Source organism: Terrapene carolina, unplaced genomic scaffold (assembly GCF_002925995.2).
Source record: "Terrapene carolina triunguis isolate 2854851 unplaced genomic scaffold, T_m_triunguis-2.0 Scaffold88, whole genome shotgun sequence".
Classification (NCBI taxonomy): domain Eukaryota; kingdom Metazoa; phylum Chordata; order Testudines; family Emydidae; genus Terrapene; species Terrapene triunguis.
The window spans coordinates 14,449,852-14,521,940 of NW_020664439.1; the positions used below are offsets into that span (position 1 = coordinate 14,449,852).

A 72,089-nucleotide genomic window follows, 5' to 3' on the forward strand; every position below is an offset into this window, starting at 1 on the left:
GCTGTGAAAAAAAGAATTGCTTCCGGGAAAGAGGGTATGTATGTCTCTCTCTCTTTTTTTTTTTTTGGTATTGTACTACTTCATCTTTAGACAATAAATTTGGCTACGTTTGGTTATCTGGTCTCTTGAACATTTAAAAACGTGAATGATTAGTATAGTCAAACAACTGGCTACACCTTTTAGTCAATAGTTAAAACTGAACACTTAGGGTTTTTTTCATTTTTCCTCACCAAAACAAAAAACAAAACAAAACAAAACACAACACAAAACAAAAAGAATTTTTGTTTTGGGTTGAATGAAATGTTTAGTTTGACCTGAAATGAATTTTGGTCATGTTTTTCCACTATATTTGTTTTTTAAAATTAGATAAATTTCAAAATGAAACTGTTTTGAAATGAAGGGTTAAAACAAAATGGTTGAAATAGAATATTTTGAAATGAAATGTTTCAACTTTTCTGAATTTTTTTTAGTCAAAACTCTTCTCAAACTTGAGCTGAATTTGATAGGAAACTAATTCATACAACATTTCAGTATATCTAGAAATTCCAGTGTGTAAAATAGAAATAGTTAATTTAGTTGGGGTTGGTCCTGCTTTGAGCAGGGGGTTGGACTAGATGACCTCCTGAGGTCTCTTCCAACCCTAATCTTCTATGATTCTATGAATAGTATTAAATAATACAGTCAAAACAGATATCAATATGCATCATACTAATTTCAGAAGCAGTTGCTACTTCTCAGGAATAAACTTTACTTCAAAAATATATCTTAATCGCAATTTAATGCTGTAGAGCAACTATGAATATCACATTAATCCATGGGGGTGCTGGACCTCGCAGACACATTGCATTCCTCCCATTGCTCACTACATTCCAAAGCAGCATTGCATGCTCTTTGGCCACGTCTCCAGGATGGATGAAAACACCCCAGCACACTGTACTCTCAAACTCCATCGATATATGATGGGGTGCATGTATTTACCCTATGTGGTATTACCTGTGGGGGCTGTCTCAAAGATCTGTGGATTTTCAGGATTAAGCCAGATCAGGGAACTTCTATCTACGATGCCATCAACTGTGGTCACTCTAGCGGCTGCAATGGTTCTCAGTAGACCATGCGTATTTGATGATGATGGGTGATGGAGTGTTTATTGGAAATGGCCAGCAGCCAGAGTGATATGGGTAAAATCCCAGCCAAGCAACTGGTTCACTGTGTAATACTAGGTCACAATGACCAAGTCATGGACCTACAGGTCCACGTACCTCACTGAAGCCTAATTGATTAAAAAAAAGAAACAAACAAACCAAGACTTTACAGAACGTCTGATAGTCAATCTCACCTCAGTTTTCCTGGTGAGATAAATTACTGAAAAGGGGCAAAAGTACAAAAAGTGTGCTCACTAAGAACATTAAGTAGGGAGACCGAAAATGACAAAAAATGTGTTTCATAGCTCACACTGTAAATTACCCATTTTTATACCTTATAGTGCAGTGCATCAGAGCTGTTTTTCACATTCACTTGGCAATAGGTATTTCTGATAACTTTTCTTTGTGCTTCACATGCATTGGTCAATGAACCAACTATAGATGAAAGCACAATCAAATAGATAAGCCTTTGGTTGTAAAATTAGCCAAAGACTCTATATCTAAGGCCCAAATATTTAGAATTACATGAGCATAATTTGCAGATGCGTTCCACGGCTAGAACCTGCCCCATTAACAACATGATCTCCAAAGCGCCGGGGCCCGCAGTTTGAGAGAATTCTGTGTCCATGTCCATGTCCTCATCACTCTCGTTGCCGTCGCTGCCTCCTCCTCGCCTTGTTTTTCTGGTCCTGGTTCAGCATAAACTTCACGAGAATGCGCGAGGTGTTTACAATGTTCATGTCTGCTGTCTTGAGCTGAGCGGGCTTCATGCTTGCCGTGGTATGGCATCTGCAGTGTTCACCCAGGAAAAAAGGCGCGAAACGGTTGTCTGCCGTTGCTTTCATGGAGGGAGGGGTGAGGCTGTACCCAGAACCACCTGCAACAATGTTTTTTGCCCCATCAGGCACTGGGATCTCAACCCAGAATTCCAATGGGCGGGGGAGACTGTGGGAACTATGGGATAGCTATGGGATAACTACCCACAGTGCAACGCTCCGGAAATCGACACTAGCCCCGGTACATGGACGCACACCGCCGAATAAATGTGCTTAGTGTGGCCGCATACATTCGACTTTATACAATCTGTTTCCAAAATTTGAATTCTGTAAATTCGGATTAATCCCGTAGTGTAGACATACCCTAAGTTCAGAAATGGATCAGTGATATAGGAAACCAACAAGTCGCAAAGGCAGCAATTGTGTGAGTCTTCATATAACTTTAGAATTTCAATACATCAATAGATCAGAAGCCAGATTCCTTTTAATTTTGAGCCAGAAATTATTTGTAATTCAAAAAAAGGTCTTCATTAAAATTCCAGATACAGTTTTCTTGGAGAGCAGTGAAGGGGGAGAAAGAAGCTCTTTCAGATTGTTTCATTTTTTCCCTTCTCCACTGCTTCCAGAAAACATAAGCATTATATTTTACCATACACAAAGAGCAAACCATATACTTTCAGTGTGACTGACGTATTTTACACTCAAGGAAACAACAAAACAAGAAAGCACAGAAGTAATGTCCCCAGAGATGGCACAGCATGTTAGTCCTCTGTAAAATACTTTGTCTCTTCCACAAAATGCTTATTGTTTCTTGAGACAGCAAGCTTTTAGAAATGTAAAGATGCAGTATACAGAAAGCAAGCTCATAGCAGTTACACAGCTCTATATATTAGAATAACATACATCTTGTAGTTTTCTGGCTTTCCCTGTAGCTAATACCCTGTTTTTAAATGGTATTTGCCCCTCTTATTCTTTAGTAAGGGTCAATTTTGATTGTTTCCTCTAAGTGCCGTTAAAGAATTACTCTTTAATAGACAATAAAAACTACTGTTGCTTGGTTGACATTTCTTTTCAGATCACTAGTCTTTCCTGTTTCTTAGCCTTTAAGTGCTGATTACATTTCATCACCAAATTCTGCCCACGTTTTGAAATCAGTGAGAGGCACATGTCAGGGCTAATTTGGCTCTTGTATTTTATTCTGAAGTAACAATTCACTTATCTGGCTAGTGAATTTTGTTTTGATGCCCTTAGTTTTGCTTTATTCATGTGAATCAGTTGACTCTTAGGTCACTACTTTGATTTGGAATACTGTTAGAAACCCTAAGGATTTTACTGATACAGTTTATATGCAACTAGGAACAATTCTGCAGATGAGCTGTAAACTTTTATTTCCATTGGTTGAAACTTATCCATGCTATTCATTAATTTGGGCCAATGTAACTTCTGACATCAAAATAAGGGTAGCATGAATCTGAAAAAAAAGGTCAGATTCTAGTATGGATGGGGAATAATTATGTTAATTCAAGATGTGCAAAAAGATTTTAATTAATCTTTTTGCATACGATTTCTCCTTTTCAGTTCATTCTAACTGAACCATAGCCAACTGGTGTGGAATTGGTGTGCCTGCAAATCCCCAAATTATATAAATCTATCATTTGCCTGTTTCTGGTTCTTCTAAACCAGGAGCTATAACATTTCTTATGGCTCGGATATACAGAGTAGCGGATATATTATGTTTAGCTATTACAGATAGGTCATCTTCAGGGCCGGCTCCAGGCACCAAGCACCCAAGCTGGTGCTTGGGGCAGCACCTGGAGGGGGGCGGCGCGGCGCTCCGGCCGCCGGGGAGAGCGGGGCCACAGCCGGGCTCGCCACCCTCCCCCCGGCGCTCTGGCCGCCCTCCCCCCTGCGCCCTCCCCCCGGCCGCCGGGGGGAGAGCCGAGCCCCCGCCGGGGCTCGCCGCCCTGCCCCCGGCGCTCTGGCCGCCGGGGGGTGAGCCGAGCCCCCGCCGGGGCTCGCCGCCCTCCCCCCGGAGGCTTTTTTACCTTGGGCGGCAAAAAAGCCAGAGCCGGCCCTGGTCATCTTTAATTTGCCTAGGTAAAGAGTGGCTTAGGGCTCAAACTTGCATCCACTGATGTCATTGAGCAGACATTCCCATTAGTTTCAATCTGTGCAGAAACAAACCATGAATCACATCTGTTTATAGCTTCTGTGGACCATGAAATCAGATGAGCTGGATTAAGGTACACCATGACACAGGGCTGCCTGTGGTCCTGCACCTGACTTGAAATGACAGTGGCGGGGGGGGGGCCTCTTTTCACCTCCCAGAGAGGCACATGAAGTGGCATAGATCCCTCTTGCTCCCCACAACCACCAGCAGGGGTCTCTCCTTTCTCCTGAAGAGGCAGGAATGGCAACAGGGAAGACCCCAGTATATTCCACAGCAGCCAGGGAGTATCTGCTTGGATATGAGCCTACTACATTCTTCCCCTTCTGTCACACACAGAGTCCTCTATGCGGGTGGTGTTGGCAGGACCTCCCCAGCCCCTGCCAGTAAGTCTTGGAGTTAGCACCCCATTAAGATGAATGAGGCAATTTACACCTCTCAGACCTATAGTTTCAGGCTGTTTGCAGACTCAGGCAGACATGGCTATAACAGCTATGGCTAAGTCATGTTTTCAAGCTGACTCCCAACTATGAGTGCCGGAAACTTATTTTTTTTTTTAAATTAAAGCTTAGATTCTGATCTAGTCACATGACTCCAGAAACTGAAACACTAGGCATGAGTCTGTAGTACCTAAGCCTTAATATGGTCCCAGAACTAAACATAGGGACATGTGATAGCCAGAAGTCCACATGTTCCATCAAAGAATATCTGTGGAAAATAAGAGAGCAACCCTCCTTTTAACTTTTGCAGTGAAATTAGGGGGTAGTACTGGTAGAAATATTTCTGTGCCATGAAGTAAATATTCGTGGCACTGGATTATGCAAATATGTGGGCCAATACTTAAAAAAAAAAACCCTAAAGTTAAGCTCCCAAAGTCATAATTAGGCTCTAAAATAAGTTTGGTCTGATTTTCAGAAGCACTGACCACCAGTCACCGCTGGAATCAATCTGATTTTGTGCAGCCTCCATCCCCAGACTGTGTGCTTGGCCCTTTTGAAAAGTCAAGCCTAAGTTATTCGTAAGCCTGACTTTACGCCTCCATTTTAAAAAGATCTTTGCTGTTGCGTCCAAGAAACATGGTACTGTCAGGACTGAACAAGGTAAGTACAGCTCTTATCATGGCATAAACTCAATGGATAAGCAGCAGGTAACAAAGTACTGAGAGGTCAGTTTTCAAACTACAGATCAGACCTGCAGCACTGTATCCAATCATATTCCAAAAACATCTGCAGCTTCCTTCTGCACTATTTTGCAGTACTGGTACTGACTTTAGCAGCCTTTTTTTTTTTAATTCCATTTGCTCTTTATATAAGGAGTTTCTGTCAGAATCTTTTATTAGCTAGTAGCCTCTTCAACATCTGCAATGACATCTGGTATTGCATTAGTTATCACCTATTGGACAGTTTTATTACTGTAACTCTAATACTCTGGCTTTCTAATAAAAAAAAAACAAAAAACCAAAAAAACCAACCACCACACCACTCCTCCTAACCTCACCAACTCTTTTTTTTTTTTGCCTTAAATTAAACAAGCATCTTGAAGAAAGTCCAATATAATTCTCATAATGAGCCCAGTCTGAGGATGGGGACTACAAAAAACAAACAAACAAACAAAAACCTAATCAGCGAGAGGCAGCTTCCAGGCAGTAATGAAAAGAAAAAGAAAAAGAAAAGAAAAAAAAAAAAAAGAAGAAGAGCATACTTGCAGAGTTTTGCTTGGCTTTGACCAGACTACTCTGAGTGATTTTGAGGTCATGCTCCTAAAACTTTGCACAATGCTTTAAAAATACAAAAGTGTTAATGGAATAAATCAGAAATGTAAGTTTCCAGCTAAAGCAAACCAGTGCTAAAAGTCCTGTTTGGGGGGAGGGGGGGGAAGGAAGAGGGGAGGAGGAGATGGAGCATATCAACACTGTACTAATTTAAAAGAAAATACACTGAGGCCAGTTGGTAAATCCAACTTTAGAATTAAAATCCAAAGAATAATAAATGTATCAGTTTAAACTGGAAGCGGTGAATGTTGGTTCCTGCATATTGCGGTCATTCATAGAATGGTATAGAGTAGACAATAGATCTTATAAAAGTTATAGGCTCTTCGTTATAAACCTTAGTGTGAGGAATGTTAAAGGCAACACCCATACATGTGGATAAAGCCAGAACAGATGTTTACACCTACAAGATCTCAGTTTCAGCTTCATCAGTGTGCACACAGTTTTGAAAATCAGTTGTAATATACTATATGCATGGTATACAAGTCACCTTTCTGCTCCCTAAGTTTTTGGCCTATCTAGAGGGCCTGCCTGGCTGTTCTAATTTATTTTCTGGCTGAAAAAAGTGCCCTATAGGCCATCCACTGGCCTAACATAGCAAGAGTGTAGGATGCCCCAGCTATGCACCTCCTTTCTCCTCCCCACCCCGACATGTTCCTTAAGCGAGTGCTCTGTATCTGCATGTCTATATTAATAGACAGTTTCCAGAAGATACTCCTTAGAACGTGAAACACAGATTCTGAATTTTGCTTGCTCAATAAAACTTGTACTCTGCAAGTGGCTTCCTCTCCACAGGCCCCCAGATAGCCCAAGTACACAGGGGGCAGAAAGGTGACTTATAGCCATCTTGGGTTCTCGGTCTCCCTTGCATCAAGCATAGGAACACACAACAACAGATAATTGGGTCTGATGTGGATTACAAGGCCAAGTTTGTCAATTTCAGAAAATGATATTTTTCACTTTTTTTGGCCTGAAGAGGGCCTGGGAGGTTCAGACGGAGTCTTTAGTAGATGCCATTTGGTCATTTAGTTTTATATTTTGTACATATGTTTTGGAAGCTGGTGATGAGTGCACTTTAATCAAACCAAAGAGCTATACTTGTAGGGGGCTAGGGAAGTTATAGAGTCTATTATTTTGACCTTGACTGCCTGTGCATTCATGTATAAAGAACTGGCTTTTTTTTTTATTATTATTATATGGATGCTGCTGCAGTTCAGGGCTGGATACTACTAGCTTAAGGTATGTGTACTTGCAAGAGCAGTGACAACAGTTCAGTTACTGAAGATTTCAGAGAGTTACTAGTCAAAGACAATATAATTTAGGGTCTGTCACTGTAATGGACAGATTGAAGGTGTTGGTACTATAGATTTGGGGTTAGCCTTATCGAACTTTTTTCAGTAATTGCACACTTACTTTCAGCAAGTAGCAAAGTTAGTAGCACACCAGCTAGCCTATACATGTCACAGGACAGCAGAGTTTCCACTGCGTCATCTTACACCATCCAGCAAGCAGTTGGACAGAACAACAAAGCAGCTGATGGACAGGTTGGGGCAAGCCTCCCGTCTCTTAACTCTGTTTAATGGCTCTGTTGCTCAGTTCTAAAGTCCCACCATAATGTTTATGCTTGTATGCAGCTGTTTTAATAAAGCAGGTTGTCCTGAAGCCAGAGTACAGGTCTGGTGCCCAGGAACTCCTGAATTACATTCTTGACCTGCCTCCATCGCCCTATGCTCCCTTCAGTAGGAGACACTACATCTCATTTTCCCCCTCTGGAAAATAGGAATACCGCCATTTACCAGGCTCACAGGGGTGTTTTGTGCACTATTTAATATTTGTACAATGCTTCAAAGATATTCTGTACAGAATAGTCAAGAGCTAGTTTTTACTTTATATGTTTCATAAAAAGTGCTAATTTTTAAACAAATTGGTCATCTGTTTTTCCACAATTCCTGTTATTTAAAGTCATTGGTAAAGTATTTAGGATATCTGACCTCTTAAGTTTTGTCAACACCACGAAGTTGCATGTTAGAACATGTTAACTAACTCAATGTCAAACGGCCAATGTTAAGGACACATGTTCAAAAAATATGTAAAAGCAATAAGGCCAAAGAAGACTCTCCTGAATGCCAGAAACCTGAAGCAGAAGAGGAAAAGTTAGTAAAAGAGCAAATATCTGTAGTGATCCTTCAGGCATGAATAGTAGTTCCATTACATTCTATACAGGATTACACACAAAACCTGTATTAAGAGGATACTGAAGTTTCAAAATCAAGCACTCAAAAGTCAAGAAATGCCAGAATTAAGGTTGCCTGTGCAACCTTAGTTCAGCTTCTTTGTTCATATTTGTTAGGATACAGTCTTCCAGCCTCCTTCCTCCTCAGTTTCTAATCCCCATCCCCTTTTGCCATCCATCACCCCCCTCAAGTCTGTTTCCTATCCTCTCTGCATTTGACAGAAACTTTTCCCTCCTCCATGCTATCTGGGCACCATTAAGTGCACAGAAGAAACAATCTCCCTTTTTTCAGTTCCGGTACACAGCACCACAGTGGCCTGCAGCAGCTGGGATCAACAATCGCCCAGCAAGTCCTGCTCAGCCTTTGCAACAATGGGCTGGAACATGGCCAGTGCAGATGGAATCTCCAGAAAATTTAACTGCCATATTTTGAGCATGTGCAAACTAAAATTTTTCAAAGGTTGATAACTTAGACAAATTTGGGTGAATAAACACGGGAACAGCAAAAGGCAGATCCCCAACTCCAGGGTGACCCCCTCTGCCAAATTTAGAGTCCCTGATACAAAATGGGTGGCACTACAGCTACTCAACTAAACAGTTTAAAGGTTGTTGGGTTTTTTTAAAAAATATGGACAAGTCACAATTTCCCCATATCTCATTCTAAAACAGCAGAGCCATTTTTGCTGAAACTTTCTAAGGGAAGTTCAGCCTTAGGCAAACACCTGGTATGGAAAATATCAGTCTACCTCAACTATATCAACAACTGAAAATAGGGTATTTATAAGGGAAGTGTTGGGCAACCTTATATGTTGGCAAAACTGGTACTGTTGCCTACAATAATATTTAAACCTAATATCCCATATTCATATTTTAAATCTTTTGCTGTTTCCACTGATCCAGACAGGTTCTGATTTTTCTCATATTTGTTCAGAGTTGGTCACAGAATAATTTATTTGAATAACACTAGGTCTTTGATTTGTTTGTGAGTAGTCAATTGTGAGATCCCATTTACAAAATATGAACAGATTTCAATGGGTGCATCTAGGAAGCCTTTCATATTGGGGCCACCACCATACAATCACATAGTAGCATGCCATGTTTCTGTTCTTTGATTGGATTAGCATAGGGTGACCAGATAGCAAGGGTGAATAATCGGGACAGGGGGTGGGGGTAATAGGCACCTATATAAGAAAAAGCCCCAAATATCGGGACTGTCCCTATAAAATCGGGACATCCGGTAACCCTAGATTAGCATAACACTTGGAATCAGGTTTCCTTTGCTACTATTAATTTGAAATTCACTTTGTTAATATTCTTCAGCATTGGCTTAAAATTGACTGTTTTGAAAAATATTCCTACCCGTAAACTACTTTGTTAAATTATTTGTGTTCACTTTTCATAGGAGGCGCAAGAACACAAGCAAAATGAATTTGCTTAAACATTCAAGAAGACCATTGAATGGAAATTTGCAGTAGTTACCCAGGTCAAGAAGCCTTGATACTATAAAAATGTGAAAATTTCTAAAAACCAGAAAGATTGGAACATAAAAGACTGGGAAGACCCTTGGATTTAGGAAGGTTTGTGTGTGCTAAACTTTGTATATCCCTTTTAAACAAAAGAGTTAAGGAAAGATTGGAAGAATAACAACAGAAAAAACATTATTTCAGTTTGCTTTTCCCCTCCTAGCAATAAAGAATCTCTTTAGGAAAGGTGTGCAGCTAGATTTAAGTCCCAGTATTGATTATTTTTTCTCCAAGAGCTGGTGTTATTTTATGACTCTCTATCTCACCCCGGATATCACTTGTGTACTGATGATGTTTGGCTATACTAGGGGTGGCCAAACTGTGGCTCGTGAGCCGCACATAGCTCTTTTACAGTTAACGTGTGGCTCAGAGAGCCCCCCCCCTCCCCATTCTCCACTTACCAGACTGGGGGGGGGGGCAGAGCGGCTAGGGGCTTCTACCAGAGTTTACTGGTGCCTCCTGAGAGTGGGGGCACAATTTAAAGGTTCAGCTCCCCCCCCCCCAAAAAAAACTTGAGTCACACACCTCCAGGCATACCCCCCTCTTACTCTCAGCAGCCCCTCCCTGCAGCTCCCAGCTGTTTGCTTCAGCCTCTCTACAAAGAGTTCATACCTGGGAGCTGCAGGGAGGGGGCACGACTTTAGCTCCATAGGGAGAGGCAGCAGCAAGAGGCAACAGCTCTCACTGCAGCTCCCAGCTGTTTGTGGCTGGCTCTCCCCATGGCCACAGCTCCCAGCTTGCTGGTTCCAGCAGCTAGGGTGACCAGATAGCAAGTGTGAAAAATCGGGACAGGGGTGGGGGGTAATAGGAGCCCATATAAAAAAAAAGCCCCAAATATTGGGACGGTCCCTACAAAATCGGGACATCTGGTCACCCTACCAGCAGCTGCCATGCAGGGAGAGGGCCCAGTGGCACCATGTGACTGAGCGGGGCCAGCAAACCCTGGCAAAAATCAGGGGGGCACATGACCCCATGGGTAGCCCCCACATGTCACCTCTAGCAGCAGAGTGTGTGTGTGTCTCAGGGCTGCAGGTGCACACCGGCTCTCAAACTTCTGAAGTTTGTTATATGCGGCTCTGAAGGTCAGTAAGTTTGGCCACCCCTGGACTATAGCATCAATCTCAGCTAAAGATCCAGTTCTACAAATCCCTATTTGCACAAGTACTCAGGTGAGCAAAAACTATTCATCGGAGGAAAGTCATGTGGTATCACGCTCTAAATTAATTCACAACTAAGACCCACATTTTCAAAAGGGAAACTTCCCTGCAATTGAGCAAATATTGTTATTAAAGGTGCTGCAGATGCAAACAACTTTCCCTGAGTAGCAGAATCTTTTACCTTTTGTTGTCAGGATGGACCATGCCTTAGTCTCCCTGCTTATCAGTAATCTCCCTCTCACTCATGGGGCAGTTTAATTTATCCCTCAAGCTAAATTAGGAAAACCACACCCTTTACAGGGCAATTTAAAATCCAGAAAAACAATCTCTCCTACCAGCCATTCAGCACCCTGTTTGTTTCCCTCTCTGGGCCACAGCCCTTCTTCACAAGTGTAAACAATTCCCTCTTTTGATGCAGTGGGAGGAAAGGGGCTCTCCTGTCTCTGAAGTCCCAGCTGTGGATCCCCACATAGAAAGTGCTCAGTTCACATTCAAAGCCCTGTTGGCTCATGTTGTCAACTGCCTCTTCCTCCGCTCTGCTAGTCTCTGAACTTCCCTCCTGGAGTTTGGCTACCTCTGGTTCATTAGCCACCCTTCCTTAGTATTACAAAACCAAAACTCTTTATTAGCCCACCTAGTTCTAACCACTCGAAGGCTTTGTGACAATGTCCAGAGAATATCCCTTTCTCCCTGAGGTTCCTTATTCTTCAGTCCATCCGCTCTTATCCCTCCTTTGTATCACCTTCACAGGCTTCCACCTGTTCAGCAGGTTATACCTCTTCCCTGGTCTCTCATTTACTGGAGAAAAGGGAGATATATAAAGCTGCCCTCTCCTAGTATGCATTGCTGCCAAGCCTACAGTTCCTTCCAATCTTTTCTGGGGATTCTGAGAGGTGTAGTTCTCTTGATTGGGACTAAAATTGGGAATAGTGCTGGGCCTGTAACCGCCCTTGGAGGGGAAAAATACACTGGTACAGCCTTCAAAAAGAGAAATCTGGCCTCAGCTCATTAGAAAATGTATCCCAAAATGTGTTGCTCTAAGACACCGTGTCCTATTAAAATCTCAATATTTTTTAACGTCCAGCAAGCTGTAATATTAATTGTATAGACACCTCAGTAGCAATGAGAAAGACTGTTGTTATGTCATAGCAACTATCTTACAGATGTATCATAACATGCTCTACAGGTTTAATGCTATAGTAACAGAATCAAATAAAAAACATCTAATATAGGGTCAGATTCTTTTACCTTTATTTCACAAATTGTCCCATCAAAATCAGTCGGACCCCTTGGCGAGAAAGACACTGCTCAATATGAGCCAGGGTGTCTGGCTCAAATAATATAGTTACATAATTATTTGAGAACATTAAGTATATTCCATAATACAATTTCAAAGTAGTACTGGGAGAGAGAAATTAAGAGGCACAAATGAGGGAGAAAAGAAAAATGAAAATTAAATTTAGAAAATCAGGTGAGAGTCAGTGAGTTGTAGATCAACAGGAAGTCTGTTTCAGAAGGCAGGGGCTGCCAAGGAGAAGGCTCTCATGCCACCAGTGGTGCAAGACTGAAGAGGGGAATGCGCTGGATTCTGAAATGGCAAGGTTGAGTGCTCAAAAGAAGCAGGAGTAGCACAATGACAAGAGGGAACTAAAGACACCGCAGTGTCACTGGCTGTACTGCAGTCAAGGCGAAAGAATGAAATACATTCATTAAAGATTTACAACTTAATGGTCACACGTGTAATTAAGATGCAAAATATGAGATTTGTTTCCATGTCATAAGAACAAAGATGACTGATACTTATCACTCTGCAGTATAGGGTAGTTAGATGATCATTTGAACAAGCGAAACAGCATTTTCTAACATTATTCAGGCTAAATTAAGGTAACCCACAATGCTGAGACTATTAATTTTGCATTATTAGTGACATGCTGTACATTTCTCTGAGTACTTGAACTGTGAGCATGCTTGGGAATTTCAAGAGACTTCTTTGAATTACATAGCAGATTATGTATAGCATCAATAGATACTAGAAGAACCATCAGCAGCGATTTGAAAATGTATCTCTTTCCTAAATGAAGGAAAGATTAGCTGGGGAGAAGAGAAATATGCTAAATGCTCATAAAATCTAAGCTTGTTTAGCAGCACAGCCTAATAGTAAATAATTTTATCATCTGACATGAATAAAATAGGTCTAGAGGTTGTGGTTGCCTTTTGAAAGTAGCAATGAAATAAAGAGGAATTAAGAAACATTATCTTGAAATTGTCAGACTTTGCTGTTTTGAGATCAATAAAAATATAAGAACAAGATCAGGGATTTGTTGTTGATTTTTTTTATATATATGTCTTTGTACTGCATTGTGCTAATGATGAAATTTATCCCAACTATTACTCCATTGAAGTTTGTCTGTGAGTTGCACCAGAAATGAATTTGACCCATGGATTCAAAATGTATTTGTGATTTTTCATAGCCTGTTAAAATTATTTTTGTAGACAAAACTGAGGCATTTAATTTAATGGACAATCAGAGGACAAAATACAATAATTATTAATTTTTCTACCTAAAATAATTGTGGATTTTGGATGAACAGCTGTAGCATGTATTCCGTAAGTGAAGCAACAAGAGTCGGAAACCATAGAGGAAATGCCCATAGAAATATTCCCTAGGGTTTATTACACAGGGATCTTGCACAGAGAATGTACACAGAGGGTCTGATTCTCCACTTGGTTATACCTGCTTTACATCAGGGTAGCTCAATTGACTTTCCTGCCACACAGAAGAATCAGGGCCAGGAAATGCAGAAGGAATCTTGTGCAGGGAGATTAAATACATAGGCGGTGTTCATGGAGGCCTGGGGAAAGAAAAAAGGAAGGGAGTGATGCCAAAAAGTATCCAGCTGGATGAGCAAATCATTAGGTTTTGTATTCTATCATCATTCATTATGGTAAAGGGCACTTGTGAGTGGATTTTGTGCCTGAGATGGTAAATTGTTATGACAATGTTGCAAGTCTGAGTTAAATGCTGTCAACGTGCTCCTCCAAATCCTACTTAAGTTAATAGTTAAGCAAAGGACTTGGGTTGTTTAAAGCTTGCATTTGTCCACATTCTATCCTGGTGTAAGCTGGTGAAGACAATGGAGTTAGTCTACTTACATAATGGCTAAATTTTACCCAGTATCTTTAGTAAAGGATGGATACAAAGTTCAGGAGTCAAGGTATTGGGGTTTTGAAAATACATATTAAAAATGTAGCTATTTAAACTGTACAGAACAACACATCTTTAGTATTTTTATTTTACCTCATAATCTAAGCTATATAAAGTGTCTTGATGGTTTGATCAGACAAGAAAACTACCAACATACATCTGTACCTTACTCCTTGATTTCTCTGCCTTTGGTAGAGAGGAATTATTTTTCTGTTCAAGTAGCCTTAAACGTTACCGTGAATTTAGATTCAGGAGAAATGTGAATGTGTGGTGTCTGAAGTGCTGGCATTAGACTGTGCTGGGAACTGAATGTGGCAGCAAAAGGACAGCATGCTATAGGTCTTTGACTGGAATAATGGCTGGAAATCATTTAGAGAAAGTATTCTGTTACTGCTATGATATTTTGGGCTCCAGACTGAAATGTTTAGAATGTGAACTGTTCAGACAGTTGAGTGTTTTGGGAAGTGGCCCTACACCATGGCAACTAACATATAGTTTTTCATTGCTGCTGCATCAGGAGAAAGAAAAGAGGAAGTGAAAAAAGAAAAGTATATGCATATACAGACAGACAGACATATCCACAGGCAGGCAGACAGACAAACATATCCACTATTCCATGCACATATCTCCCACTGTGTAACAGTATGTCCTAAATGGCTATATGTTGTATTTGTATCTTTCATTATTGGCAAATGCATATAAACTCCTGCAGACAGATAATTTCTTTTGCCCAGCCATCTAAGGAGTCTCCAGGGTGTTGTTAATTTCCAGAAGAGTACCAGTATAACATAAACTGCTTTGAGAAATTGGCTCTTGATACAACTCCTTTGACTGGGAGCATATAAACAACTTTGGGCTACAACTTCCCACTTTCAGCCATATAATGCCCCCATATAATAGATTTTATATCACCAGGCAAGAGAACTATATATCTGCCTCACAGAGTTTTTGGAGGGTGGCAGAATCCCAGAGGAGTAAAAGTATAGCTGGGGCTGCTGTTATCCCTTCCAAATTATCAATCATTGTAATTCCTAGGGAAGAGATGTAGATGGGTCTTAGAAAGAATAGGTTTCTTAGGGCCAAATCCTCAGCCCAGTGTTTAGGACAAGTAGTTGGGCTGGCCTCAGGGACAAGGGGAAGCCTCAGGGAAGCCAAAGTCCCCTGCTAATCCCTGATGAGCCTGCATCAATCAAAGCGTCCCTGGGCTGTCCCAACATAACCCAGTCCTCATGGGACAAAAGCAGAAAATCTGCACAGCCACCAACCCTTCCTTAGCCCACCCACCCCACTTGTGCTGCCACACCAGAAGCCCTCTAAAGCTAGGCTTAATGCAATGGAGGAGGTACATCCCTCCTGTGCAGATCTCCTGAATCCAGCCTCTCCCTTCTGCTGCAAAACCACACCAGTTCCACTGGCTGCACGGAGGTTGGAATGGCCCTTTAATGCTGACACACTAACTGCAGGGGCCTACAAGGCAGCAAACTAAAACATAAAAGTAAAATATTAGACAAATGCATTTTTGCATACTCAAACTGTAACTAATTTTACATTTGCAACAACAGCTTATTGAATTACATAAACTAAACTAAATATTTTCATGGGCTTACATGATGCTTAATTAATAAAGATGAGCAAATGGTTCAAACGAAATAGGAACCAAACCTAGAATCCTGAACATCCCTTGAATCCAGACCTTTATTTAGATTCAGATTGGTTCAGATACAGCAAATTTCCCTTCTACCTATCTCAATGCCTTTCTCTGCTTCTGTTACTTCTACCTGATCCCCAATCCACTTGCTGGACACTTCCCTTATTCCTGATACAATCCCTAAACCACTCCCTACCATTGCTGCTTCCTCTTTTGTGCCTTTGAAGATTAATGGGGACTAGCAGGTTTAACAGCCTCTCTGCTGGACCCTGGGCTTTCACTCACAGCAAACTTTCTGGCACTCTGGGTTCTTTCCTGTTTGTTATTCTCCAGGATGCATAGTGATCCTTTGAAGCCAAAGAGGGTATAAAATTGAGCAAAACCTGTTGGGCCTCATAAATATTCAAAGAAAGAGGGGGTGGGGGTAAAACTGAATAGTGGGGGCACATGCTGAGAAGTTTGTTGAAGGGCTGGGGAGGATATTAGGGAAGATATTTGCTAAGAAAAATGCTGCATTTACTTTGTAAAGATTCATGAGGTTATCATAATTATTTAATGTAGCATCTAGGGGCCCCTGTCAGAATCAGGATCCCATTGTGCTAGGTACTGTACGTACATGGAGGGAGAAACAGTGCCTGTCCCAAACAATGCCTGTACAATCTACATAGACTAGACAGACAAAGTGTGAGAGAAAGGGGCTATTGTTATGTGAATTTTATAGGTGGGGAGCAAAGGCACAGACAAATTAAATATTTGATCAACTGACATGTATGTGTGAAAATATTTGCAGATCTCCAAACTTTTATAAATTTTGTCACTAATAATCCCATGTCTGAAAAATCACACTAGAAGTGGATTGATTAGTCACTGTTCTGTATTTGCTATACATGTCTTTTCTTTCTCCTGTTTAAAAAGTTTCAATCATCCATTTAGGGAACAGAAACAATACTACGTGACCAATCTAGGTAATCATGAACAATGGACACTAGTGAATAATCAAATGACCCGTTTGCAAACAAATCATGATCTGAAAATTGTTCATCTAAACTATACATGTGACTAACAAATACATCTGAAGAAAATTAGAATAAATTCACAAACAATTCACTAACCCAAGAAGGGCTAAGTTCATAATTAGTGAAAAATTCTGTTCTCACATGCATGTCTTTGTGAAATGAATTTATGCTCAGATAAGTATTTGTATTTTCGGTAGCTTACCTGAACTGAACCTCCAAATCTTTCCAAGGTTTATCTAGCATACTGATTAACCTACAAAAGAAACTTAGGAAAGTACTTTCTTTTCCAAATCCTTATGATCTTACTTCTCAATGTCCCGAGACCCAGGAGTCTGACACTGAAATTTTGAATATGTGATGAAGACTAAAAATCAAGTTTACAATTTAAAATTAGCAGCATGTGACTCTTTAAATGATGTGGGGTTAATTTCTTACATGTGTATTTTATAACCTTGGTTTCATGATTCCTCACTTCTAAAGTCAATTATTTACATTTATATACGGTGTAATAAACAGCAGGCTTATGTGGGTAAAATTGGAACTGAAATCAGGGACATAGCTCAGAATGAGTTACAGTTGAGAAATACATGTATGGGTGGAAACCTCATATTGGAATCATGTGGCTCATGAACTCAGAACCGGATTATTTTTACTTGTTTTGTAGGAATGATTAAGCAATCAAATCTGGTATGCAAATTGTATGCCCATCCCATAAGGTAACTAACAATTATAATATCTAACCATGCCCATTTTAAGGTAGATTGGAATTTCTATACAAAAACAAATATCTCAAATAAGAACAAATGCTACAACATGTAAATTCTGTCAAAACAAATGCTGCTCATGCTATAAATAATTGTAGTGATGGGATAAATTGGTTTCTAGATGCTAACAGTCCTTTGCTGGGATGCTATATAAGAAAAATGTATAATGTAGAAATAAAACAAAAACACTGAAAAATATAGAGGGGATTTTTAAAGAAATATTTAAAATTGAGGGAAACTCAAATCAGCTTTTCCAGGTGAAAGTTATTTTTAAAAGAAAGCAATTTACAGCTGCAAAGTGTTACTGAAGCAATAGAAACAAAATGGACCCCATTTGGGCCTCAACACAGTCTTAAAAAAGGGAGCACAATTTTGGCCAAACTTGTATACACAAAAATGTACATTGCTAGATTTCTCATGTGCAAAATAATTGTATTTGAGCATGCAAAATGGTAAATAGGTGATTGAGGCCATGATTTATGTGTATAATTGTAGTTTGTACACAAAAAACAATTTTGCAGAAATCTAGGCAATAAAAATGTAGTGGACTTGAAAGTGGAGAGGACAGAGGAGGACTGATGTGGTCTCATTTCTTGGAATAATAGAATTATTTGAGTGTGGCTGATTCTGGATTCCCTAGAAGTTGGGAGCTGGAAATTAGGAAGGCTGTAATTTTGGTAGGGTCTGACTCATTAAAAATGGGATTCAGGCAGTGTTCTCCTTACAGGCAAGGGATATACTGGAGGAAAAAGAATTGTAAATTTGATATCAAACTGGAGTCCAAGATTTCTTGGGACTATGGTTAATATTAGACATAAGACAAACAAATCTTACATTTTGAGGCATTTTTGTCTAAATATACAAAACTCTGGACTCCACAGATCAGGCATCCTAAATGTGGTTCATTCCTATTTTTATTAATTAATTTTCATTCTTATTTTCTAATAGTCTTCTTCTTTGCATGACTTAAAAAAACCAGCAGTGTTAAATATCCAAGTCTAGGTTGGCAATCCAATTAATAGCTTCAGATGACACGGATCATAGATAAACTACTGGAATATGTTCATATAGGACATTGACTGATGAGATGTTCTGTAGTTTGAGGTCCATTTCTTCAGTCACAAATATGATTGTGTCTCAGGCCCCTTTATGGACAGAGTAGTTGTGTCTGCCATGTGGATGCAATTCAAAGTGAACCATGTTTTGTGTGGGAGTGAAAAGCCACTGGGTTTTTCAGATGGTTCCTTGATGAGGTGTTTCTTTGGGAATCCTTTCACTTTTTCTGCCATTAATTTGTTCAGTGAAGTTGCAGACTTAACAGAAATAGACATAATTTTCTGATAGTGTTCACAATGTACTAGACATTTTCCAAAATGAAAAGAAGACATGGCCTGTGCCCGAAGGAGCTTGCAACCTAAAAACAGACAAAGAAGAGTAGGTGAAAGAGGCAGAACTTATTAGGAGAGTGTTCAAGATGGTGTTAGCCACATCTTGTTCATATAGGGTTCTATTTGTCATAGTTCTTGCATCCACTACTCCAAACAATGAATAAATTAGACTCAATTATTCCTCGAACTGGTCAATGTAAGTCAGCTAGTTTCCCTGTAGGTGTCCCAGTGGTAGTGGATCTTCTTGAAGGACTTGAGTGCAGAGATGATAGAGGCCTTGTGGATGAGTTCAAGAAAGGCATTTCATGCTCAGAGGTGGTGTGGAAAAAGGCATGGAGATGTGTATGTGATAAACTGACAAATGGGTAGTTAAGGCTAGCACTGTTAGCAGGGGTTGAGAAGGGACAATTATGCAGGATTTTAAAGACATTGACAAGAAACTTGATGTGTGAAGCAGATTATGTGTGTATGTGGGCCAGGTGTGTGAGGGGAGGGAGTGGTATGGTTGGAATGGTTGGCAAGGAAGGTAGAGCTGACTGGAACATTTTCAACCAACCATTTCTCCCCCCCCCGCCCCCATTGAAATATGTTTTTTATCAAAGCCAAAACATTTTTGGGGGGACGTATTGATTTTGTTGAATTTTTCACTGGGAAAGTTTCTGCAGTGCAGGGTGGACTCCCCAGTCACTTCCAGAGAGACAGAGAAAGCCGGAGAGAGAGAGACCCAAATCGAAAACCTGATTAAAAATGGATATGTAGACACATTTTCATTTTCTGAAAACATTTTAAAGATGTTGGTTTTGTTCCAGCACAGAATGAAAACAAATTTTGGAACCTCAGAGATTGTAATGAATTGTTGTTCTCCAGCCAGCTCTACAGGAGGGTGACATTGTTGTCAGGAAGGCCTAATTAAAAATGGAGTCAGGAGTTGAGTATTTGACCCAAATCACAAGAGCCTACATTAATTGTTCTGGCAGAGTGTCCCACCTAGACCTTAACCACTCATTCTAATCTAAGATATAAGGTTGGTAACAGTGTTTTATGTCAACATTTTTATGGCTGACTTAGAACAACGCTTCCTCAGCTCTCATCCCCTAGTGCCCCTACTCTACTTGCGCTACATTGATGACATCTTCATCATATGGACCCACGGAAAGGAGGCCCTTGAAGAATTCCACCTGGACTTCAACAATTTCCACCCCACCATCAACCTCAGCCTGGACCAGTCCACACAAGAGATCCACTTCCTGGACACTACAGTGCAAATAAGTGATGGTCACATAAACACCACCCTATACCGGAAACCTACTGGCCGCTATACATATCTACATGCCTCCAGCTTCCATCCAAGACACATCACACGATCCATTGTCTACAGCCAAGCCCTAAGATACAACCGAATTTGCTCCAACCCCTCAGACAGAGACAAACACCTACAAGATCTTTATCAAGCATTCTTAAAACTACAATACCCACCTGGGGAAGTGAGGAAACAGATTGACAGAGCAAGACGGGTACCCAGAAATCACCTATTACAGGACAGGCCCAACAAGGACAATAACAGAACACCACTGGCCATCACATACAGCCCCCAGCTAAAACCTCTCCAGCGCATTATCCACGATCTACAACCTATCCTGGAAAATGATCCCTCACTCTCTCAGACCTTGGGAGGCAGGCCAGTCCTCGCTTACAGACAACCCCCAACCTGAAGCAAATACTCACCAGCAACTACACACCACACCACAGAAACACCAACCCAGGAACCAATCCCTGTAGCAAACCTCGTTGCCTACTCTGTCCCCATATCTACTCTGGCGACACCATCAGAGGACCCCACCACATCAGCCACACCATCAAGGGCTCATTCACCTGCACATCTACTAATGTTATATATGCCATCATGTGCCAGCAATGCCCTTCTGCCATGTACATTGGCCAAACTGGACAGTCCCTCCGCAAAAGAATAAATGAACACAAATCGGACATCAGGAATGGTAACATACAAAAGCCAGCAAGTGAACACTTCAATCTCCCTGGTCATTCTATTACAGATTTAAAAGTCACTATCATTGAACAAAAAAACTTCAGAAACAGACTTCAAAGAGAAACAGCAGAACTAAAATTCATTTGCAAATTTAACACCATTAATCTGGGCTTGAATAGGGACTGGGAGTGGCTGGCTCATTACAGAAGCAGCTTTTCCTCTCCTGGAATTGACACCTCCTCATCTATTATTGGGACTGGACTACATCCACCCTGATTGAATTGGCCCTGTCAACACTGGTTCTCCACTTGCGAAGTAACTCCCTTCTCTCCATGTGTCAGTATATAATGCCTGCATCTGTAACTTTCACTCTATGCATCTGAAGAAGTGAGGTTTTTACCCACGAAAGCTTATGCCCAAATAAATCTGTTAGTCTTTAAGGTGCCACCAGACTCCTTGTTGTTTTTGTAGATACAGACTAACACGGCTACCCCCTGATACTTGACAGTGTTTTATGTGAACAATGTACTACTGGGTTTGTGCTTGTATTAGCAGAACTGGATTTTTCAGAATTTTGCACTATGACACTATTCTCTTTACTGAAAGGCTTTAATGATGGTGACACAGTCATTGCATATTACATACATATTCATCCAGCAGGTAACGTATTCATTCATCTTGTTTTTTTTTTTTTTAAAAGACCTAGACTGATTTTTTTCACACTGAAAGTTATGAAGGCCCAGCTCCTGAAAGGCATTTAGGTGCTTAACTCTCATTAAAATTAATTTGAGTTTCTGTGAGAATCTAGGCTCAAATTCATATTTGAGCAGCTGAATTGAAGTGGTCTGATTTTCACAAAGTATTGAGCAGCTGTAGTCCTGTTGATTTTAATGGGATTTCAGGGTGTTCAGTGGTTCTGAAAATCAGATTACTTTTAAGTAGAGGCCCAAAATGGATTTAGGAGCATGATTTTAGGCACCCAGATCTCAACATTTTAGTCATGTTCCTCTGAGCATAACAGGACCTAAGGTATATAAATGGATGCATTTTAACGGTAAAAAAATCTTATTTAATATATTTTTGTTCTTTATTTACCTCGAATATATTCATTCCTCTGAGTAGTCAAGAATCTGCTAATAATCCTAGAACAATACACGTTGTGTTACTCCTGTGTAGTCCGCTTCTAAATTTAAAATTGGGAAGGGACGCCCTCTAGAGGTCAAGTTACAAAGGAGTTGACGATAATAGAAACTGACTCTCTTGACTGGAATTGTGTAGTAAGGCTGATGTCCTGTGGAGTTTTCCTTCATTTTAATTACTTTGCTAAACAGGAAACGAGCAACCATTGAACTGAATACATAATAAAATAACGTCATCAAAAAGTAAGTCTTATGCTTTTAAAAGACAAGTTACAAAAGGGAAATGCTCAAGTGCACTGCCAGATATGCTGCTGCCAGATACGTTCTGCCTCAGTGATACGGTTGCATTTGTCGTAGCTGAATGTAGCTTTATAAACCCCCTTCAATAGGCTGAAATTACTGTTATAAAATCTCCTCTCCTTTTGCAGCCTATTTACTTTGCATGCAGGAACCCTCAGCGTTCATGTACAACAAAATATAACGGCCAAACTTAATTTCACTGGAGCTTCACCAGAGCTGAATTTGCCCCAGCTGGTTGAATTCAATTTATTTGTAATTCTAACATGTTTTGTATTTGTTATACATACCGCCTAAATCGAACGTACGACCAATGTAACCCAAGAGACCAGCTATATATAATGCACAGAACCCATCTCACTTCGGTTTTTGTATTTACATTATATTTACATTAAAATGTTATTGATTTTCGTTTTACAGCAATTTCATGGTGTGCTCTAACTGCCAAGGTTTTGTTTCAAAACTCAATTACAATACAGTGGACATTTTTAAGGACTCGGGACAGAGATGCTATGTTTGCCTTTATAGTAATATTTGTGATTAAAAGAATAATGGGAGTATCCGTTCGATCTGTTGTGTAATGACACTAGAACGTCTTGTGACACTTACCTTAGCCTGATCATTCCCAGATGCCTAGCAGCAAAATAGCAACCCCTTTTTATAACGTTAAACAACTGAAATGAATCAGTTACATGGTGGTCTGTCCTAGGGCCCCTATGGAAGGAAGCTGGCTCTCCGCTAGCAGTACTGACACCTACGGACTAGGGATCTATGGCTCCGTGAACACGAGGTAAGGCAGCTATAGTGGTGAAGTAAAGGCGTGAGAGACAAGGCATGACATTAACTGAAAAAGTGCTTGAGCGCACAAAACCCGGATCGCTTCTGTACCGCTGACAGTGGAGCTCAGCATAGATGTTCCGGCTGTTACACTGATTAACAACCTTCTATTACAGGTCGATGTTTAAATAAATATTTGATTTTACACCAGGAAATATGGCATGTGTATGCGTACATAAATGCTACAGGAACCCTTCAGCATGTAGCTGCAGCAATAAATCCAATGCAGAAGCTTTAAATTATATTTTTCCTATCTAAATCTGAGTGTCCTTTGAATGAAAACACACTGTGAATGTTTCTGATACAATACTTGGCTTATTAATGATAATTACCTATGAGTCATTAAAAAAGCATTGCAAGCCCGGTGATTTTCTTAGCTATGTTAATCAAATCCTGGGTATTTTAGCTTGTAATTTAGGATTTCAGTAATGGTGTTTGCCAGAATTTGCGACAAGATACCTTCGATCAGGAAAACAAAAACATCATTGGAAAAACTCCATCGTAATGGGGCCTTCCCTTGCATTTTACTGGCTTACTTGTCATTCCTGCAAGGGCTGGTAAATTTCCTTTTCTGCGTAATGAATTGCCGTACAAGCCGATCGGCTCTACTGGGCAGGGCAGAATCTGCACCAAGCCCTTGGCAGCAGGGCTGAATGACTGGGGCTCGCTCCGGAGCGCGAGTTCAGCACCCGCGCCCCTTGGACAGCGACCTGAGCTCCCCAGCGCCGCCCAGCGCAGCGCCAAGCGATCGGCACCCACCCAGCCCCGGCTGCGGAGGGGCGGCAAGCCTGAAAAGCCGGGGATGGGGGCTGTGCTTTTGCAAAGGAGGGAGCGAGGCGCTGGCGCTCCGGCGTGAGCCGGCTCCTCCAGCCCGGATCGCTGGGGGAAGATAATCGCCGCCCTGCAGCGGATGCCCGCGGGGAGGATGGAGACGCCAGACCCGTCGCGGTGCCTGACTCACCGGGAACGGCGTTGCTGAGGCTTTGCTAAGGGACGGCTGCCCGCCAATGGGCCACGGCTTAAAGCCTTTCTCTCTGCGTGTGGGGAGCGGGGGAACCGCTGAACACCCCGAGGTACCATGGAGACGGCGCAGCCCTCTCCGTCCTGGGGCGCAGAGATCTGGGGGATTTCGCCTCTTTAAACAAGGGGCCCGGCTCTGGTGAGATCAGCGGGATCCAGCGCTGCGCCTTCGGTGCCAGGATGGTGAGCGGCGCTTGGGTCCTTTCCACCCGCGGCCCCATGGGGGGATTCCCCGCGAGCAGTCAGCCTGCCCTGTGCGTGGCGGGGAAGCTCAGGGGGTGTCTGTGGAAGGGCAGATCTGGCATTTAGCCTCTCGCCCTTCGTCGGTCCTGTTCTAAGAGCCCGCCACTGATCGGTCTGGGCCGGGTTCCCCACCGATCGGTTCCCCCCGCCAGGGCTGCTTCGCGGTTACAGCCCGGAGCGCAGGAACAGCTCTGGAAGTGGCTAAAGATCTCCCATCCCACCTACAGGCCAGATCCAACCGAAATCAAAGGAAAGGCTCCTCGTCACTGCAGTGGGTATCAGATCAGAGCCTTAAGGGGCCGAGAGCTAGAGCGTAATTGCAGAGTAAACCCACTGTTCTAGACAAACCCTGCCCTGTAATAGTCCCATTACGACCCGCCACTTTCAGAGCGCGGTGGGGGCTGAAACTTGGTGCACAACGGCGTGGGGGTGGGGGAGATGGCAATTTGTGATAGGAATTTGTATTCGTGTCCAACGCTGCATTTCTACCATCCCCAAACCTCAGAGATGGTGTAATCTAACTGTCACAGATGGACAGTTAGAGCAGGTCCCTCGAAAAGAGTGACGGGCACATTATTAAGATTAGAAAGTTATTCATTGGGCAAGACGCAAATGTCTGCCTGGATGTCGCATGGACTGCATATTAACCACTGATAGGCTACCTAACTGTTATAGGGAATAGTGTCAAACAAACAGAGTAGCTTCTGTGGATTTACAAGTTTTCTTGGGCTGAATTTATGTGATCCTAACTTTGACAGGTTAAAGAATATATATCTTCTTTAAACGTGTTTCCATGACAAGCCCTATTTTGATCATTCCGGTGAATATCATGCATTTTACCAAATCCAGAAATGCTGTTTTTTTTCCATTGAACTGCACAGCAGCAATGAAGTACTCCACTGCTATGTCAAGTACAGAGATAGGGCCTGCAGCCTGGAAGCAAGTTAAATTCCCATTGACTTCCCTGCAGGTTTTGCCTGCTGTATAATGATAATACTGAAGAAATGCAGGATCAGGCCTTCATTGTGAAAATTTAAAAATGTGGCAGAAATCCTTACTGAGGACTTTCCTTTTCTTCTAAGTAAATTCTGATATTAAAATAGTGATTTCAGATTGTATATAGCAGCAGTGGGGTTGGAGGGCTGACAGGGCCCTCCAGTCCCCATCTCACACCAACTCACCATAGGCCTACACCAAACCCCATGCCTCTCACAGGTGGGTTTAACATTGATGTCAGTGGGCTTTGGATCATGCCCATGTGAATGTGGGTAAGTCCCCAATTTGCAAAAGCTGCCCCTAACTCTGGGTAATTATTGCTGTTTTGATACTATTTATCTGTATAACTTAATGTTTACTCACCTTTTTCAACCACTGTCACCTCCATTTTATATGTACTTAGAAAATACACACACAATAATTGAGCCAACAGTGGGCCAATCTTGCTTTCTGTTACACTGATGTAAATCTGCACTAACTCCATAGGAATGAATGTGGATTGACATCAGAGCAAATTTTTGCCTGCTTTTGCCTGTTTTCTAATCTATAAAACAGGACTAAGAATTTTTCTTACCGTACAAAAATTTTTTTTAAATGTACAGATAAATAATACACAACTTTGTAAAAGACTTAATAACCTTGGCTGAAAGGCACTAAATGAGTGCAAAGTGTTATTTACTATTTTGTATTATATTATTACAGTGGAATTTAAAATATTATGGACTTGCATGATTCAAGGGCACTTTTGTAAATAATTTTTCCATATTCCTATATTTATTTCTGCAGTATGGATTTATAAACACATGCCTGAAGTCTTTGGTGGTTGAAAAATATGGTGAAGAAACATGGGAAAAATTAAGGTAACTCATTCCTAAGGAATTGAATAAATTAAGAGAAAGTATAATATGGAACATAGTACCACAGAATACCAATCTCTCACTGTTGAATGAATGCTGAAGTATTCATTATTCAGTAAGCAATTATTAAAAGGGAAAAGGGAAGGGGAACGATCCGTAGCAACTGCCGGTGCCTCTGCGGGCGTTGCCATCCCGGACGAGCCCCCAAATTGTCGGAGAAAAACTGAGTTCTCACTTTTTGTTTGGGTACAGCAAGTCAGATGCTTTATTAACTCTCACAATTGTGCAGAGGGAGAGAGCTAAGCAGGTCTCTCTCAACAGTAAACAATTACAGCAAGCATTTATACCTTTTGTTACAGACAATAATGAGCAACAACTGCATTTTGTTTATACATAGGTCATTCTGATATCTTGTTTTGCTCACTAATGTAGACTCTTAGTCTACATTCCATATTATCTACACAAGGTCGCAATAACTTCTCACACAGTTCTTTCTCACCCGCCTCACACAATCCTCGCTTCTACAAATCTCGCGTTATCAGGGCTACAGTTAGCCTGACTCTTGCTAACAAACTGTCATGCATAGCAGTTCTTTTCTGACAGTTCTTTCTCTGCTTCCACATTACCTATTAAGTCAAAGTCAAGGCATTCACACTGCAACATTTTATCCTAGGACATTAATTACTTCATTTATTAGACCAAATAATGAAGGATGACATTTTGTCTGAGGGACATGTGGGCAATAGACACACTGGCTCATTGTATCGTTATTGAAAAGTAATTACCGTATGCTGAATAGAAGCCACCCTTATTTTGAAGTCAATTTCATCTTGGAGCCTCAGGGAAAAGTAATTAAATGTAATAGAAAACATTGATTTTGCTCTCTTTTGTTTTTTGGGGTTTTTTTTAAACTTGAAAAGCTTTATGGAATTTTACATAATATAAAGAAATAAAAATAAAGCAAATGTAGATACCAAGTGATCCAGGGCCGGATCCAAAGCCCATTGGAACCAATGGAAAGATTCCCATTGACTTAAATAGGTTTTGGTTCAGGCCCACAGGGAACCAGGAATGGATCAGAATGTGCCACAATGTACAGTAAACCAATGGAACAGAAGCAAAAGCAGTACCATCATCTGTACAGTGCCTATCACAATGGGGCACTAATACTAGGTTGGGGTTCATAGGCACTACAGTAATAAATAATAGGATCAGCCTTGTACAACATACATCCTGATTCAGCCAATCACTTAGGCACGTATTTAAGTCTCACCAATGTCAATGTGACTTCTCACATGAGCAAAGGTTGCAGGTTTCAGCCTTAAGTTTAGATTCTGTCCTCAACAGGTACTCATCTATCCAGTTAATATTAATGAAGGGAAGGGTCGTTCTCAGGTATCACAGTGAGGGGTGCAAATAGGAGAACTGTGACTAACGGATACCAATTGGGTCTTAAACGTGTTCTGTTTAGAATGATATTGCAACATGAATCTCATTTTTGTTACAGAATCCAGGCAGGAGTTCAGGACACATTTCTGACGTTTGAAGTTTACAAAGATGAGATCACAATGCAGCTAATTGACAAAGCCTGCAAAATGTTAGGTACGTCAATGCAATACAAAACAATACCTGGGCCCAAGCCTCTGAGGATCTTGTGCCCCAGATAAGTCAATGGGAGTTCTCCAAATGAGTTCAGCTGGAGTGTAACTGGGCTTTCTATAAACCAGGGACTAAGCTGATCTTGGGTTATACCTGCTTGTGCTGGAGCAGGGTCGGAGTTGGGAAGTTCCTCCAGAAGGCAGCTGCACCAACCTCATGATTAAAAGTGCTTGGAGCAGGTCACTGTTTGGAGCTCCCAAAAGGGGTAATGTTAGTTAGGACTAATTGACCAGACACCCTTCACTAGTGGGAGGTCCTACAGGGCCCTGAACTCAGTTTAAGACTATCCTCCCCATCTACCCTTTTGGGGGAAGGCTATAGTAAAAACATTGCCTGCCCTTCTCCCAAGAAGATCACTGCAGCCCCAGGGCTCAGGGAGGTGCAGTTTTCATCTCCAGGCACCAATGGGGAGAATCGAGTCAGAGAACAGTATTAAGAATTAATATTGAAAATATTAGAATTTTAGACAGGTACTGGAGATGACTTTTTTTGTTTTCTATTTTAGACTATGGGACAGCTAGAGAAAATACATGTTTTTCCATTTCTAACAGCCATATAACATTTTTTTCAATTTTTCTTTAAAATAATATACAATAAAGATGCGTAATACATAGCCATGGCTTTTGCTGCTATTTGGAGATCAACACATTTCAAAAGACTGATCAAGTTAGACTTGTGGGTTGGGATATTTGGGTGTAGCATGGTTGATTTGCACTGCGCTGCCATCAGCTTCTGACTATACAACCAACCTATTAAGCCCCGGATGGAAGAACAGCTCAGTGAAAGGAGGATATTCTGGTTGCATAGGGGCTCCTACGCCACCCCTTTCCTGTTACATATGGGGTCATGGCTGAGGGAAAGGGGGCAAGATGGGATGCTCCTACGCTACCCTGATCCCCCATCTGTGGTTTCAGCTCCTTGGGGCTAACAGCTAGAGTGAGTTAGAATTGCTCTCAGGATGCTCCCAGTTAAGCCCAGGAATGGGGCCTGCACACAAGACCCCAGGATAGGGAGAGTACAAAGGTGAGCTCTGTGCCACCTCTGTACCTCCACCTCCCCTGACCTGTGCTGTGTGTAACACACACATTTCTTAACATTCCCTACCTTTTCTACAAACATTTTGCATTTATTGTTAGTCCATTTCTCAGCATTGTTAGAACTCTCACATCTGTCATGTTAATTAATTAAGGTATCTTTATTTTGCCAGATATTCCCCCTGATATGGTTCTGAAGCAGTTTGGAGAGTTTTTCTTTGAATTTTGCAAACGGTCAGGCTATGACCATATGCTGAGAACATTGGGTGGAAATCTCTATGAGTTCATCGAGAACTTGGATGCATTACATAGCTACCTGTCTCTTTCTTATCAGGCAAGTTGAAGTAAGAACTACTGAGCAGACATGGATGTACCCTGCCAGGGTTTACACACTGGCATGTCAACAAAATACTGTGCTATAACCGTCCCTCTTGTGCACTGAAATTAATTATTCTGATGCACTAGTGGGGAAAGAAGTCAGCTATTCAAAGTTATCCTTAATATTAGATGTAAATTTATTCAATACTTTGAATCAAATAAAAGGTATAGTTTCCTTCCAACATAAAGATCTTTCATTTCTGATAAATGCAAATGAAACAAGATCAGCGTTATAAAGTATAACTATTTATTTTGATAAGATACAAGGTGCTTTTATAGAGCTTGCTATTGCACTAGTGTTCCTTATGATAAAGGATATTTAACTATTATTATTGTTTGCAGGAGATGAATGCACCTTCTTTTAGGGTAGAAAAGAATGAAGATGGCTCAATGCATTTGCATTACTACTCAGATAGAAGAGGTCTGTGCCATATTGTTCCAGGTAATAATGCAGTTGCGCTAGTAATGCATTACATCTATAGACTCATACATTTGCAGCTATTCTTTGCTTAGTTTTCACAAGTTCTCTGGACGAGAATTGACAGCCCGACAGAATTTTGATTGACTTTAAAATATTTTACTGTTATGGTTTAATTTTCAGAGCTGCTGAGCATCTGCAGCTTTCATTGACTTCAGTGGGATTTGGGGGTGCACAGCAATTCTGAAAAGCAGGCCATTAATGTCTGTCCTGCCATAGCATTTCTAAAACACACAGATTTTTATGGTGGAAGAAGTTGAAACAGTTGATGTGCATTATGGAGTCCACTTTTGTGCTAGTTCTCTATATCTGATATCCCTAAAATCATTAAAATGGAGTATGAGGAGAGGTGTTAAAAACACATCATGGAGACATCCTGCAATGAATATCCAGGCAAAACTGCCATTGGACTCAATTCAGCACTAGGCCCTCCATTAGCATTTGCAAGAATCCATATCTTCACTCAGAAACTGATCCATGTGAACATTGAGAGAATCACTATATTTCACAATTATATTTGTGCTATGATAAAATAGATCCCCACTCTTAATCTCTAGATGATTAAGTGGAGCCCCTTCAAAGGAACTTGTAATCTCAAATGGGAATCAAAGCTTCTCTCTTTATGAATACCCATTGCCTTTTGATATTTCAGAATGCATAGCGATTTGACACTTCACCTGTCTCTAGAAATGCAGAGTGATTTTTCAGATCATTGTCACTGTAGAATACTGCACTCAACCACCACATATTCTTAAGTACAAATTGAAGCAATAATAATGCATGTTGATGCAATGTCTTGTTTCAAGAGAGAAAATTCCCCTTGACTACATAATCAAGGTCAGACTGTGAAAAATGTTATTCAAAATAAAAAGGAAGAATCATAGCAAAACTCTATAATCTGTCTAAATATAAATATTAGAAAATAGCTGCAGTGTGTTTTACAAAGGAAAACAGTTTGTACATGCATGACAATCAGCTAGATTGAGACTAGCCCGCACAGGACAGTAAGAGGAGTAAAGCCTCAAAGCACCCCACAACCCAGCAATACGGGACTTGTTTGGATCTTGAATCTAGGCATGGAGTGAAAGGGGGTGGGAGACCAGGGCCTTCTAGCCCCATACTGCTCTCCTGGGGCCATATGGGCGAGGATGAGGCAAGGCGATGGGGAGGATACCTCCCCTGCACCCTCCATGGCCCAGCCCGCAGAGTGCAGTATCTGATGAAGAGCCAAAGCAGCAAACAATGCAAACTACCCCTCTTCCCCTCCACTCCCCACATCAAATGGGAGCTCTGGAGGGATTACAAATCAGAGAGGTGTCTCTGAGTCTCAATTCCTTCTCAGCGTGCTGCTTAAGGTGGTGCAGCTATAAACCCCTTTTTACTTATGGCTCAGTCTAAAGGCTCATTTCAGTCCTTAGAGAATTTTTCAGATTCTACAGATCTTCTGCACTAACTTTGTTGGCTATGTCGATAGTTAAATATGTCTCATAACATCCCAAGGTGTACGTCGCATCAAAGCTGGTGTAAATCGCCCTTGCGCTGTATAAAATTAGTGGGGCTTGGCTGATTTACACCAGCAGAGGATTTAGCCCAAAACGTACACATTAGTGTAACTAGTCTTAGATGACGTATGATGAATGAATTCATCATATGTCATCTTGCACTTCTGATTTTTTATATATAAACACTCAAAACTGCATAAGTCAGCTATAAATGCTTGAGTTAGTACACAGCATTGCACAAATATTTGTTACAATGGAAGGTTTTAGTTCGCTACAGAATTTTGTCTTTTATTCCCTTTCAGGAATCATTGGTGCAGCAGCCCTGGATTTTTTCAACACTGAAATTTCAATGGAAATAGTCAATCAAACAGAGGAGGAAGAAAGAACTGGGAAAAAAGAACATATAGTTTTCCTTGTCACTCAAAAACCTGTTTTTTCATACAAAAAGAGAAATAAATTCTCTTCCTCACCACAATACATTGCTGACTCTGGAAGGCGAATTGAGAAACAACTGAATAAAGAGGTATTTTGATGTTCCTCCTATAAATAAATGTCAGGGAAATAAATATCGTTCATTAATAAACACTGTACTTGGGATTTTTTTACCCAAAATATTTTAGATGAATCTGCTGTTACCATTTAAGGCTCCCATCCTGCAAGTTACTTCATGTAGACAGATCCCATTGACACCACAGAATAATCTGCAGGATTGGGTCCTGCAGGTCCAATCTCCAATTTACTGAATGCCTTCAGTTCCCATTAAAGTCCATAGGAAATGAAATATTTTAAGAAGAAGTAAGGATGGCTAATCACTGCACAGTTCCAGACCCTGAGCCTCTGGGAACTAATTTAGGAAGTTTGACATGATTTATTTGCAGTTATTTGTTTAGTCTGGTATAAAAATATAAATGTAGCTATCAAGTTTTCAAAACTGCCTCTAAGCTTGCAATACCTCATGTGCGTACCCACATTTTTGGGCATGTATTTCTGAGTTCCTAAATTTGGATTGTGCAAATTGAATTTGCACATGGATATCAGGTAGATGCTAACTATCTGATTTGCACATTTGTGCAAATGTGTGACTGTCTGGGTATGCAACATCTTGTACAACACAGACAACTGTATGTTGAACTACCAAATTTGCATGTCTCAGTTTAAGTTCAAAGGCTGGGGTCAAAGAATTTTGAAAATTTGGCCCTTTATATTTTTTTTATCTCCATTAAAGTATTTTTCTTTGGGTCAGATCCTCAGGTAGTATAAATTGGCATAGCTTCTTTGAAGTTAGTGGGCCTATACTGATTTACACCTGATGAGGATTTGGCCCACAGAGCTAGAGTTTTAACAACTGAAAATAGAGTTGAATGTTCAGATTGGGTTTATTCCACAGGATATTGAAAAAAACATGAAGAAGATTAGAGACAGAACAAGCCTTGTTTCTGTTTGTCCCGCCAAGAAAAATCACTGGGAAACAATCAGAGGAATCGTTACACTAGGAAGAGGTAAGAGGGAGATCATGCAAAGGGAATCTGACATCATCTATTAATACTGTCAATTTAGTATTCTATAGGCTATACATAACTTCACTGCCATTAACTACTCACCATTCATATTTTCCCTGTATCCTTTCAATAGAATATTGTATTCCATTAAAGTTGCAGACAAAGAAGCATGCTTACTGACAGCACATACTCAAGTGCAGCAGGTTGTGTGTCTCTTAGGCTTTAAAGTGTCTCATCTTTAGAGGGTGGTTATACACTAAGGGCATGGCTACACTTGCGAGTTAGAGTGCATTAAAACAGCCCCGTGCACTCTAACTCACGACGCGTCCACACTGGCAAGGCACGTAGAGCGCACTGACTCTGCGGCTGGAGCGCTCCTGGTAATCCACCTCCGTGAGAGGCATAACGCTTGGTGCGCCATGGCTGGAGCGCCGTGACACCAGTGTGGACACCGTGGCCTGTTAATGCACTCTGATCAGCCTCCAGAAGTGTCCCACAATGCCTGTTCTAGCCACTCTGGTCATCACTTTGAACTCTACTGCCCTGCCCTCAGGTGACCAACTGTCAGACCCGCCCTTTAAATTCTCTGGAAATTTTGAAAATCCCCTTCCTGTTTGCTCAGCAAGGGGTGGAGTGCTCTCAGCGCATCTTTCCAGGTGACCATACCTCCACGCGCCAGGCGATCCCCAGTATGGAGCAATGGTGAGGTGCTGGACCTCATCAGTGTTTGGGGGGAGGAAGCTGTCCAGTCCCAGCTGCGCTCCAGCCATAGGAATTACGATACCTTCGGGCAGATATCAAGGGACATGATGGAAAGGGGCCATGACTGGGACGCATTGCAGTGCAGGGTTAAAGTGAAGGAACTGCAGAATGTCTACCGCAAAGCCCGCGAAGCAAACAGCCGCTCCGGTGCTGTCCCCGTGACCTGCTGTTTCTACAAAGAGCTGGACGCAATACTGAGGGGCGACCCCACCTCTACACTGAGGACCATCATGGACACTTCAGAGCCCAGTTCAACAAGGGAGGATGAGGAGGAAAGCGGGAGCAAGGGGGCTGAGGAGGAGAAGATACCCCGGCATCCCTAGATGCATGCAGCCAGGAGCTGTTCTCAAGCTAGGAGGAAGGTAGCCAGTCTCAGCAGCCGGTGCTTGGGGAAGAACAAACACCAGAGGAGGTGCCCGGTAAGCGGCTTTTATTTTGGGAAGGAAGTTACTCGATGCAGGCTCTTGGGGCAAGGAGGGTTAGGGCTGCATGCATGCCTAGATGTGGAATAGGGCGTTGATGTGCTCTCTCACATCGCGGTAATTGGCCTCAGTGATCTCTTCAAAAGTCTCATCCAGAAGCTGTGCAATGCACTTGCACAGGTTCCTTGGGAGCGCTACTCTACTCCTTGTCCCAGTCAGGCTAACATGTCCACGCCACTGTGCCATGATGGGCGGGGGGACCATTGCTGCACACAGGCAAGCTGCATATGGGCCCGGGCAGAAGCCGCATTGCAGTAGAAGACCCTCCATTGCTTCCCAGGTCACCCTCAGCAGCGAGATATCGTCCAGGACGAACTCCTGTGGAAAATGTGGGGACAGTGTTCAGTATAGGGCCCCCCTGGAGCTGTTGGCTCTCCCCAAGGCACAGAAACCCAGAGGACAGTACGGCTGTGAAACAATCAGTCCCCTCGACCCTGTGCTTACTCACCATTTTGGGGCTCCCGGGGGTTATGTGCGCTCGCTTTGGGATGGGCAAATTCTGCTATCATTAGACAGTGCTTGTCTTTAAGTACAGGTGAATCATTGCTCTGTCTGGTGTGAACAATGCTGCCTCTGTTAAGTGTTACATTTTGCCTTTACAGATGCAACCTTGAGATCTCAGCCGTCCGTGTTATCACCGGCCGAAAGACTCCAAAGAATTAGGAAGAGGTCACGTAGAAGCAAAGAAGACATGCTGCATGAAGTAATGCAGTAGTCCCTTAATGAAAATCAAAAAGCACAGGAGTGGAGGGAGAGTGAAAGGAGGATCTGCCAGCAGAATGCAGAGCGCTGGCACCAAAGCGCGGAGCGCCGGCAGCAAAGCATGGATCGGCTGATAAGCATCATGGAGCACCAAGCGGACTCGATCCAGGTGCTGGTAGCCATCCAGGCGGAGCACTACTGCGCCCGCACCCCCCCTGCAGCCCTTGTCCCCAAACTCTTTCCCTTGTGCCCCAATGTCACCTCCAACCCACTTTCCCCAACATCTAGGTTCTTATCGCCATCAGCTGCCTCCAACACCTGTATCTTTACCACCCAGCCCTGAAAACTACAACCCTTACCCACTGCACTCAACCCCCATCACCATGCATTTTAGCCAGCCTGAAGTGCAGCACTCCTTGCACAGCACTCCAGACAGGACATACGGAAATCTGTGATTGTACCGTTCCCCACCCTACCCCCTTAACCTTTCTGTTTCCCAAGCAGTTGTGTTTCTTTTCAATACATGAATTTTCTTTTCAATAAATGGATTTTTTGGCTTTGAAAACATTCATTATTGCATAAAGTAAAAAATACCTTAGCCCAGGAAAGCAACAGGCACTGCAAGTCAGCATAGCAAACACAGATTCCTACTAACATTGGAACCACTGCACTTCACTCCCGTGCAGGGCACCAAATATTACTGGTGGCTTTCAGCCTCAAATTGCTCCCTCAAGGCATCCCTAATCCTTGCAGCCCCGCGCTGGGCCCCTCTAATAGCCCTGTTCTCTGGCTGTTGAAATTCAGCCTCCAAGTGTTGAACCTCCGAGTTCCATGCCTGAGTGAATCTTTCACCCTTCCTTTCACAAATGTTATGGAGGGTACAGCACGTGGATATAACCGTGGGGATGCTGTCATCGGCCAGGTCCAGCTTCCCATACAGAGAGCACCAGCTGCCCTTTAAATGGCCAAAAGCACACTCCACAGTCATTCTGCATCAGCTCAGCCTGTTGTTGAACCGCTCCTTGCTGCTGTCAAGGCTCCCTGTGTAGGGTTTCATGAGCCATGGCATTAAAGGGTAAGCGGGGTCTCCAAGGATCACAATGGGCATTTCAACTTCCCCTATGGTGATCTTTTGGTCTGGGAAAAAAGTTCCAGCTTGCAGGTTCCTGAACAGGCCAGTGTTCTGAAAGATGCGTGTGTCATGCACCTTTCCGGGCCAGCCTGCGTTAATGTCAATGAAACGCCCATGGTGATCCACAAGTGCCTGGAGAACCATAGAGAAATACCTCTTCCGATTAATGTACTTGAAGGGTAGGTGGGCTGGTGCCAGAATTGGAATATGCGTCCCATCTATCGCCCCTCTGCAGTTAGGGAAACCCATTTGTGCAAAGCCAGCCACAATGTCCTGCATGTTACCCAGAGTCACGGTTCTTCTGAGCAAATGCGATTAATGGCCCTGCAAACTTGCATCAACACGATTCCAATGGTCGACTTTCCCACTCCAAACTGGTTAGTGACCGATCGGTAGCTGTCTGGAGTTGCCAGCTTCCAGATTGCAATAGCCATCCGCTTCTCCACCGTCAGGGCAGCTCTCAATCTCATGTCCTTGTGCCTCAGGATGGGGGCGAGCTCCTCACACAGTCCCATGAAAGTGGCTTTTCTCATCCAAAAGTTCTGCAGCCACTGCTCGTCATCCCAGACTTGCATGACGATGTGATCCCTCCACTCAGTGCTTGCTTCCTAAGCCCAAAAGCGGCGTTCCACGGTGGTGAGCATGTCCGTGAATGCCACAAGCATCTCGTGTCATATGCGTTACTCGCCTTGATATCATCGTCGGAGGCCTCACTGTTAGTTTGGATCTTAAGGAGTAACTCGACTACCAAATGTGACGTGCTGGCGAGACCCATCAGCATATTCCTCAGCACTTCGGGATCCATTCCCACAGAACGAAAGGGAGACAGAGTGCGCAGTACAAAAAACTTTGAAAGATGGCACCAAATGTGGACGGAAGCACAGGGATTGCTGGGATGCAAAGCAATGCATCACAGGGCGTTGGGACAGGACCCAGAATGCCTCGCACCCCCTGCCCCCTTCCCACAAGCCACAGCGCCAGAATGGGAAGAGCTGCTCTGTGGGATAGCTGCCCATAATGCACCACTCCCAATGCTGCTGCAAGTGCAGCAAATGTGGCCACGCCAGTGCGCTTGCAGCTGACAGTGTGGACACAATGCAGCACTTTCCCTGCTGCGCTGTCCGAGGGCTGGTTTAACTCACAGCGCTCTACATCTGCACGTGTAGCCATGCCCTAAAAGTGCTTCTGTAAAAACAGCATCGTGGAGTTTCATGTTTAATGACTCTCAATGATTTCCAGATAAAGTAGTCTCAGTTTACAAATAACAAAATAAAATAATAAAAAAGATTTTCTAGCTGCCAGCCTTGCAAGCTCAGCCTGAGATCTGAAACTGGGTTATTTCCTTTTCAAACATCATCAACTGTATTGGTGGGGTGGGCCAAATTATACCCTCTGCTACAGCTGTGCAAGTATAATGCTGTCTGATTAATGCCGTAGGTGACACCTGTGTATCAATAGGTATAGTGGGTTCTCTCAAGGGAAGCTGATTGAATTCTGTTGGTGATCCACAAGGATTAGAATCCAGGTTACTTTCCCATAGCCGTTTTGGTTCAATAGGGCTAATAGGAGTGAAAACTTATGTCTGAATCTAGCATCAACCTATATGACTCTAAATACAGATCTGCAGAGTACAAAATTGCCATTCATCACGTTTTGAAGTAGAACTGCATTTTAAAAATCAAAGAATTTGATTCGTTGTGTTAACTTGTAACAGCTCATCAATTGTTGGAGTTACCAAGGGTCTGATTTTCAAAGATGCTGAGCTCCCACTGACTTCAGTTAAAGCTGCAGAACCTCAACTCTTCTGAAAATTAGGCCTTGAATTCTTAATCTAGCCCTCTTCTCTCCATAGTCACCTGAGAACTTGCTACCTTTGTTCCTCTGCTCCTAATGACAGACATTTGAAAATAGATCACTTGAAATAATCAGCAGTCTGATAGTTATGAGTTATTGGAGAACGCTTAGCTATAAACCATGCAGTAATAATCATGCATTTCCCATTCTCAGACATCATTTATTGTTATATGGGTAAAATAGTCAAAACTGCCTAAAGGTACACACTTACACTGCAATTAAACACCCACAGCTGGGGGGCTGTTTAATTGCATTGGAGATGTACCTTTATGTAGAAAATAGATGGGTAGCTGCAGCCTGATCCCGAACATCTACACCACAATTAAACAGCCCCTCAGCCTGAGCCCCAGAAGCCTGAGTCAGCTGACATGGGCCAGCCGCAGGTGTTTAATCATAGTGTAGACGTATCCTAAGTGACTGAGGTGCCTAAGACCTGTTGAAAATCAACAAGATTGGGCATGTGTTTTATGTAGGCACTTTTGACATTTCAGTCTACATGCTTTGTGCTCAGCATGTAATATGAAAACATCACCTTTCTGGTTGCAAGCTGCTACCTTCCCACAGACAAAGCGACTGCTTTCAGGAAAAGCTTAAGGAATGTTTCACACACACTCCTTTTGTTCTCCATTTCTTGGACCAGATTTCTGCACATAAGGGACAGCAAACTGTGTCCCTAAACCTTTCCGCTATGAGTGTCCATAAGCAGCTGGTAGACTATATTGGACACCTTTGTTATATACCCTTTGGTGTGAATATCGCAGTGGCAATTGCTATAGTATCTGAAATATTTACAGAGACCCACTGCTACCCATCTATTTTCTGCATAATTTCATACATATAAAGATTCATATTTTTCGGTGTTTTAAAACCTAAACTTTTCATCCAGATAAAATTGAAATGGGTGAGCTCCTTTATATTTATCTACAGTGTACCACACCTAGAATTTGCACATATCTATACTCACACGTTATTTATATTGATTTACCTTATTATTTCACATCATCCTGCTAATTATTTTTCTGAGCTACAATATGATCGAAAGCTTCAGATTTATCTTACTGCAGGTAAACTTCTGAGAGGATTTGATCCTGCTTATCCTACAACCCTCTGGATAGATACAAAAACATTTTGCAATGGACTTCCTTTCCATATTGTTTTTGATGAAGAGGTAAGGCAAGCACCTGGTAAGTAAGTTTTACGCACACAAGCCATATAGATCCAGATTCACAAAGGGATTTAGGCATTGTGATGCTATGCTGAGCAATGACAGGGGTGCATTCTAAGCCCCATCCCACTCATAGAGATCGGTGCCCATCTATGCTAGCGATCCATGAACTGTGGTAAGATAGGTTTTCCTCTATCTAACTCTTGTATGTGGCCTGATCTAGTAGATGTGCTCAGAGGCCATCTAGTTCCACTGAAAATGGCCGGGGGTAGGGTGTGGGGGGCGGGGAGAACCTCCTTATAACCATTAGCCCAGGGCTCACCTGGTCCACTAACCACTAGGCTATGGAGTGATTCTCACTCTCTCTCTGACCCAGTTAATATTTAATTATTTAACTACAGTGGAATAACTTCAGTAGGAGAGATTGAGGGAGCCCCACATCAGATTATCCCATGGTCCTGTGGTTAGTGCTGAAAGGTGGCAAATACCTGATCAAATCCCTTCTTCTCATCAATTGGAGGGGGACTTGAAGTGGGGTCTCCCACGTCGCAAGGGGGTTCACTGAGATTTCTGAGTGTGAAGTGCCTGCACACATGCTAACAAAGTGCATCAGTCTCAGTCACTCAATCACACATTCGTTTCCTGGATTCTCCAACAGCACTGGATCGGTCCCCATCTCCTGGACTCCCTAGCAAAGTGACCTCTCCCCTGACAGCCCAACACTCGCATCTGGCTTCCCTTTTACATCCCCCACTCCCAATCCCCTGCTCACCCTATCACTTCTGTGGAGGCTGGCTGATCATTGAGACTCTGCATGCAGCAAAGGGTTCCTCTTCTAGGAAAACCCAGACACACAGCCACGTGACTGGCACACTACCTCATCCTCTGGGAAGAGGAACCCAGCTTCTTTTCACTCCTAATGGCAGGACTCTGAGCCATTTCTCTTTCACAAACCTATTGCCACAAGAGGACTGGTATGACAGCTTCTCCCTTCCCACTGACTGCAGCGATTAAGTGCTGGGGAACTCTCCCAGATTTGCTTGGTCCCTGGCAAGCTCCTCAACTTCCTACTCTCATGCTCTGCAGAGAATGTTGGCTTCACACAGGAGATGGATGGATGAGAGAGAGAGAGAGAGAGAGAGAGAGTGTGGGTGGGTGGGTGGGTGGGGTAAGCAAAGCAAATAAATTAGACATGGGAAGTGTTCCTGCAACTGGGCTAGATAAAGAAGTTTCAAAATGTTGATGGGACTCACTTCATAATGTAGTAAAAGGTAAATGAAAATCAGGTGGTTTAAGCCTTTTAAGGCATCTTATCAACACCACTGCAACCAAATTCTTTGTGCCGAATAAGGTCTTGCTCCCATCAATTGGGGCAGGTCCTCAGCTGGGGTGCAATTAACTTAGTCATGGAAAGTGAATTGCTTGTTGAGGAGAAAGTCCCAGGCCCTGCTGAAATTAGGGTCATATATTATCATCAGTTTCAAAGACACTGCTCAAACTCTTAAAAACTGATACAAGATATGGCCTGAAGAAAGTAACCATAGGTCAATGGTATCCATTACCATTACCAAGTTAGTATTTGCCACCACAGTTATTTTCTATTCCGAGTGTAGGTCAATACTGTGAACTCTCTCAGATCGCCCTTTGCGGTAACTGCTGGCAAAGGCTGACTTGTTAATTTGTTTTTGTAATTATAGTATTTAACTATAATGAGTGTTATATCTTTTTAAAAGGTTCTAGAAGCACCCATCCCAAATGCTGAATGTCCCTTACAAAACTTAAGATTTTAACAATGAGTTTGAAAATCACAGAAAACAGCTTAAATCTGCCACTACTACCGTAGCCACCACAATGTGAAACCATGGCCATATGAGGAACAGAAAAGAGATCACAGCATGGCAGATTGTAGAAGCAAACATAATATAATCCTCTTTAATGTTAGAATTAATTTTTCTCCAAAGTCACCGTGACATTGCTATACCCTCTAGGGAGTCGGGAATTGTGGGGGGACAAGGAAGGAGCTTAATGAGGCTTAGAAAAAGTATGATTTATATAACATTATGGAACTGAACTGAACATCACTCAGTGCTTTCTCGTTACTAATCGTTGATGTTCTACAGCATATCACTGATGGAAAATTGACTTGATTCTCCTCTCACTTGTACTGGTTTTAAGCTGCATTGGGATTGGTTGAGTTACACAGGACTTACACTGGTGTAAGCAAGACAAAGATCATACTCATTACTTGAATATAATTGATATTTCACTGAAGACTAATGTTTGGAATCAGCAATATATATCGAGGACACTTGTATGATTATAACACTATTTCCTAGTTCCAAGCTAACATTCTATGTTATGTTATTCTATAAGAGAGAAGCAATGCAGAGAAATGAGCCATGTACTTGGGCGGTGAGACGGTTGACTGGCTCTGTGTGAAGCTAAGTCCATTTGAAAATAGTGATCATGTATTGCAAGTGATGGGTCAGCTGACTGGTAGCTGATCCCAAAGAGGACATGAAATGTAACCTGTGGCCCATGTTGTTTTAAAGCTCAGAGTAAAGCAAGCTGGGGTGAGCATTCAAAAGATTGTCCCTGGCCTTCAGACCATGGGCATTCGCCTGGATCATTACTTCAGTATCGTGCACCCAGAAGTGACATTCACCATCTCTAGTGTTCAGAAGTTTATCAACAGTCAATTTGTTTTCCGGACTAGGAGAGAGATGATGCCAGAGTCATGGAAACAACGTCCAATGCTAGAGCTGAGAGGTACTTAATGTTTTCAATGAACATACATGGCTCTTGCTAAATCACGAATAACTGTAGAGTTGAATTAGCTGATTTTAGCCATTAAGTTGAGGCAATCTCTGCAGAGTAGTTCTGCTGCCACTCCATGGTCCCTCCCACTTGTCCCGGTGGATATCCCCAGCATGCAGCCAAGACCATCTGCTTCATTGGCAGTTTGGGGTGTGCAAGATCAGGCCCAGAGAGCTCAGTTCTGTTCTCAGTACCACTTGCAGGGGAGCTGGAACAATTTGTATAGTGAGGGTATAGGGTAAAAAATTACACTGGCAGCCAGCTTCCCTCCCTCCAGCGCCTCCTGCCCACTGGCAGCCCCGCCGATCAACTCCTCCCTCTCCGTCCCACCCGCTGTGATCTAGTCAGTTTCTCTTTTTGTTTATAGTCATTTATACTTTCTGATTTTCATTTCTGTCTTTCTCTCTTATTTAAAAATACAGAACAGTTTAAATTATAGTGACAAAGAAATCACTTTATTTGATTGGTTTTCCTTCAGAGAAAATGGTATTGAGTGGTGCTCTGATTGGTCCATTTAGTTGCAACAAAGTTTATATTTAAAAGGAAAGGAACAATGTGTTTGTGCCCTTGCTTTGTTTCTTTAATACATAAAAAAGAAGGCCTGAAAATTGTATTTGCTCATGTTTTGTCTTAGAAGTATCATGCATGTCAAATCTGGTCTTCCCTGGTTTTGCTGGAGATCTTTTGGAAGGTTTCAGAAGTGTATTGAGTAAAAAAAAAATTTTAACAAAACAAGGAGTTCTAAACAGTCAGAGTAAAAATTACATTTCCTCCCAGTTATTTACATTCAATTTCTGTGGTATCTGTTATGTCATAAACCTATTAGTTCTCCAGTTGTCAATACAATTTCTCAAGAAAAACACAATAGATAACACAGAAAACAAGCAGAATTAAGAAGAGAAAGAAAGAAAGAAAGAGCACAAGCTCAATTTTTCCCCTTGCAAGTTACCATTAAAACTCAGTAATTCTCTCCTGTGCCCACAGATGAAGTAAAAACATATAGTATATCAGGCATATTGTCAAAGGGAAAGAAACTTTCATAGGCACGGTGGTCATATTCCCTTAGACTGGGTTTCAAAAAAACTGGGTTCAATGCCTGACTCTGCCATAGACTTTCTGGGTGAAAATCCAGGCTCCGCTGAAGTCAATGGGAGTTTTGACAGGCATGTTGTAAGCAATGACTGAGGGAGGACAGTGGTTTCTAGTATAGAGAAGATAGAGTGGGTCAGGATTAGGCACCTTCCAGAGACTTCAAAAAGCCACTGCTTCCTGCCCAGCACAGCACAGCATCCTTAGTAATCTGACGGAAACTGTAGGAAACTGAGGGTATGTCTGCACTGCAATTAGACACCTGCGGCTGGCCCATGCCAGCTGACTCTGGTTCGCGGGGCTCGGGCTGTGGGGCTGTTGAAGTGCAGTGCAGATGTTCCAGCTCGGGCTGCAGCCTGAGCTCTGGGACCCTCCCACCTTGCAAGGTCCTAGAGCCCAGGGTCCAGCCCGAGCCCAAACGTCTACACTGCAATTAAACAGCCCCACAGTGAGAGCCCGTCACTCAAGGGTTTTTAATTGCAGTGCAGACAAACCCTGACAGTCCTCAAGGTGACATACACCTAAAGATAAGCCATTGTCCTAAGGGCTAAGAATCCCATACTATTAAAACTAGGCTGTTGAAAGTCCTCGCTTTCTTTTCCAATTGTTCTAAACAGGCCAGATGATCTGGATGGAGTCTCTGCAGTGCATGCTCTATCTCTGCTCACCTTTACTGCGCACTTTGCATGAGTTGGAAGAGAGACAGATGCATATTGCGGACATAGCACCTCATGACGTTACCAGGGATTTGATTCTTCTCAACCAGCAAAGGCTGGCTGAGATGGAGCTCTCCAACCAGCTGGAGAGGAAGAAAGAAGAACTGCGGATACTCTCAAAGCACCTGGAGGAAGAGAAGAAAAAGACAGAAGCTCTGCTCTACGCCATGCTTCCAAAGCACGTGGCCAACCAGCTAAAAGAGGGGAAACGAGTTGAGGCAGGTGAATGAATATGATACATGTATTTAAAAAAGCAGCTCTGTCCTTAGTATTAGATTTGGAAACTATGCTGTTATCCAGAGCTGGCTCCAGGGATGTGCAAACTATGTAGCCTCAATGATACCGCCCTTTCCGGTGGTTGCCCATTCAGCAAGCACAATGCTGGTGCTCTGAGTGGCACCAATAAAGCAGGCTCTGTTTTGACCTAGGTGGAAGATGGGAGGTGTGAGTGTGGCTGGAGAGCTATAGGAAAAAGATGGAGTGGAAGGGAGGAGGAGATTGAACAAATTGGCCATACCTCTACAAGGTTTTGTTCCTCTAAAAAAATTTGTAAGCCCAGCACTGGCCTGATTTAGGAAAGCATTTTTATTCTTATTTAGGACAGCATTTAAGCATATGCTTAAATTCCATTGAAGTAAATGGGCCTTAAGCACAAGCTTAAAGTTAAGCATGTGCTTAAGTGCTTCCTTGAGTAGGGATAGAGTAAGGAATGTGTTTAAGTGCTTTGCTGAATCAGGCCCATGTGCTTAAGCTTCTGTAGACAGCTTCCTGGATTGTCTAAGACGTGCTACAGTTCTTACATTTGGTATGTTATTAAATCTGATCCTCCCCTACCAATATGGATCGTCAATGAATCATCTTATTTGCTAAAAATTTGGTGAGAAAAGCAATCTCAGCAAACTGGTCTTGTGTGTGCATAGCAGCCACAGCTACTGATTGGTCCAGCCCTTCAGAATTATTTATAAATGGAAGGAGTATTAACACAGACCTTTCTGTTCACAGGAGAGTTTAAAGAATGCACCATATTGTTCAGCGATGTTGTGACCTTTACCAACATTTGTGCCCAGTGTGAGCCTATTCAGATAGTCCTCATGTTAAATTCAATGTATCTACGATTCGACAGACTAACCACAGTGCATGATGTCTACAAGGTAATTACTTATTTACAAAGGCTGCAGCTATTTTCATGAAACCGATTTGTGGGAATTGCAAAGGGTTTCAGAAAAGCATGCACTATTGGAGTTTATGGTGACCTTGAAGGAGGTCAGGAAACTAAAGGAATTTAAGTTGTTAATAACTGTTTCTGCTATTTCAATGTTGCTATATTTAATTAAAGCAATTATATTTTTTTTCACAGTTTTGTAATGAAAACTAGCCAACATGCAGAGACTGTAATTAAATGTGCTAAAAACATGAGTGGAACCAGGCCTGCCTCGTTTCCTTGACTTCATTTAGCTCATTCTGAACCCACCATTCCCCTTTTGGAGCTATTCAGAGTGGCAGATTTTAATCTCTCTTGTCCTTGACCTGGTACTCCAGCAGTTACATTCCTTATTTTGCCATCACTGGTGTAAGGACAGTTGATCTCTTTTTACCCCAGAAAAGCCTACCTATAAACCTAAGGTGATAGGACACTTACTATATCACCTTCTGATACCAGTCCAAAGTGGTAAAACTAGTTGGATTGTCCATTTTGGATAGCTTGGATCGTTCACCTTATGAACCTGGCTTAGATCATTGTCCTGGACATGCAGAAAGAAAGACAAAATGCAAGAGATGTGGCTTAATTAGGCCACAACTTTATACTTAACTCATCTGGTAACTAACTGGCTGTAACTCATACAGTACAAGTCATGACTACTTCCTTAATTGGTTCTACCTGGTGGAGGGCTGGCATCAGCTCCCCCTCACCCAGCTGGTCCTAGCCTGTTGCTGGGACTTCACTGCATTCCCCTCTAATGAGAATACAGGGGCTGGGAAAAGGGGGTCATCTCTTTGCTGTATCAGGTATTAGGAGCCTCAGGCCTGTTTCCCCACTTCTTTAGGGAATGTCTTCCCCTAAGTCTACTTCCAACTCTGCTTTCTCAGGGAACCAGTCCCCTATGGAAGGAGTACCTGGATTGGATATATGCCACCTGTTGAGTTGTGACCACTTGAACCTTACCCCACGGGGTCCCTGAGCTGCTGTGGGGAAGGCAAAAAATCTCACCCCACCCTGGCCAGCCCCAAAATTCCCACACAGCCCCAAAAAAGGCAACTGATGCAATGCTCACAATAGACCAAAGAACTCAGTGGAGGCTGCTGACTGGGCTCAGGCTGGAGGGCAGAGTTTATATACCCTCCCTCAGGTGCACAGGGGCCAATGACTTAGCTGAGCTCCACTGGCCAGCCCACCAGGAGCTGCTACCAGTCCAGACTTGGGGTATGTCTACACTACAGGATTAATCCGAATTTAGCTAATTCGAATTTGGGAAACAGGTTGTATAAATTCGATTGTGCGCGGCCACACTAAGCACCTTAATTCGGTTTTAAACCACATTAATTCGGTGGTGTGCGGCCACACTACCCCATTAACTTAAACACAGTAATTCGGTGGTGTGCGTCCACACTAACCCTAATTCGAATTAACAAAATCGATTTAGGCTCTACTCCGTTCGTCGAGGTGGAGTACAGAAATCGATTTAAAGGGCCCTTTAATTCGAATTAACTGGCTCTGTAGTGTGGACGGGTGAAGGGTTAATTCGGATTAAGGCAGCTAAATCCGAATTAAAGTCCTAGTGTAGACCAGGCCAAAGCCGTCCCTGTGGCTGTGGCGTGGGGGAGCTGCAGTGTCTTTTTAGGTATCCTCTTTCTCTGGCAGTAACATTATCAGCTAGATTCAATTAACATCTTAGAGATGAAACTTCCATCAAAACGGAACGTGGGTATTTTCTCCCTAGTCTGCATTTAATGGCCAGATCTTGGCTGGCATAATCGGCTGAGTTCCATGGACTTCTGAAGTCTGAACATCTGGCCTGAAATTTACATCCCTCCCCCTACAGTTGCAAATATCGGCGCAAGTACATCCAAATCTTGAAGTCCTTACTCATTCCTTACTCAGGCAAAACTCCCAGTTAAACCCATGAGAGCTTGGGGGAAGAGTAGGTTACAGTTTCAAGGTTCCCAGGAGGGAATGAATTATTGAAACTGATCAAAGGCACTTACCTAGCCCCAGCTAATAAATGTTGGAAGTTATGAATAAATCCAATTAAAGAAAATCTCTTGGCACAACATAAATATAATTAGAATATCTATTTGCATTAGTGTCTTTGGCTGTAAATTTTTTAAATTTACTATAGAAAATAATAACTGGCATTATCATTAAGTGGACTACCTTGATGGGAGCGATCTATAGCTACACAGTTTTCATGCCTAGCATACTAGATTGTTTTAAGTAGTTATGTTAATGGGCAGCTCATTAGGAATTTGGTGCTTGCTATATTACCGGCGTTCAGGAAAAAAACACCAGTAAATCCAGTTTAAGCTAATCGCTCATGTAATGATAATGAATGAAACACTGAAACCCCCTAAGAGTTGTTTAGAGAATTTCTTCACAGCATAATGGCTTTGTACAATGAATTTAATACTTTTGGGATTTCTGTGGTTCAAACAACCTTCTTATATTCCTGGCATGGGGTCTGCATAATCTCTTTCCAGGGCCAAATCCCAAAGTACTTTCTTAGGCACAACTTCCACTCACTACAATGGGATCTATGCCTGAGTAAGGACTACTGACTTTGCCCATAGAAGAGACTATGAGGAAATCCATAGGTTGCAGTAGGTTGCAGGAAGACAACCTGGTCCTTTTGTAAGGAAGATTATGACAGACAAGCACCACACAGTCTGCTTCACACCGCAATTTAATATATTCCTAACATTTGGATAGTTTTTCTAAACTATCATTTGACTAGTTTAATAGTAATTGTCACTGAAGAATAGCCCCAATTTACATTTTCCCCTAAAATATCCTTTTAAACCCCAATTTGTGAATTAGCCAGCCATGTATGAATCATCATCACTCTGATAACTGCATTGGTCATTGGGGCACCATTATTGATGAGCAATCAACCAATTGTCTCCACCCCTGACGATTGTGTCAGTGCTTGAGTCTCTGCGAAGTCCATTCTGTCCGCTCTTTTATGTTGCCAATCCATCTCTTCTGTCTACCTCTTCTTTTCTTTCCCTGTACTGTCCTTTGGAGGATGATCTTGGATAGGCCAGATAATCTTGTTACATGGCCGTACCACTTCATTTTGCATTTCTTCACGGTCGTCAGGAGGTCTTCATGTGACCCAGCACATTGGGCGATGATGTTGCAGACCTCTTCATTAGTGACGTGGTCGAAGTAGATGCCCAGGATTTTATGGAAGTATCTCATCTCTTCTACCTGTATTTTCCGTTCAAGTTCTGCTGTAAGGGTCATGTCTCACACGCATACAGAAACATGGAGATGACCAATGCATGTAGCAGTTTCAGTTTGGATCCCATTGGAGATGTTCTTATTCCTCCAAATTGGCTTTAGCTTTGCCACTGCTGCTGCTGTTTGCGCAATTCTTGCCAGAATTTCTGCCTTGGATCCTTCATTAGGGATGATTGCCCCCAAATACTTGAACTGTTTCACTGTCTTCAGCTCTTGTCCACTGACAGTGATATGTGAGCTGATCCCATCACGTTTGTTTGTTATCAGCTTGTTTTCTCTGTATTGATTTCCATGCCACATTTTGCGGAGGTTTCATCCAATCATTTCACAAGATTGGCAAGTTCATCTTCGCTGCCTGCCAGGCCGTCAATGTCATCAGCGAACCGAAGATTTGAGATTGTTCACCAATGCTGACTCTGCATATGTGATCTTCAAGGGCATCAGTCATTATGTGCTCCAAGTAGATGTTGAACAGTGTGGGCGAAAGAAGGCAGCCTTGCCAGACTCCAACAGTGGTCCGAAACCACTCTCCTATTGTGCCATTAACAAGAACTGCACTGCTGGCCTTGGCATACAGTTGTTTAATGGTAATAATAAGCTTATGACCAACATTGTACTTCTTCATTGCCCAGAGAGCTTCATGCTATACTCTGTCAAATGCCTTCTTGAAGTCAACAAAGACATGGTAGATGTCCTGTTGGTGTTGTAAGTACTTCTCAGATAGAACAGGAAGATTGAAAATCTGTTCTGTGGTACTTCTTCCAGCACGAAAGCCAGCCTGTTCTTCAGAGATGATATTATCTGCTTGTGGCTTCAATCTGTTCAATATGACTTTCAACATCACTTTGCTGGGATGGCTAATTAAGCTTGTGGTCTGGTAATTTTGACACAATTGCAGGTTGCCTTTCTTTGGCAGAGTGATGATTAGTGACTGTGTCCACGTGGAGGGCCACTCACTGGTCTGCCAGACCTTGTTGCACATCTTGGTGAGTACATCTATTACTATTTCATCAGTTTCGGCTGGGATGTTGTCAATACCTGTAGCCTTTCCGTTCTTAAGTGATTTCACAGCTGTTTCCACTTTTTCATGCAGTATTGGAAAGTCATCCTGCTCTGTTGAATCTGGGCTGTCTAAGACACTGGGATCTCCATTTGTCTGGTGGTTGTATAGATCAGAGCAGTAGTTTGTCCACCTATTGATGATGTTCCTTTCTTCTGTAAGACTGTTCCTTTTGTCTTGAATTGCATTAGCTTTGGGCCATCTTTCCTTCGTCAGATCTTTTACAACCTGGAAGGCTCATTTGCTATTTTTATTATTGATACACTCTTCAATTTTAGAGTATTGTTTTTCAATCCATATCTCCTTGGCCACCTTCATTCCTTTCTTGATCTTTCTGCCAATTGCTCTGTATTTATCAGCTCTCTCACTGCTGTTCTTGTCTCTCTCAGGTTCTCTTCTAATGTCATACATTTGTAGTATTTCATTTGTGACCCATGCTTTTGCCTTCTTATGGTGTTTCCCAAGGATGTCCATTGCTGCCTCATTCATTACAGTGTTGAAATTATTGGTCATTATTTCTACGTCTTCCTCTAGAGCAAGCAGCGGGGCAAATTTTCTGCCAATCATTGCTTGGAATGACTCTGCAATGTTTCAGTCTTTGAGTCTTTCTAAGTCAAACTTGGTTCTGGTGAACTTTGGTCTAACGATTTTCCTTAGATGCAGCCAAAAATTTAGCATCACAAGGTCGTGATCACTCCAATATCAGCACCGGGCCAGCTCCTTGTTTTAGCTCTGTTAATCCCAGAACCAAATCAGTTTTTTACCATGATGTTGATCATCTGGATGCTTTATATGCTCCTAATGTGTTTGCAAGAACCAGATTGTTATAGCTGGCAAACTCCAAAAGTCTCAATCCTCTCTCATTGGTTACCGCATTACAGAAAGGGCCACAATAATCTCACCAATCTGCCTGTGTGTCAGTACCCACTTTAGCATTCCAATCTCCCTGTACAATCAGGATATTTTTCTTATGTACCTTATCGATGATGTCTTGGAGCTGATTGTAAAAATCTTCAATTTGCTCATTGCTATAGTCTGTTGTAGGGGCATATACTTGTACCACTGTGATATTAAATGGTACTGCCTTTAGACGGATGGAAATAAGCCTGCTGGACATTGGGCGGCATCCTAATACTGAATTCTTGATATCTTTATGCACAAGAAATCCTACTCTGTTAACATGTTTGTCCTCTCCATTGTAATAGAGTACATAGCCTTCTTCAATTAGTACCTCTCCAAAGTTCTTCCATCTGACCTCAGAGATTCCTAGGAGGTGCCAGGTGTATTGTTCCATTTCATATGTGAGTTCTTTCAACCTCCCTATTCATCTCAATGTCCTTACATTCCATGTAGCTATGGTGATGTTATCTTTTCCACAGATCCTCTTTGTTGGGATTACACCAGTAGTATACTTGTCACGTCTGCCCTGGTGGGAGACAGATGGCGCGGTCATTATTAACCCGGGCAGCAATCAAACATGGTTGACTTGCTCATCATATGGTGTGTCTTGGGCAAATTTCTAACCTGGCAGAGCCCATCCCTCTCCAGGCAGCCCCCTTTTAGTCGTCTCTTACGACATTCAGGAGGAGCAGTGGGCCTATTCTGTCCCTGGACCCACATGGGAACGATCTATGAATAGCATTCAGTGAATCCATTAGACTAGCTGCTGCTTCAGTGATTCATGTGCGGGGGTGTGCATGGGCGTTCCCACCCTGAGTCGTAGGGGGATGCTTTCACAGCACTGTTCCTCCACTTCCTCAGGCCCTGCAAAGAGCCCTCTGTAGAACCAGGATTGAGGGGGCAGAGATGGGGCAGGAACTTTTTCACTGTAGAACCAAGGGACAAATCAGACCCAACATCAGCCTCGTAGAAATCAGGGAAGTCAAAAGGCTGAGGGTTCCCTCCACTGTGACCTCTAGGTGGTTGAGACCAACCTTTGAAAGGGAAAATGGGGCAGCTGCAGGCAAAGAGAGTCCCTGTCCCTGAAAAAAAATTCTCAGAATTAGAAGTATTTAGAATACTCATCTGTGTTTCCCTAAATATTAAAGGTGGAGACAATAGGCGATGCCTACATGGTGGTAGGAGGTGTCCCTGTGCCTGTATCTACGCATGCTGAGCGAGTTGCCAACTTTGCCCTGGGAATAATCATAGCAGCCAAAGAAGTCAAGAATCCGGTTTCTGGAAAACCTATCCAAGTGAGTCAAAACCACAGAGATGTACATATTTCCACGTGCTGTTCGGGTGAAAGCGTTGTTGTGTGGTAAATGCACTGGTCTGGGACTCAACAGAGCTGTGTTCTGTTCCTTTGTGACCTTGGGGAAGTTCCCTAGAGCCACATCTTGATAAGTTGCCTGATTTTTCAGAGGTGCGCCCCACTGTATTAGCATTAATGGATAGATGGCTGGTTAACATTTTAAACATACATTAAATAAGTGATATTCTGGGGTTCTTTGTGTCTTTGTAAAGATTAGAGTTGGGATCCACACAGGACCTGTCCTGGCTGGAGTAGTTGGAGAAAAGATGCCTCGTTATTGCTTGTTTGGAGACACCGTGAATATAGCTTCCCGGATGGAGAGTCATGGCGTTCCAAGTAAAATTCACCTTAGCCCCACTGCCTATTAGTGAGTAATGCTCCTTCTTCTTTACAGCTCTGCTGGAAAATTTTGCATTGCATTTTAGATGTAAATCCCACTGTCTTCCATAACTTACTCAGTTTTAACTAATACTTCATTACAATTATCAGTTCTTGTAAACAGTTTTATTTGTTCACATTATTTTGAGGCAACTAGATTAGGGTGAAATTTATGGTCCCTGCAAAAAGACAGATTATTCTGATTCTACATTTTAGAATAAAACATTTCAAAAATATTTTTCCATATCTCATGTGAATACATAATACATAATGGTGTGATTTAAAGGCTCATTAGATCATCTAGCCAAAGTAAGCCATAGAATTTCATCAATTTATCCCTGTACTGAGCCTGATAACTTGTGATATAACGGTTTTATTGGGATTTATTTAGCACAAGCTACATAAACCACTGTATTTTTTCCACCCTTGAGTAATACGGACTTCTCAATGCCAATAATACCTTTACACCACACCTCCATATTGTTCATAAAATCAGAGCTTTTGTTCTCCCAAGAATCACTTAATTGACCCATTTCCCTAGTTTTTGCTCTCTGTTTTCTAAAAATAAAGGACTAAACTCTGTTCATCCAAGTTTGAAGCATAATGATAATTTCTGGTATGTAATAGATGAAGTTTGCCATCAGAAATACTTAGTTAAACTACATTAGGGCAGAAGAATTAGTCCAACTCATGGTATGGACAATTGCATATCACCCTATATCTGCTCTAATTGGCAGGTGAATCCCACCTCAATCATTAATCTACATTTTACCATGGCTTCATGGACAGTAAGAACCTTACATATCAAGTGAGAATTTGATTTTGTTAAACCTTATTAGAGTCTGAGACAAAGTTGTTTAAATTCATTGACTTCAGCGGGCTTTGGATCAGGCACTTTGAGTACACATACCTAAGCAAACCATGCCTTGTTCTGAATTAAAAAAAAACAGTTTTAGAACAAAATCCTTCTCTCAGTTATTTGTAGGGAATCGCAACTCTACTACCCTGGACTCCCCACCTGTTTTAGTTTAACTGCTGATATACACCATGCTATTCTGAGAGGAGAAGGCTAAGAATCTGATAATTTTTGCTCTGTATAAGCCCCTTTTAATGTAATTGTTATTGTTGTTCTAGCTGCCTAAAGGACAAAAGTTTTGAGATGACTGAAAGAGGAGAGATTGAAGTGAAGGGCAAAGGGAAAATGCATACATATTTCCTGATTAGAAACAGGACTGCAACTGAGAATGAGATCATGGGAAACCCAATAAAGGAATCAGATTCTGACCATGAATCTGTTCAGTCCTTTCATGAGTCCAGGATCAAAATGATACAAAGTTCATGTCAGCAAGGTAGAGTTGGCACAACAGAAAACCAATTCTTTCCACAGTCTTTTAATTCCAATTACATTAAATGTTTGTTCCTATCTTCCCTCAGCTATGCAGCCCAGTTCAGACCAGGACCAGCCACCAACCATAGCAATGAAGTACATTGATGGTCCCACAGAAACACAAGCCAGTTACAAAGGAAGAAGTCAAGAAAGAATTATGGATTTAACAGGTATTTTCTTTGTTACTGAATATTCAAATAGTGGAGTTAGAAAGCATTTGAGACTTGATCCTGCAAACTGATCATATTACTCATGTGAACAGTCATAGCTTACATACAGATGCATTATGTCATTGGGACTTCTCACATCAGTGGCTGCTTAAGGCTAACCATCCTGCACATTGTTTGGGGCTGACCATATCCATCTTCACAGTAATCCCAGGCTTCAGGGATGGGCTAGGGAGAAAGAAGGTCACAATAAGACTATTATGACTACCATTATCTTTAATATTTTGAAGGTCCCAATGAAGTTGTTTCTGGGATCCCGTGCAGTGGTCAAAGCCGAGTGAAGTGGGAAAGGGCATTCTCATTGCATCAGCCAAGGAGGAGGGGGAGCCACTAACCCAAACCAAGAGAGGAAAGGGCTCCGTGGGGGTGCATGAGTCACCCTTGCCAGAGAGAGGATGGGGAGCTCTGATTCCCACCCCAACCTCCTGTAATTTTATCTGTTGGCCCCATCTCCTCAGTCTCTTTTGACCCAAGTACACTCAGGATTAATTCCTCAAACATGGGGGTCTTCTGCAAATCAGGTGACCCCATCAATTGTGCATTCCCTAAGCCCTGGAAACTGGCTTGTTTGTGTTTTTCTTGGTTATGAGTGGTAAGGTTAATCAAATCTTATGCCTTAAGGAACAAGCCACTCACCTGTGGTTAGGAAGGATTTATTCGCTCATGTACAGCGTTACACAGTTTATCAGGTGCTTTATGGGGAAGTTCATATTCCTGTGAAGTTGCAGGTACTGGCCAATGCTGGAAGCAGAATATCAGATTTGATGAATCCTTCAATCCTATGTACAGAGCAAAAATATTTTATGGCTCTTAAACGGACTAAAAAAAGTACATTTCCCTTTACTTCTGCTCTGCTCATGTGTAACCAGTAATATAACATCTACACACCTGCCATACTGATCCATCTATGGTCATTAAGAACTCACACAGGAGGAACATTTCTTTACAGGCAAAACACATGACTTTGAAAGCTACAGACGTCTCCATGATGACCAGCAGCCAGGCAGTGATCCTTATCTGCCCAACCAGGAAAGAATCAAACCAGCACCTGAAGAACCACAGAACAGAAATGTCAGATCCAATTTTTGCAATTTAATTTAAGCTGCTGACTTTTAAAGTTAAACAGGGTAAGTACATTGCAATCTACTTCATTTTGCTATCTGGGTACTGATTTTGTATAGAAATTAGTACAGGGGTTTTGTAAAAATGACATTTCTTCAGTGCTTGCAAAAAATACAAAACGCTGGAGGATCTCAGTTTTTTTTATTATGGTGTTTACATAATTTAATTGTAATATATACATATGAGATGACACAAGATGCCTTGGACATGGGGTGCTCCTCAGCAAGTGCCATATTTCTCCAACTCTCCTTTCCCTTGTACCAATTGTGTTCACGTTCTTGGGTTCCCATCCAGTGATCAAAGTACATTGAGACAGGAAAGGATGGACTCGTGTGACTAGTGGCATCCCTGCTGTAATGAGCATTCATAATAAAAGAAAAATGCCCTGAAGTGACAACTGCCTTGACTCCAATAGAACTGACTAATTGCCTGAGCAAGATGAGCAGAATTTGGCCCCCATCCTAACTTTGATACCAGTTTAATAACTGACATGTTCTCTGCAGGGGAATATATCATGTCCTGATAGCAGGGATGGACTTGGATTTAATAAAATCAGTATTTCCATTTCAAAATAAAGATGGTTTTTGCTTTTTAGTATTTATGGGACACACATCGGTTTACAGTTTTTATACCTGCATTTGTACTACACTTAGAAGACCTTAAAAAGAAACACACACTGCTGAACATAAAAGCATTTTGAGCCCAGTTCACCCCTGTGCAGAGGGCCAGTACAAGGTCTGTGCACCACTTGAGTCCTCTAAATAGGGTTTAAGTGGGATATAAGTGGATTTCAATTTATTTCTGAGCACCTCTCCCCACCTAAACAAGATAAATAAAGATCTGGAGCCCAGCAGTGGGGCATGACTTTGCTCCAGACAAGCGGTTCTTTAATTTCACTTATCTAATGCAGAAAATGAGATTCAGGCTCACTAGATGATTTACCCCCTCAGACCACATTTGATCAAAAATGGCAGAGGGAAGCTACAGGCAGAGTTGCCAAAAAAGGATTTGTGACCTAGGACATAGAAAGGAGCCATGATGGACATATAGACTGTGACCAAGATAGTGCATGGACATTTTTTTCCTCTTATTGCACTGCAGCCATCCTAGTATGGATGTAACACACAGCCCCCAGTGGGGGTGGGGTGGGGGGGGTTGGCTTTAGACTCCACCCCCAAATTGATTTAAGGTCTGCAGCTGTGGATTCCTTAACTCAGGCTAGGTCTACACTACAGCGGGGGTCCGACCTAAGATACGCAACTTCAGCTACGTGAATACCGTAGCTGAAGTTGCGTATTTTAGGTCGACTTACCTGGCTGTGAGGACGGGGGAAAGTCGACCGCTGCCGCGCTGCCGTCGACTCCGCTGCTGCCTCTTGCCGCGGTGGATTTCCGGAGTCGACGGCAGAGCGATCAGGGATCGATTTTATCGCGTCTTCACTAGACGCGATAAGTCGATCCCAGAAAATCGATTGCCTGCCGCCGGACCCTCCGGTAAGTGTAGATGTACCCTAAGTGTGTGAACGTGAATACAGTTTGATGCACTTTGAACAAGTATTCACCAGGGTGGATAATATGGCTGCTGTGCTGACATGCTCTGGGGCATCAAAGTTCCTCCTCTGTATACAGGTGCATCTGAGGCAAATGTTCAGATCTCCTTTAAATACCAAAGAAGAATGTGAGACTTCTGTACAAAATCTTCCCTCTGCAGATGACCCAGAGGGAAGTAATGTTATTTCACCAGGTTAAACGTTTCTGTTAAATCTAAAGTAATATGACGTGCCTGGCCACGTGCCCTAGAACGTTAACGTTTTATATGCTATGCCTGAGCACTACGGGAGAGTCCGAATTGAACTCTGTTTTATTACTGGTATGTTTTTAAGCAGGGCCCCCCTGCTCTCTGAGAACTGTGTATTATTTTGGTGATGGCCACACCCGCTATAGGTTACAGACCTAAGTTTTGTTATTGTGAAACTGGTCAATCTTTGGTGGTGGGTTGTTCCTTAGATCTGTGACATCTGCATTCCAAGCTACATCTTACTAAACGCCTTCTCACTCCGGATACCCTGGAGCCCCTTACTTCCCACACTGAGCTTGGACAAACTGCTCATGTATTTATATACAAATCTCTCAAGAGACATCGAGCCTGACTCTTTTCTCATTCACACTTACTCTCACTGACACTTAATTTGAGGGACCGGCAGTGAAATCAGTGGTGTCTTGTCAGTGTAAGAGGACAACCTGCCCTGAAAGCATTGATCTGCCCTACTAGACAAATAGATTTAATTAGCCTTTCTCAAAGAGTCACATATGGTAGAAAATTGTTCTTTCCAATTATCCCAATTTGGACAAGACAGCTGTAAGATTTGCTAACCGTTCTGGGTCCCCTGGGCAGTTGGGAGTGAAACTCCTTTTGCTGGCAATTTTCCACTCTGGCCACTAGAAACAAGGGATCCTGAGGCTGCGGCAGTCAGCAGCTGCCTCTCTTATTGTTCCTTAGCTGTCTTCACAGCTCCCCTTGCTCTGAATGCCTCACTGGAGAGAGAAAAGAAGATGCAGTCTCCCCAAACCCCGTAACATCAGGGCCTAGACAGCTGGAACAGTTTCAGGTCCCCCTGGCACAGGAAAGGAGGCCATAGAGGGACAGAAGAGTAATGAGAGATCCCACAGGCAACTATCCAGCGGGAGAAGGGGCAGATCCTCCGGTAGGGAGTGGAGAAAGGGGTGGGCAGCTTAACAGGAAGAGGAGAGAGAAAGGGAACCCACCATAGCTGGCAGAGAAGGAAGTGGGAAGACATCACAGGTGCCCGAGAGAGAGGAAAGAATGGGGGTGGAGGAAGAGATGTCCCAAAAGAGATGCGAGTTAGGGGAGCAGGCTGCCTTGCTCTCCCTGACTGATTTCCATCAAAAAGATGCCTTCATGCTGTGTAGCCCTTTAAAAATCTTTTTTCCAGGTAACCAGCTATCAGTCATCTCCTTGCTAGGAGGATGCAAGGGTCAGCGCATCCCACAGCAGCAAGGGGGCTGGGCAGAGTACGGGGCTCCACTCTGGAAGGGAATTAGCGCTTGAATGGCTGAATAATGTCATTTGCCCCTTCTCCAGTTTGGAAACTCACACAACTGCATCACCCATGAAGACCCCTCTAGGCCAGGACTCAGTAAGGCAAATTTGATATATACTAGGTCATTTTCCACTGAAAACACTGTGAATGTTTAAGATGTGAAATATTTTAAATGCCAGTAACTAGTCCAATTCTGAGCACTATTGAATAATTTATTCCAGGGGTTCTCAAACTGTGGGTCGGGATCCCAAAGTGGGTTGCAACCCTGTTTTAATGGGGTCGCCACGGCTGGTGTTAGACTTGCTGGGGTCCAGGGCTGAAGCCGAAGCCTAAGGGCTTCAGCCCTGAGTGGTGGGGCTCAGTTTACAGACACTCCCCTGCCCAGGGCTGAAGCCCTTGGGCTTCAGCTTTGTCCTCCCTCCCTCCCCTCCCTCCCGCTCGGTACTGGGTCGATGGGGCTGGGCTCAGGCTTCGGTCCCCCCTTTTGGGGTCGTGTAGTAATTTTTGTTGTCAGAAGGGGGTCGCGGTGCAATGAAGTTTGAGAACTGCTGATTTATTCTGTTAAGTTTTATTTCATGCTCTGTGTGTGTGTGTGTATGTGTGTGTGCGTATTTTAAATGTACATGGGCAATGGCTTCAGTATGTACTCTCTTATACAAAGTCCTTCTAATGTCTCTCATCCAGAGATCCATCCAAGATATCCTATGGGCACTGGGTTTTAAAAAATAAATTATAGCTGCACATCATCACGTGTTCTTAAAGCAACAAATACCGCTAAAGATGTTGAAATAAAGGGGACTAGACACACAAAATAAATACTTTGGGTTTTACTTCACTATTCATGATTTTTTACAAACACTATGGAAAGTTAGTGCAGGTTTGTGCTCCTAAATCAACTAAGTGCTTTTGAAAATCCCACCCATAGTGTCTTACAAAAGAATCAAAACTTATTGCTAAAAAAAACCTAGGGTAAAATTTTCAAAAGCACCTAGAGGAGTTAGGCACTTTTGACATTTTTTACCCATAATTAACAATGTAATTTCAAGTAGAACTGGAGAAAACAGTCCCAAACTCTCAAAACCTTCCCATTTTTCAGTAACTTTTTCATTGGTTCTGTTCCCCCCACCCCACTTTTCTACCCACTTCTTATGAACATTGAAGCAATAAAATTTTACTAGCAAAAATGTTCAAGGAAATTTAATTTCTAGGTTGCAGCCATACTATTTATTACTTCTACTGTGAACAGAGCCCCATTGTGCTATGGAATGAACATACACATAGTAGGAAACAGTGTCAGCTCCAGCGACCTTACAATTTAAATAGACGTCAGAAAAAGAGTGAGAGAAAAGAAATCTGATTGCCACTTAACAGATAGGAAACCAAGGTACAGAGAGATTAAGGCTCAGATTTTCAAAGTTGTGTAAGGGATTTGGATGCCAAGTTTTCATTAAGCCTGGGATATTCAAAGGAGTCTAAGGATGTTAGATCACAAGGATACAATTTTCAAAACTATCTAAGTGACATAGGAGTCTAAATCCCAGTTTCAAAAGCAACACAGACAGTGACTTTCATAAACAAACATTTTAATTTAGATTCCACAGTAAAAGAAAAATATTTCTAGTTGATTCAGGGGGAAAAAAATCAGAAAACCAGTGAAACATTTCAACTGAAACAAAAATTTTATTTTGTTTTTCATTTATCTGTGCAAAATAGTTCCTATTTTTCAACCAGTTCTTTTAAAAGCATCACTTATATTTAAATATACAGGAGAAGAGAACACTCAAATGAATAATAATAAAAAAACATTGTAGAAGCAGAGACCCGTATTGATCTAAAGAAGTCAAACTTGAACTGCTCAAATAATTAGGCAAAAGATTTGCACTAGTTATGTGAAACTCTTGACCAGAAATACAGCCCCTTTCAAAGGGCCGGTGACTAAAGCTTAGTAAATAATTCACAGTGTATAGTTTGTTTGATGAATTTAGACTTTTTCCATTTATATTTGATGAGCAGCCCACGGTTCTTGCAGATGTATTCATTATTCAAAATCATTTGCCAAATAATTTATACAAATAATTCTTAGTTTTTAGCTCATCCACATGCAAATCACTGTCAGCATGCATGATCTAACATTTAAAATTCAAGCTGTGTTGGTTAGCTTTGGTTGAGCCCATTGGTCATGAGGCATTGTTAATGTTCTGTGGCTCTGATTCAGGAAAGCACTTAAGCATGTCCTAAAGTCTCACTGATTAGGGATGCTTTCCACATTCTGAATCTGACTGAATGTACACTTAGAATCTAGTTTCTGGTGAGAGAAAGCTTGTGTCTGCAAATATAACAATTCACTTTCGGCAAATATTTTCTAAAACTAGCTGTTCATTAGGCTCTCCTGCCACTAAATTTATTTGCAGGCATATTCACAAATCATGAACAAATGGAGCCAAAAGGAAATCAGTTTTTTATTAGAGTGACTATCTGTGGAAACAGTTTTTGAGCTATTCACCCAGTTCTACTTGCAAAATTACAAAGCAGCTAAACTGGACCCAAACGGAACATGAAAAACAACATGAGCAGGGAGATCACACAATCGCATCTCAGTGAGAATATAAAAGATTTTTTTCTAAAAATGACAAACTAAACTTTAAAATTTCAGAAATGAAACATGGTGAGAAACTTTTTTACAAGAACACGTTTAGCTGAATGTAAATTGATGGAGTAAACTCTCAGTCATTACTCTTAAAATATCCAGATAAGTATGTTGTTTAAGTGCAGTCAATTGGAATAAATTTCTTCTGTAGCCACATACTATATCAATCACGTGTATAAACACCTCCTCTTCATGCTTATGGTTTGTGATATGCAGACACCTGGACAGTGTATAGAGAAATAGGAATGTATGTGCAATATTTCCAGTTTGTAAATATTTGTAGCCAAATTAAACAATGTTTTGGCAATGTCTATTTCTTTAAATAACTGGAGCTGGGTGAATAGTTCACAATAAATAATTTACTTGATGAGTTTGTCCTCTTTTCCTTGTCATGAATTGTCCCCAGTTCTCTTTTTCTCACATTTTCTTTGTATTTGAAGTTATTTGCTGAATATTTTCAGCAAATAATTCTTGAGCTGGAGCTTGTTCACAAGTAATTCACTGCAAGCTTTTGATATTCAGAATTGCAGCTGTTTTGATTGAACACATGGTATGTTTCTGGTCTCTGATCAGATGAGCATAACTTAGAATCAGGCTCTTGATCGCATTTTCATATTAAGATCTGTCATGGTTTCTATTCTCTCAATAGTCCCTTAATACAATTTCGGTGAACATTCCTGTCAGTACCTCATGCGCTAGAATATTCACAAAAAATGAGTAGAAAAGAATATTGACAGTCAAGGTGAATGTCTATAAAAATTCAAGAGAATGTTATATATTATTCTCAACATAGAAGCCCAGCTATATTTCTATTATAAGGTTTTACAGCTTCATACACAGAAAAACTCACAGGTTCTTTAACTGTTTCTATTTTGTGATTTGCAATATATACTTTTCTAGCAATGGGAACAACAACAAAACATAGGAAATTGCGTTGCATGGTAACAGTAACACTGCAACAAATGCTATTTAAAAGTAGTTCTTGAGGTATGTGGATCTTGCAAAAATATACTTGGTGGTGGTATATTTGTTACCAAAGGGTTTCAACATAGTATATAGGCTTCTGACAGGTTTTGTCATGGCTTCCATTTCCTTGCTAAACAACAGGCCAGTGACCTGGAACACAGTCTTAGTGAGTCTCTGAAGGCATCCTGCCAAAGCACTTTGCAGAAACATAACCTGACACGCAGCTATCATTTAAGGCTAGTTTATCTCAAGAATCAATGGGCCTTTAAAAATTCACCAGCTCACATATCCTTTTCAATAATGGTGCTTAACTGTTTTGTGTCCTGATTTTGTGGGCAGTTGAAAGAACCTTGATTTTCGGAATAAGATGACATGTCCATTGGTAACAGGAACCTAACCGCCTTTACTTTACCCCTAGAGGAAAATGAGAAAGAATTATGAGTTCCTATGAATGTACAGGGTGTGCAGAAAACAGTGAGAAAAGGGAAAATTCCACAAGGCTACGTACCACTTCTATGTCTACAAAACTGCATACAGACTTAGTGAACAAATGACTGCATCATCTGTCAGGTGTGTGCTCCTCATACCTGTGTGTGTTCATACATCTGCATACTCTTTCAAAGGTCTTACACTTGTGCACAGAAAAGTCCAACTATTGAAAGTCTGCAGGCAGGTATAAAATGTTTTAAGGTACACAGACAGTTGCAACTTCCAACTATGTATGTGCATCCTCAATTTTGCTCACACAAGTGAATACCTGGTAGAAATTAAAACATACTCCTTCAAATGTTCAGAAATCAGACATCTGGAGAATAAATGATCAAGTTCTCTCTCACCCTGCCCCCCACTCCTTTGCTGTAAATGCCACCTTTCCTCTGCCCTTCAGGGTAACAGGAGAAAAGAAAATCATGAAAACCGTAAAATGTTTTTTCTCCAATAGTTATTGTAGGATAAAATATAACCCAGAGCAGACGTCCTGAACAATTCCCTTTGCTCTACTTAAATTTAACCAAAGCCGTGCATTATGGGTGAAATTCATTTCTATGGAGAAGGATACCATCCAGACCTATGAACCACTTAAGTCCTACTTAAGTCTTCAAAATAGGACTGAAGTGGTGTATAGTCATTGTATGGGCCCTATGCATAGACCTGAATGTTACCCTAATGGCTTACATCACCTTTAAGTGGTGCAAAAGGTCTCATGTGGACCTTCTGCACTCAGGTCAATTTTATGAGTTAAAGAGTAATTTTGATCATACAAGCTACACTGCATTATGCAAATAGCCATGTATAATGTGTATAAAGCACATGGCTATTACTTGTAAGCTAGAGTGATCTTTCAACTTGTGTATTAACCACCTTCCTGTAACTTGTACACAGATGGAGAATACATATGGCAAGATGAATGCTAAGGGCTAGGGACTGTGCCATTTAGGCACTGCCCTGAATATGGGATGCTGTGTAGATGCATTGACCCAGACGCTGCTTGATCACAGTTTGTGCCACAGGATGTACAATCACTCCCCCAACCTCTGGAGTGCAGGGCAGTATCCAGACCGCACCGTCCTTTAGCATAATGCAGCCTTCTCTTCCTGCTCTGCCCTTCCCCACCCACTTTCGAGCAGTGTGCACACAGGATTGGACCTCAAGTCAAGGTTTGCTTCTGCAGTTTTTATAGCCTGCTCCACGTGTGGCACTTTGCTGCAAGTCAGTGGAAAATCTGCACACAGCATGAATGCAGAATGGCACCTGTGAATGATTCTAAACAGGCTTTTGTATACTTTGTAGTTTTACTATAAATCCAAAATCACTGAGAATCAGTAAAACATCTTCCAATGAGTCTTTTGCTTTCTTACACTAACCTATCATATTTGCTTTGCAAAATGTCTATTTTCCAGTACTGGTTGTAAAGTGCTTTGAGATCTGTGGATCAAAAGCACTATTTACATGCAAAATATTAATGTTTAGTCACAGTATTATTAATTTTTACAATGACTTTAAGAAATTGCCACACCAGATAAGACAAAGTCTAGTCCTCCCCAGTCCAGCATCTTGTCTCTGACCATACTTTCAGAGGAAGGTGCAAGAAACCCCCATGGTGAACAATGAATGGAATAGCTTGTAAAAATATGCATAATTAGCTTGTGGAACTCATTGCCACAAAATATCATTGATACTAAGAATGTACTAGGATTACTGAAAGTATTAGACATTTACATGGGTAGTGGGAACATCCACAATCATGGCAAAAACATTTTAAAAAATAAGTGACAAAGCTTTGTGATTCAGCGCATAAGCCAATCACCATACTAATGGGGGTTGTGAAGAAACTTCCTCATAAGTTAAGATATTCCATAATTGTGTTGGGGAGTTCAGTTAAAGACTTAGGCCTAACTGAATAAGCCCCTCAAAATGCAAGAGGCAAAATGGCTGACAAGGCTTTCTAATAATTTACAAGCTTATGTGCTACCTTTGAGCAAAAGTCCCCAAAAACTTATGTTTGGAAAAAATAATTATATGCTAACATTAAGGCACGTTGTTCCTCATAAATTTCCTATTCAAATAAAAAAAAAATACTTCAGGATGCTACCTGTGTACTGAATTATGATACGAAAAGATGGACAATTGCTGAATGGTAAAAATGAAGGCTACATTTTGTTAGTTTAAAGTTACTAGTTCATGACAATGTATGCTGCATGGTAAAAGGATAATTGAGTTGTGTTGATGATTTGTAATAACATAGAATGGAGAATGAAAAACAAATTTTGAAAGTTTGGGTAAATATGTAAGTGGGTATGTGGGATGGTAGATGACATAAAAGGACAAATTAATGTATACAAACCAAATGGACAAAGGCCCAAACCGGAGAACACCGGCCTAGAGATAGAATTGACCATCATGAAGTAGAGATCCTCACTATCCCCTGGAACTCATTAACTTGGACCCCTACCTGTTCCGTCTTATCTTATTGTCTGTCATATGTATATGATCAGAAACAATAAGTGACAATGACTTTGTCAGAACATTTATAAGTAAAGGCTAAAAATTGATTAAGCCTAAATTGGGTGGCCTTGTGCCTCAGTTTCCCATCTTACAATTGTTTCCTGCGCCTTCTTTTGAAACAGCCAGCACGGGCTACTGATCAGAGATAGGATACTATACTAGATGGACCATTGCTCTGAGCTGGTATGGAAGTTCCTATGTTCTCAAAAGCAGTAATAAAATAGTCAATACTACTACTTTGAGTAACAATTAGTTATATAGAAATTTTCAACCATGGACCCAAAAGCATTTGTTAAGAAATATATATTTTTGATCTTTTACCTTTTCACTTTCATCAAATGTTCCCTTTTTCTTGGATTATGAGAAAGGGTAAATATCTTCTCTATGCCATTCATTATTTTCAGAGTAGCAGCCGTGTTAGTCTGTATCCGCAAAAAGAACAGGAGTACTTGTGGCACCTTAGAGACTAACGAAAGCTTATGCTCAAATAAATTCGTTAGTCTCTAAGGTGCCACAAGTATTCCTGTTCTTTATTCATTGTTTTGTGCACCTCTTTCATGTACCCACTTATTCATATCCTCTCTAAACTAAACAGCCACAGGGTGAACGGTTCAGAAGCACTTAAAAGTCCCACTGAAAAGAGCCTAAGTCACAACTGACTTTCAGTGAGACTTAGGTTGAAATCAATGGGAGGTAGATGCCTAGGCACTTTTGAAAATCCCAGTAGGTGCCTAGGTGCATCTTTAGGTACGTAAATACCTTTTAAAAATTTGGCCCTAAGTGACATTTTAAAATGGGCCTTATGCACTTTGTATATTTTACCACCAGTCTTTTTCAGCCTTTCATACACAAGGCTTTCTGTGCTTGTAGGCATTTTTGTTACTCCCCTCCGGACTCCTTCTAGTTCTACTATTAATTCTTTTTAGCATAGGATGACCAGAACTGAACATGTTATTCTACCTGAATGCATTTATATAATGACATTATAATATTTCCGGTATTATTTTCTATTGTACTCTTTAGCTATCCTAACTACTTTTGTGTACATTTTTGATTGCTGCCTTATATTGGAGCGGTTTTCACTGAGCGGTGGATAGTGACACCCAAGACTTGTTTCTGAGCAATTATAGTTCATTTAGTACCTAGCAAAGTGTATGAGTAGTCTTCCCAAGGTGCAAAGTCAACCTATAATGCTTCACATGACAGGAAAGAATAAAATTATAAAGTAAAAAGAAAATGTCCTTATGCTTTTCATTCAAATAGAAAAATGTGGCTTAGCTTGTCAGAACAACACACCAATCTACAAAACTCCTATTGATTTCAATGGCGCCAGAAATTCACTTTTTTTTTTTTTTTGTAATTTATAATTTTTAGTTAGGCGGTCAGTCCTGCATTGAAACCAATAGGAGTTTTGCCATTGACCTCACTGAGAACAGGCCTAGGCCCCTTATCCATTACAGAATTGTCCCCTGTGCCTCACATACATTTCACAAGTTATCCTCATAATAAAGAACTTTGAATTCAAAGAAGTACCCACATTTATTATCAAATCAAGCGGAAGTAACACTGCTAAGCTACCTACACTTTAAAGGTAGGGTTACCAGATAGCAACTGTGAAAAAACGGGACAGGGGTTGGGGGGTAATAGGCGCCTATATAAGAAAAAGTCCCAAAAAACGGGACTGTGCCTTTAAAAACAGGACATCTGGTCACCCTATTTAAAGGTAAATATTACCTACCTGCACTTATAAACATGCTCTTGAAAAGATCTCCTTTTGCTAGAATTATTGCTGGAGAAGCAATCGGCTGGAATTTTTGCAGATCCTTTTTCTTCTTCGTTGGTTAGTTGCATCACCGAGGAGCCTGCTGGTGGTTTGACAATTCCCTGCACCTCCAGGATTCTGTTACTTGGATGTCTTTTCTCAGCTTTGTGGTGTTTGTGTCCAGAAAAAGATTGCACAGAGGAAGAAATGGAATAACGCCTAACAATCATACTATTCCCTGTGTAGCAGATACAAAATCAGAGTTAAAATCAAATTAAATACCCACATCTGCTTCATAGACTTTTATTATATGGAAACTAAAAACCAATAGCAAAATGATTAAGTCCTGCATGATAAGAAAATATATTTGAGGAAGATTTTCCTAAGCAGAAGTGGCAGTTAGGGGCACTGGGTCATGGAGAGTTATGTGCTATTTGTGCTTTTGAAAGATCCCTTCCTGTATTTTGAGTGTAAAGCCAATGACCAATAAAAGCCTAAAAGATATTTACATAGGGCCTGAATGTGAAATCCTTTCTCATATTGCTGGGTCGCTGGGACTACTGGAGTCAGTATGACTACTCATATGAGTAACGGGTGATCAGTAGGACTAAGGGGTTCAGAATCTGGCCCAGAGATACACAGCTGTTTAAGCACAAGAGCAGGCCATGAGCCCTTATGCTTGGAATGATGATGCCATCTGATTGTGTGTAAATTTTATTAACAAAGTTTAAGATTTTATTTTCAACATTAACAATATTTGGAGGGGGGACCAAAGGGGTTAAACACACTCTTCTTTGAAAACACCCCCCGCCTTCAGGAAATAGAGATGCGGGGAAGCAGGATAGCTGGAAAACTTCCTGCTCACCAATTCAAGCCCCTGAAAGAGCAGCTAACTATTCCCAAGCTATTTCCCAAATACGTACCCTTTTAAGGGCCTGATCCAAAGCCCTTTGAAATACACAGGAGTCTTTCTATTGAGTTCAATGGGCTTTGGATCAGATCTTAAGTTATTCAATTCCATGCAGTCACCAATTGTATTTAAATACATTAATATCCTTTGACCCCACCACCTACACCACACCTTTCCATCAATTTATCTCCTTATATTCTTTTTATGTATGTTCTTCCTAACTTAAACCTATGCTCTCTAGGGGCACTTCATCATGGGCATGGACCTTAGCCCCTGTCAGGTGGTAAACAAACCCTGCTGGATGGCGACCTCTGAAAGGGGTCAAAGAACATGTGGAGAATGTGGTGACACAATTATGGTTATTTATTTGTATTATTTATTTATACCCAGTCATGGATTAGGGCCCCATTGGACTAAGTACCGTGCAAACATATAATAAAAAGACAATAGGCCTTAATTAGACATTTTTGTACAAGGACCTGCTCCTGCAAACCCAAGCGTAAATGTGTACAGTATCCAGTTCTACACATTTGTATGTCAGCAAATGTACTGTCTTTTGCAGCAAATCCTGCTCAATTACACAGGTGGGTTAACACACACTGACATCAGTGAGACTACTATAGATAAAGAGAATAAGGCATATTTGGGCTCTTTTCTGATGAAATGAGACAGGATGAAGTGTTCTCTCCCTCTTGCATACAGGTGCACACAGAACATATCAAGCATAACACATATTGGGCATGATTCTAACCTCACACTGATTTTTACACTGGCTTCAATGGAGTTATACCTGATTTGTCAGTGGCTAAGTCAGGTCAGAGACAGATTCATTGCATATATTGTTAATCCTATTGTGCCTAAGAACCCCAGGCAGGGGTCAGGGCCCCATTGTACTAGACACAGGACTAACAAACACCACACAGACAGAGCCTTCCCCAGAGAAAGCACAATATTAGGCCAAATCTTACTCAAAGACAGTGGAACTATTCAGTGGGCCCTGATCCAGCAAAGCACTTAACCAAGTGCTTGACATTGAATACTTGGGCAGTCACTGAAGGGCTCAAAGTTAAGTCCCTGTTTAAGTGCTTTGCTAGATCAGGGTCTTGATGAAGGCCAGAGGGTTTCACCCACATTGGCGAAGTACATAACAATGGCAGATTGCCAGTCTCTGTAGGTAAATAACTGCAGAACTTTGTGATCCTTGAATGAAAGCTAAGTGCAAAGTAATACTATCAATAGTAATCGTGACTCTTCAGTACCTTTCTGTTCCTGCAGTGCCAGAGCTGAGCTGGCTGAGACATTCCTACGCAGGGCCACTGGAGAAGTGACCCTCTCTTCCCTTGAATCAGTGAGGCTTCTGGCTTCCCCATTTCCACGTTCTCCTCTTGCTCCTTCCTCCCGGTTAGCTGCCCTCTGTCCACTGAATTTCAGTTCCACCCGAAGGGCCCTATTTTCTCTCTCCAGCTTGTTGATCTCAGACCGCATTTCCCGGATGACCCGCATGAGCTGCGTGTTTCCTTCCATGACCCTCTCCCTTCCCCAGCTCCTCCCCAGGCAACTAAGGCAAGTGCTGCTTGTGCAGAGGAGAAACCATTAATCCAGTGTGGCGGGCTCATCCTGCACTTAAATACATGTGAACAATAGGATCCCTCTTTGCCATCTTTCACCACCAGGAGAGCTTGGATTAAGCTGTCAAACTCTTCAGAGAGCCCAAATGATTTATTCATTCAGGGTTTCATTTTTCAGGACTGAGCTTTTCATTTTGGCATTTACTTTTACGCAAGTCAATTACATTTCCATATTGCAGCATTATTAGAAAAGCTTATGGGTAAGATCCAAACAAGCATTCCTTTCCCTTCCACTTACCTCAAGCCATCATTTTAAGTTTTCCCCCAGGAGACGGGTGTCTCTCCAGCAGGTACCCTGGAGATCTGTTTCCTCATCTGGTTCCTAAGGGCCACTGAATGCTTCAGATACACACAGGAGGGGTTTGTCTGTGCATCAAAACAATTAATCTCTTCACTGCCACGTGGTGAATTATTTATTTCTGCTTTCAGCATTTGGCAATCTCTCACTTCTCAGAGAATTAAATTAAAATTCCCACTTAGAATTAAAACAATAAAACAAACAACATGCTCCCAACTCAAAGTACCAAGAGCTGTGATAAAACAGCAGGCAAACTAAAGTTATTCCTGACAGGATAGTCTGTATTTCACTACCCCCTCACTACTCCTTATTGTTTGCTTTGGGAAGTTTGCCTGAACAAAGCATGGGCAATGTAAGGAGAGACAGATCAAACATGAATCTTGCAGTAGAAAAGAAACCCAAGACTTTGCGCTGCTTTCATTACCTGGTCCTTAAAGCTGTTTCTCTGCTGGAAATAAAAAGCTAAAACCTCATAAAGCGCATTGTGAAACATCCATTTTCCTTCCCTAAACTTACATTAATATTTAAACATGAGAGAACTGTCAAACCTGCACGAAAACATTTAAAAATCCTTCTGCGCTGAGATAATTCTGCATCTCCTCTAATTTTTATAACTAAGGAATGTTTGAAGGAAAATAAGATCTTTGGGCTAGATGCAACCTACTGCTTACATTGACTAACCAATGTGCTTGAACTAGGCTGAGTAATGGGTATAAGCTTTGTGTTGTACCTGAAGTCTACCAAGCATGCAGAATTTTTCCATGATCTGGAACCACATACATGATGGTTTTGACAAGTTTTCTCCTAGAGTTTGTGTGCTCTAGAATTTTCTACCACGCACAGAGCTGACAAAGCTCCAACTGCCTGTAAAAGCAACATTTGCTAACTATGGCTTCATGAATACAGGCACCATATTCCTCAGTGAGGCTGGACGCATAATGTTCAGCACTAAGAGAACAAGCCCTTACCAGCTGGGCTAAGAAGATGCCAATCAGCTCTCAGATTGTAAATTCTTTAGGGCAACCACACCCCCTATGCTCAGGGAATCCAGCTCTGGTCAGCCAAGCTGACTTTCAATGAAAAAAAGACTTAACAGACCACAGAATCTGATCCTGTTGTATATAATGCACCCTCCTTTTCCAGGTAGAAAAACATAGCTGTATGTTTTTCATTGAATCACCATTGAACAGCTAAAAGCCATTGAAATCAAAGGATAGAGATTTTCAAACTTGAACTAGTTTTCAAAGCTGCCCAAAATAGTTCCAGAGATTCCAAGAACATTGAACTGCACAAGATTTTACCCACTTTCAATCAGTCGTAGCTTGCTCTACTAGAAGTGAATAGCTAAATAACACAGACTGCGAAGTCTTGGCATCTGGAAGAAATTTAATATTGTGACAGACCCAGACCAGTGGGGTACAAAGTGGTAGAGGGCAGATATACTGGTCACTGGGTGAGTAGTTTTCTGTTCCCTGAGTGACCAGAGAAGGGGCTGCACTAGAGTAATCAGGAACCTGCTAGAACCAGTTAAGGCAGGCAGGCTAATTAGGACACCTGGAGCCAATTAAGAAGAAGCTGCTAGAATCAATTAAGGCAGGCTAATCAAGGCACCTGGGTTTTAAAAGAAGCTCACTTCAGTTTGTGGTGAGAGTGTGAGGAGCTGGGAGCAAGAGGTGCAAGGTGCTGTGCTGCTGGAGGACTGAGGAGCACAAGCGTTATCAGACACCAGGAGGAAGGTCCTGTGGTGAGACTAAGGAAGGTGTTTGGAGGAGGCCATGGGGAAGTAGCCCAGGGAGTTGTAGCTGTCACGCAGCTGTTATAGGAGGCACTATAGACAGCTGCAGTCCACAGGGCCCTGGGCTGGAACCCGGAGTAGAGGGTGGGCCCGGGTTCCCCCCAAACGTCCCAATTGACCTGGACTGTGGATTCTTCCAGAGGGGAAGGTCTCTGGGTTGTTCCCCAACCCACATGGTGAATCTCTGTGGCAAGAAAATCTGCCAATAAGTGCAGGACCCACCAAGATAGAGGAGGAACTTTGTCACAATATCTTCACAAAAAATTGTCTTGATTTAACCAATAGGAAGGTCTTTGGTGTGTTCTGTATGGGTTAGTGAAGTGTATGAATTTCTTACAAAGTAGATTTGTAAAAGAAAGGACACAAGGAAAATGTACAAATCTTACAATACAGCTTCATTAAAAATCCAGGATAAACTAAACTTTCATTCTGAATGGCACAGAGATGACTTGAAAGTATCCCTGCATGCATACAGCTATAGATGAGAGAGAGAGAGAGAGTGTGTGTGTGCGCACGTGTGTGTGTAACTGTTGCTGGTAGTCACTATGGCCCATAAGTAAAGGAAGCAGTTTTGTAGCTATAGCGTGTACTTTATAAAAGTTGGACAATATTAGAAAATGACATCCACATTGCTAATAGAATCATTAAACAGCTTTTATAGCTGTTTGGCTTGCCAAGCTCATTCTCTTGCTTTTCTAAGGGTTAGACAGGCCACATGGACACTTTGCTGTTCCAATAAAATCAAATTGTGCTGTAAATCGGTCTTTTCCTTGAATGAACTTGAGTGTTTTATATGACAAACCACAGCCACAAAGATGCAGGCACCATGACCATCAGTAAGAACAAAACCTAGAAGCTTCAGAACAAAAAGGAAAAGGCTTGATATCACTTGAACTAAAGGACCAACGCCATTAGAGATGAGCAAGCAGCAGGCGTTATCCTTAACTGGGCCAAGCCACTTGAAGGAAACATGAACATACACAAAAAGTAGCAGCAATAAGATGGACACCTGAAGGCAAACGAAAATGAGGTCGCCCGAAAACAACATGGCGAAGAGCTGTGGAAGCCGAGCTGAAAAACCTGGGGCCCAGCTGGGGAACCATTGAAAGACCTGCCAGAAACAGACAGGAGTGGAGGAGCTTTGTCACTGCCCTAAACGCCAGAGGCGTAATAGGAACATGATGATGATGATGACTCTTGGGACCACTGTTACAGCAAGGACCAAAACTGAGAGCAGGGAGATTGTCTTGCCTGTGTTCTCAATGCTCTCCTTGCAGGTGTCCAACTAGTGTGAAGGAGGAGGATTCAGCCTGAGTTGAAGGGAGTGTGGGACAGGAGGTAAGGGGAGTTGATTGGAACAAGGAGTCTGGAGGTGAGGGAAGATTGTGATTGGGAGCTGGGGAGAGGGAAGGAGCTGGGATGGGGAGCCAAAGTGGGGTCCGACTGAGTCTGGATGAGGTGCCAGGAGCAAGACAAGGAATCTAGAATGAGAGGACAGTATGTGATCATGTGGTTAAAGACTATCATAATGCATACAGTAACAGAGGGTGGGAGGGAATGTTCATCTGCACAGGCAACCTTAATCCTGGTGCTTTTTAATTTTTGAGTGCTTGACTTTGCAACTTTACTAATGTTCTTTTAATGTAAGTGGATGGAGGGGGTGTATGTAATATTGCAGACATTGCCTCAGACAGTGTCTT

The 72,089-nt window shown here is 41.9% G+C and overlaps 2 protein-coding genes across 2 annotated transcripts; one reads left to right on the plus strand and one right to left on the minus strand.

Moving 5' to 3' along the window:
* Positions 1-5,161: 5,161 nt before the first annotated feature.
* LOC112103458 (guanylate cyclase soluble subunit beta-2-like) lies at positions 5,162-54,298 on the plus strand. The gene is made up of 16 exons (XM_029911109.1): positions 5,162-5,185; positions 26,093-26,166; positions 27,671-27,765; positions 29,030-29,190; positions 29,577-29,676; positions 31,517-31,737; positions 32,602-32,713; positions 38,710-38,813; positions 41,363-41,579; positions 43,334-43,654; positions 44,435-44,583; positions 51,000-51,146; positions 51,418-51,572; positions 52,718-52,932; positions 53,018-53,140; positions 54,147-54,298. The coding sequence occupies exons 1-16, from the start codon at positions 5,162-5,164 to the stop codon at positions 54,296-54,298; spliced, it is 2,370 nt and encodes a 789-aa protein (XP_029766969.1).
* Positions 54,299-61,274: 6,976 nt separating this feature from the next.
* LOC112103459 (putative coiled-coil domain-containing protein 195) lies at positions 61,275-68,153 on the minus strand. Its single transcript, XM_029911110.1, has 3 exons — positions 67,928-68,153; positions 65,735-65,996; positions 61,275-61,407 (listed from the first exon to the last, which is right to left on the minus strand). Exons 1-3 carry the CDS (start codon positions 68,151-68,153, stop codon positions 61,275-61,277), a joined length of 621 nt encoding a protein of 206 aa, XP_029766970.1.
* Positions 68,154-72,089: the final 3,936 nt, after the last annotated feature.

Excerpts from the sequence above, each read along its gene's own strand:
- LOC112103459 (XM_029911110.1), bottom strand. The coding sequence starts at position 68,153 with ATGCGGTCTGAGATCAACAAGCTGGAGAGAGAAAATAGGGCCCTTCGG. Across the intron at positions 65,997-67,927 it reads GGCACTGCAGGAACAGAAAG|GGAATAGTATGATTGTTAGG; the intron begins GTACTGAAGAGT and ends TCTGCTACACAG. Across the intron at positions 61,408-65,734 it reads GAGCATGTTTATAAGTGCAG|GGGTAAAGTAAAGGCGGTTA; the intron begins GTAGGTAATATT and ends ATTTTCCTCTAG.
- LOC112103458 (XM_029911109.1), top strand. The coding sequence starts at position 5,162 with ATGGTACTGTCAGGACTGAACAAG. Across the intron at positions 44,584-50,999 it reads CAGTGCATGATGTCTACAAG|GTGGAGACAATAGGCGATGC; the intron begins GTAATTACTTAT and ends TAAATATTAAAG. Across the intron at positions 51,573-52,717 it reads CTTAGCCCCACTGCCTATTA|CTGCCTAAAGGACAAAAGTT; the intron begins GTGAGTAATGCT and ends TTGTTGTTCTAG.